The sequence below is a fragment of the Magnolia sinica genome, chromosome 14 (genome assembly GCF_029962835.1).
Source record: "Magnolia sinica isolate HGM2019 chromosome 14, MsV1, whole genome shotgun sequence".
In the NCBI taxonomy this organism is placed as follows: domain Eukaryota; kingdom Viridiplantae; phylum Streptophyta; class Magnoliopsida; order Magnoliales; family Magnoliaceae; genus Magnolia; species Magnolia sinica.
In genome coordinates, this window is record NC_080586.1 from 77,035,064 (window position 1) to 77,107,152 (window position 72,089).

General features: G+C 40.6%; 2 protein-coding genes across 2 annotated transcripts; one reads left to right on the forward strand and one right to left on the reverse strand.

Annotated features, from left to right (window-relative positions):
• The first annotated feature begins 2,746 nt into the window (after positions 1–2,746).
• Positions 2,747–12,741, forward strand: LOC131226281 (tetraspanin-19). Its single transcript, XM_058222087.1, has 6 exons — positions 2,747–3,724; positions 5,498–5,597; positions 9,931–10,011; positions 10,453–10,557; positions 11,415–11,588; positions 12,439–12,741. Exons 1-6 carry the CDS (start codon positions 3,573–3,575, stop codon positions 12,451–12,453), a joined length of 627 nt encoding a protein of 208 aa, XP_058078070.1. The 5' UTR covers positions 2,747–3,572; the 3' UTR covers positions 12,454–12,741.
• Positions 12,742–18,045: 5,304 nt separating this feature from the next.
• On the reverse strand, positions 18,046–30,496 carry LOC131226282 (E3 ubiquitin-protein ligase AIRP2-like). The gene is made up of 5 exons (XM_058222088.1): positions 30,276–30,496; positions 23,872–24,022; positions 23,684–23,750; positions 23,362–23,596; positions 18,046–18,503 (listed from the first exon to the last, which is right to left on the reverse strand). The coding sequence occupies exons 1-5, from the start codon at positions 30,353–30,355 to the stop codon at positions 18,293–18,295; spliced, it is 744 nt and encodes a 247-aa protein (XP_058078071.1). The 5' UTR covers positions 30,356–30,496; the 3' UTR covers positions 18,046–18,292.
• Between the last annotated feature and the right edge of the window lie 41,593 nt (positions 30,497–72,089).

Here is a 72,089-nt window from a genome sequence, read left to right on the forward strand (position 1 = left end):
ATGGACAGCACGGATTAAACGTATCCATCAGAGTGAGCCCCACAGAGGCCCAGAAGGCCGTCCATCCGTAGCTATTTCCGGCGGTGCAGTTTCTAGTCCGCCTCGTTTGTGCCTTTCGCATGAAGTTACTGCACTGGGAACCCACGTGGGGCCACTGTGATGTTTGTGAGAAATCCTCCCTGTCCATCCGTTTTGTGAGTTCATTTTAGGACACGAGGCCAATAATGAACGGTATCCAATGCTCACATAGGCTGAAAACTTGATAATTAAACGTTTGCAATTGAAATATTCATGGGGAATCATCCTAATATTTGTATTTTCAGTTCATCCCAGTAGGAATGACGTTATTAACGGTATGGATGGCATGTAAACATCACTGTCAAACCAGGGAGATTTCAATAGTAGGAATTTTCATAACCACTTTTTCCTTTAGTAAGGCCCACTTGAGTCTACGATCCTGCTCAATTTTGGCCTAATGTCCTAAAATAAGCTTAAAAAACAGATGGACGGGGTGGATTCCTGACAAACATCACGGTGGGGTACATTGAGTCAACTCTGCAGGGCTCACCGTGTGATTTATCAGTCTCATCCAAGCCGTTAATCTGTTTTATAAGCTAATTTATTAAAGCATAAGAAAGCTGAAGTAGACCACACCACAAGAAACAATCAGAATGGAATGTCTGCCGTTGAAACCTTCCTCATGGCCACGGCGATATTTATTTTCCATCTAACCTTCTCGAAAGGTCACACTGACATGGATAATGGGAAACAAAAATGTTAAGTTGATCATGTTTATTATGGTGTGGTCCACTTCAGTTTTTTATATGCTTTAACAGGTTTAATTTTCAAATACTCATTAAGTACTTTGCAAATAAGTAATTATCACTGTATGTTCAAACACATTATTTTTGTGTGTACCCTGATCCATAGCTCAAGTGGTAGACGAGTGAAAGATACCTCGTTTCAACATTTGAGGTCTTGGTATTCCCTAGTTGGGGGTCGCTACACCGGAAAATGTTATATCAACAATGTGCATCCATTTTCCCAAAACATTGCAAGACATGATCTGAAAAATGAAGCAAATCTAACACCCAAGTGGTCCACGCGAAAAGAAACAGTGGCTTTAGGAAGTTTTTAAGGATAAGTGTTTTATTCTTTTCTTCCAATGGTGTGATTCAGTTGAGATTTGGATTGCTTTAATTTTTGGCTCATGCCCTGAATTCAGCAGGCACAGTGGATGGGCAATGTAAATAAGTTACATACATTATAGTGGGCCTGATATATACATACATCAAGTGAACTACACGAGAAAACAATGACAAAATAAATGCCTATTGATGTAATTTTCTTGGTATGCAACTTCATGATTCAGGTCTTTTAACGTCATGATCAATTAGACGAATTAAAAACACAAAAAGCATTACCTAACACAAAACTTGTGACCATGGGAATATTTGATGGTGGACATTTAATACACTGTTTTCTCCCATATGGCTCACTTGAGTTTTGGATCCGCCTACTTTTTTATCGCATGTCCTGGGTGAACTTGAGAAATGGATGTACTGGTAGATTTCTAACAAGCATCATGATGGGACCGTAAAGCTGCACGGCGTAAGAAGCCAATGGCATATTGTATTGGGGAGCATTCCAAATGTACTCCAAGAGCGTGTTTGGCCGGGTGGATTGGAAGGGCTTGAATGGTATTAGGGTGGATGGCATGGATTTGGAGGGAATGATAGCTGCCGCAGTGGATTGGTGCAAGATCCATGAGATTGCTATATCCCGGGATTGCTATAACGAGCCTATTTGGCACGCCTGGCCAATCCCGGGATTAAACCTTCTCATCCCTTCCAATCCTTTGAGCCAAACACATTCCAGGCAAATTTGAACGGATTAGGGTGGATTGGATGAGATTTAAAGGTAACGATGGTGTTGTTAGTGGATTGGTGCAAGATCCATGGGATTGCTATATCCTGGAGTAGATCACTCAGTCTGTTTGGCACGCCCGGCCAATCCCAAGATTCAACTTCCAATCCCTTACAATACCATCCAATCCCTTCCAATCCGCCAGCCAAACAGGCCCCAAAAGATTTCGGCTGATATCTGTGTGGCCTTATCAACAGGCTGCATGGCAAATAAACATTTCGATGGTCCCATGAAGTTTTTAATGGTAGGTCTTCAATCACTAAATGGTTGGACGGTGTATATTTAAGGCACATGCATCATAGTAGGCGGATCTGGAGTCTCACCTAATTCGCTCTGGTTGAATTTCGGACGTGGATTGAGTACTCCCATTGAACATAACCGGTGGTGCATGAGCCAAAAAAAAGAGGCAGATTGAAGGTTTAAGTGGATCACATGAGGAAGCAGTTGGGATTGAACTACTACCGTTGAAAACTTTTTAGGGCCCACCATGATGGTTATTTTCCATCCACCCTGTTAATTACGTGGCATAAACCCAGATGAAGGGAAAATCATAAATATCAGCTTGATTTAAAACTCCTCTGGCCCGGTAGGTTTTCAATTCCCTGTGCTGTGGTCCACCTGAGACTTAGATCTGCCCTTCTATTTTGGGTCATTCCCAGAAATGATCTGCCAAAATGGATGGACGGTTCCCAGAGATCCCCTTGACAAGCACGACAAGACCGTCCTTCTCTAACTCCGTCATTTCTGCCAAAATGGATGGACGGGTCCCAGAGATCTCCTTGACAAGCCCGACAAGACCATCCTTCTCTAATTCCGTCGTGGTTCCTTCGTCAGATTTCAAAAATCCTTACCCTTTTAAAGAAAGGCCCGAGAACTTCCCCCAAACCGCCATTTCTTGAAAAAGAAAAAGATCCCAAATTTAGCGAATCTGCTATCATTTGCTCAATAAAAACCCTATTTGTTGATGAAAAATGTCCCAAAAGCCTCTAATATTCTGACATTTTTCTGTTGAATGTTCCTGAAATTTGAGATTTTCATAATCAGATGTATGTTTTTCTCTAATTGGGTTGGTTTTCAGCTATGATTTTGCTAAAAAAACCCTAATTTTCCAACCCTTCTAATTGCTGGGAAGCTCAAAATTTTATAATCTTTGGACATTTTCTTTGTTGGGTTTTTTTTCCTGAAATTCGATTTTGGTGATCGTATCTTTATTGGGTCGGTTTATCTGTCTTGATTTCTTCGAAAAAATCTTGTTTTTCAATCCATTTGCTGGCCCAAAACCGTAATTTTCGTCTATTTTCAGAGGGGATCAGAGCAAAGATTCATTATTCTCTGGTTTCTTTGTTGGGTATTCGCGAAGTTCCATTATACAATCGAATTTTGTTGGGTCTGTTCACTTTCTCTTGGTTGAATCGAAAACTCTCGGTTCTTGATCAGTTTACAGCTCCAGAACCCTAATTTTCATAGAATCTTGTTAGAGAAATCCCTGATAGTCTGTTCTTGGGACTTGGAGTAGAAAAAGAAACGAGTAAATAGCTTCCTTCTGATATTTCCTCCTTGGCATGATCTGAAATTCGGCCCTTTTCTTTTTCTCTTCTGTTGAAATTGAATTGATTGGGCTGGTCTTTCAAAAGGAAGTGTTGTCGATGGGGAGAATTGTAAGGAGTTGCCTTCAGTCGCTACTGAAACTTGTGAATTCGGCTATTGGGATGGTTGGGATTGCGATGATTTTGTACTCTTTGTGGATGTTTAGGATTTGGTATAAACAAATTGACGGAGACCACTTTCCGATTCCATGGTGAGATTTTCTTTCTGAAATTATATTCTCTTTATTTATTTACTGAGAACTGATTACCTATAGCCGTCTTTCCCGCCAACCTCTGATATGTATAGGGCATCAAACCTTTGCAAAAGGTGGGCGCCATTATGAAGATCTCTTCTCTTAGAGATTGCCCGAATCCACTCATTAGGCGGGCCATCTGCTCTTTAGGTGAGCATACATGGATATTGAATCATAATGTTGGCTTTCCATTGATTTCGATGTTGTGGCCCACCTAGTGAGTGGAACGGCCTGTTTTTGTGCGATCTTTATGGTGGTTTCCACCATTTTCTTTTTGCAATGGATGATGTTCTGCACAAGTGACAAAAGTTTGCATGCTGCTGGTTGTAGGTAATCAGTTCTCCAATTGATGCATTTGCTTCTCTCTCTCTCTTTCTCTAATAATCTTGAACTGTCTTGATTGATATGAAAATGGATTTGTTTGTGAGGAATTGTATGATCCTTGACCAAACAATGTACTTTGTCCTTGAGTTTTCAGTTTTGCAAGTGGGACTTGTGACTCAATTATCCAGATCGTTGAACCGAAGGGCTGCACAACGGATGGGGGATGATGACCCAAAAATCTTCCCGGTTGGATGATTTTAGCCATCCAATATTGGCCTGCTTTTTTCCAGTTGAATGTGGAATGCCCTCTATTTCTTTTTGTAAGTGTCTGTTTGCATGTCACCAAACAATTGTTAGATTTGTCCAGCCAAGGTCCTTGTGGCAAGGTCCATTCAGTGAGGTAACTCATCAGACCAATTGTCCAGATCATCGACCCCATGCTCCACTTGTACAAGTTGACGGCACTAAGATACTGTAGATATCCTCGGGTTGTGGATCACAGAATGCCTTTGTAGATGGAAAATGGGTGTTTGAGTGACTTTTTTTTTTTGGATTTCTGATTATATATGAGGTTCCAGTAATTGTTTTGAGTTGCAGGGAACATGGTATTCTTTTATGGGTTGCCTTTTGTCTCTTCTAATAAAGTTGCTCTTTTGATGGGGAAGAGTGTCTTTTTTCTTTTTTCTTCTTCTTCTTCTTCTTCTTTTTCCTTCTTTCTTTCTTTCTTTCTTTTTATTATTATTATTATTATTATTATTATTTTATTTTTTTAAAAGTTGATGGAAGGGTAAGAGGTGGGCCGGATTTTCAGTTGCTCTTTGGCTGAAATGGGTTTGTGGTTTTAGAGATGGGGAACTGATTATTGCACACTCTACTTTTATCCATATACCCCTCATTCCCTTTTATTAAATTGCATTTAATCATTCCAAATTTACAATATGTCTAAGTGGGGTGTAGGCATAAAAATGTGGGTAGCTAACATATCATTTGGCTCAAGGATATTGCTGTTTGGGACTGGGAAACAGGGTGTTCCTTTTCTTTTCTTTTCTTTTTTTTTTTCTTTTTTATTTTTGTTGGTCTTTTCCCCCTAATTGGGTACTGGGTTACAGTGTGTGTGTGTGTGCGCGCGCGCAGTGGGAAATGCAGCCATGTGAGTTGCTACTGCTCAGACTTTATCATTGTTAAAATTGGTTTCATGGAGATTATTGTTCATTTATATATATATATATATATATATATAAATGAACAATAATCTCCATGAAACCAATTTTAACAACGATAAAGTCTGAGCAGTAGCAATATATAGAAGGTGATGTTTTACTGTTTTGTCATTATTCATGTCACAAGGTTTTATTTCTATAATTTTGAAGCAAAGTAAGCCTTTTTCCCCTCCCTTTAAACATGCAGGTTTATTTATGCTTTTCTAGGATTGGGAATCACCTTGTGTGTGATAACATGCTCTGGCCATATTGCTGCGGAGACTTTGAATGGTCATTGCCTCTCTTGTGTATCCTTTTCTTAAGAATGATCAAAATTCAATTTCTTACTTCTGTTTTATCTTTTCAATAAATGTTCACTCTCTGGATTAGATTATAACATCGACTCATGCTTCTTCTTCTGTGTTGTAAGCTAAGGGGCTATGATCTAAGATAGGCGTCTTTGGTCTTATCCTTATTTATTCTCTCTAATTCTCAGGCTTCATAATTAATCATTACAGGGAGTGAAAAATCAGCTACTTCTAGGCTACCTATTACTCTGAAATGTTACTGAGAGTATGTTTTATGTTGATGAATTTACCATTTTGACTCGATCAAGATCAAATCTTGAAAGCCCAAAACCAAACTTGGATAAATGATGGGCTGAGTTTGAATTCGGTGTTAAATGTCAGCCATTACAGTTTTAGGAAAGATGCATTGCTGTTGAGACACACTAATGGTTTAAATACCATGAAAGGTATAATGATTAACTTACTAAGGCATATCACCTGAAACTTGACTTTGGCTCATGAAGGCCTGTGTCCAAGTTCAGTCGATTGAGTACTTAAAGTTATTTGAGTTCAAAAACCAGGAATGGATTGTGACCGATTTTCAGGTGGTTTTGGTCGAACCGCCAGTCCAATTGGGCTAACTCGTCTGAACCCAGGACATCTATGGAAGTATTTTAATACAATAAAAAACAAACAAAACTCTAGCAGAGTGGAAAGTGGACTTAGATGAGGGAATGAGATTAGGGAAAGCAGACTGAGATGGCTTGGTCATGTTGCAACGGAGGCCGAGAATTATGCTGGTTAGATTTGGTACAAGTTGAAGGCTCTAAAAGGGCATGGGAAGGCCCAAAAGTATGTGGGTGGTGGTATTAAGACAAGACTTGACCAATGGTCTAACTAAATGCATTTCCCCTGATTGAGTGGAATGGTGGAATAGGATTCATGTAGCCCAACCTAATTAATTGGGATAAGGCTTAGACGGTGGTGATGATGATAGGAATTCTGGCAAAGCAGATAGGACCTTCAGAATTTGAGGGTGGTCATGGGTTCGAGCTACACTTGCTTGTCATACATTTTGGAAACTATACCCATCTCGTTTTTCTGCGACATTTCCAGACCAAACCAGTTTGATCATCTGGTCTGATTAGATCCTAGTTTTAACACAAGTTTAAATAGCTAACGTGATTGCCTACTGGTTTATGTTTTTTCAATTCCCTCTTGCATCATGTTTTTTTTTTTGAAAGATGAGAAGCTTCATTATAACTGAAAAAAAAAAAAAAAAAAAAAAAAAAAAAGAGAAGAGGACAAAAGGAAGAAAGAAAAAACAAAACCTAACAGAACCTATACATCAGACTTGAAAAGAAAACAGGAAAAGTCACCTATAAACAGACTCAGAAGATAAATACAGAGGGAGGGAGGGAGAGCAGCCAGACCCAAGTCTTGCGTCCTGGTTTTAACATAGGTTTAAATAGCTAAAGTGGTTGTGCATGCATTCATGTTTTTGAACCCTCTTTCTTTCTCTCACACACGAAAAGAAAAGAAAAGAAAAGAAAACGGAGGAATGTGGATGGTGTCATGTCCTGATGTGCAAGTGCATCCCATGGTTGTTGATTTTAACCCAGGTTCTAGAAACAGTCAAGGAAGAGGCTCTCATCCAATCATTAATCAGTGGCTTCTTCTCCTTCTCCTTCCGCATTGATATTTACTAGTTGAGAGCACGCATTTAAAAGTCGAAGGTAATCATGTCTTTGCTAGCCCCCCTTCCACGCGCCAGTTTCATAGTAAGCAAGGCTGTGATATGTTTGTCATTCTCCTTGAACTTTTGACATTCTGTTGATGAATTTTAGAAGTGCTTTAGTTTTCTAGCTTGCTGCCCATGGATTTATTGGCAGATATATGATATAACCAAATACCAACTACAGATTGATTCAGGACGATGAACTGCAACAAATAAAATGCTATTAAATGTCCTAAACACATATTCATACTTTTGTGGTAGCATCACACCAACCAGATCCAAACCTCAGACATTATATGAGCTAGCATCAGAAGATGCTTATATTACACCAAGTAGGTCTTGAGGATTCTTTTCTCAAAGCAAGAGAATCTGTGTGCGTAAGAACTTCGCTTTTTCATTCAACTATTATTTATAAAAAAGTCTTGTACATACATATATATATATATATATATATATATATATATATATATATATATACACACACACACACACACACACACATATATATATATATATATATATATATATATATATATACACACACACACACACACACACACACACATGAGGATTCTTTTCTCAAAGCAAGGGAATCTGTGTGCGTAAGAACTTCGCTTTTTCATTCAACTATTATTTATAAAAAAGTCTTGTACATATATATATATATATATATATACACATACATACCTTTCCCAAACCAAAAATAGAAAAGAAAAGAAGAGAAAAAAAAAACCTAATCAATCCTAACTATCCATCAATTCTAAATTCAAACCATCTATTTCAATAAAATACTAATAAAATGAAGGCTCTAAAAGGGCAAGGTGAAGGCCCAAAAGGACGTCGGGGGAGGTAGTAAGAAAAGACTTGATGACCTATGGTCTAAAAAGTGGCTTACAAAATCATGATCATCATCATCATCTAAGCCTTATCTCAACTAATTAAGGTCTACTACATGAATCCCGTTCCACCATTCCACTCTATCAAGGGCTGTAGCTTTAGTTAGACCATGGGTCATCAATTCTTTACCCATGTTCCTTTGTGCCTTCCACTTGCCCTTGTAGAGCCTTCAATTACCTATTGGTATTTGTTGCATAAGACTAAACCTTCCAAGTCTACTTTCCCTCATCTTATTACCTATTGGTGCCACTCCTAAATTCTGAATGTGTTCATTTCTAATTCTGCCCTTGTATTGCCACTCAACATCCTCATTTCAGCTACACTCATCCTATGAACATGATGTTCCCTTGCTGCCCAACATTTTGTTCTATGGCTGGGCTTAGAGCTGTCCTATAAAATCTCCCTTTCAGTTTGAGTGGTAAATGCCCAACATTCTCCTTGTATGTATTTAGCTATTCTCATCGACATATTGCAAGCCTTTCACAATGTAGTTCATATTTATCACGATATCAGAGTCATTTTGGCTGGTGTTACTCCTCCTATCTCAATCTCAACCTCTGCCATTCATAGTCATGAGTCCACATCTTTTCATCTTTGCAGTCTGATTGAAGCACCACCCTCACTCTTGAAGCCAAACCGATGCAGACCCTGTTTAATACTGCACCGGATCATCTCCATCACACACAGATCTACTGGATTGGCCGTTTGCTAGATTTTCTGGTATCCAGTTGCCCTTTGCCACCATTCAATCCCTGAACTCCTATTAGTAGAAAATACTCCAAGTCAAATGGACCATGCGGCCCATAGATCAATCAAATCACCCTGTGGTGGCTATAGATCAACTAGTTCACCATCAGGGTCCCACAAAAGTATCTAGATAGATTTGCGGGGTTCAGATCATTGACCCAACTGATCATTGTCCCAATTTGATGATTGGAGAGTGTATGGGTTCAACTTCACCGATTGGATAGATAGAGGGAGCGACTCTTGAGCTTTTGTATGGTCATTCCAAGCTTTCATGGGGCCCACTCCTGCGATGCATTATAGATGGTTCAAGAATGGATCTACATGAATCGGGAGGAAGCAATGCATGGACCCTATGTGCGTGCTGTCCTTTGTCTAATGTAGAGTTGATGTAATGGAATTGCCAAAATGGATATCACTACCAACTTCTTTCCTGCAATTGATTTGAAATCCTCGATATAGTTCTTAGCTGCATAGAAATTCCATCAGTGATAAACAGAGGTTTTTGGCATGGTTAGTCTCTATTTTTTGTTTTGTATTTGTTGCATGTCACAACATATAACACGATTTGATATTCAAAGCATTGGTTATGTTCTTTTGGGTGTCAATGGTTCCAGATTCAACAGAAGCGCTTCTGCCTAATTGTAGTCGATATCAGAAGTTGACTTTCTGGGGACCATTTTATGGGCTTGCTTCCTTTTCACTATTTTTAGGAAATTCAGAAGGTGAGAAACAGTCGTCTTCAACAACATGGTCTACAAATGCTAGTTGACCAAAGAAAAAAGGGTCCTATCTCTATGTGGGCACGATGTATTTGATGAGGGATTGCCATTTGGTCTTTTCCTTCACTGTGCATGGAAGAAGTCCTCCCCCCACCCCCCCCGATTGATTGATTGATTGATTGATTGATTGATGCACTGTTAACAGATGAGCTAATTGTATGGTCAGTCATTGTTGACCTTAAACTAGCTCCAGTACATGGTGTTTGTCTTTCTTCTGTTCCTGCTTGAGGCTGCAGTTACTGCCGACGTGTTGCTGAATAGGCACTGGGAAGATGTATGTTTTCTAACTTATCTTTGAAAATGCAAAGGCTGCTAGCCCTAGTAAGACTAGAATCCTACTCACCAGAGCTTGACAATATGGTTCCAAATGTGCAAGATTCACCAGCACATCAGGCTGGCAACTGTGTATGGGCCCTGATCCAGAAATCAGGCTATTCTCATTAGGTTGCCACTGCTGCTCGTTGGACTGCTGGTCAATTATTTTTAACACCCAGCTTCTTTGCGTACATATAGCCAGTCTGGTGACCAAACCAGTCTGATTTTTGGGCAAGGGCATATATGCATTCTGGGGTCTGCCCAAATCTTGGATGCAGATCAGTGAGTAGGATTCCGATCATACTGGGGGGTGTAGATCCTTGTCAAGGAATAGTAGGTTGTGAATATCTTACACCCTAATGCACTTACTCATCGTTTGGTATCTTTGATTCTGCCTCAGGATTTTCCGGAAGATCCAACTGGGAGATTCGATGAATTTAAGAATTTCGTGAAATTGAACTTTGAAATATGCAAATGGATAGGCTCATTGATCGTCGCTGCTCAGGTGTGTCTGTGAATTTTCACTTGGGCCAGCACTTCATATGGTTGGGACTATTCGATCCATCCTTTTCATCAGGTGGGCGCTAAAGCGCATGTACCCACTACATACAACACCCACATTGGATGATCCTTCCCATCCGATAATTGGTCTTGGAAATTAAAACAGTGGGAAATTGCTGGAATTTTTCAATGAAACTTCAGGGATTTGTGAAAAAGATATCAATGCATACTTAGAAATTAAAACATTACAAAAAAGTGCACATAATAGGGGTTTCCTTTGTATGGAGTCCTAATGGTATGCCTTGTCCAATTGAACTGATGCAAGTATATTCAAAGTTTATTCATATAATTTATAAATGGAAGAAGACATGTATGGAAACACAAGCAATGCATTCAAAAGCAAAAGAAGAATCACTAGATCAAGATACATACATGTTTGATTTTGTGTTTGGATGCAAAGATTGCAACTAATTTGCCAGAAATTGAGAAATTTTGATTTTTCTCAATTTTCTGCAACTTGCCCATCTCCCTAAATCTCGAAATCGAAGCTACAAATTCATTATTTTTCATGGAAAACATAAGCAATCATATATTTGTAACCATTTGACACTGATTTAACGTGATTTTCAACAAAAAACTGGGTTGGAAATCGAAAAACTATCTGTGTTTCGTATCACACAGGTGGGATGCAAGATTTATTGGCCGATACTGTTGATATTTAAAACATTGGCCCCACCTATGCATCTTTCTCTTTACAAATGCTCACAAATGTTTATGGAGTTTTTTTTTTTCCTTCATTCTGGAGATAATCTGGCATTTTGAGGCTCTCTTTATAGCAAGTGCCATGCACACTATTTGCAGGGATTGTCTATTTTCGTAGCCATGATTCTCAGGGCTCTAGGACCAGATCATGGAAGCTACTACGACAGTGACGACGAGTATGCTCCCGCAAGGCTTCCGCTTCTGAAAAACCACGTTCAGCAGATTCCTTATGTTGCGGACCCTCTTTTTCCATTGAAGAATGATTCCTGGAATGTAAGTATTCAATGATGACATGGCACACCATCTCTGAGATCTGGAATGTTCATCAGGTGACAACGCCCCATGTACATGTCCTGACAAGAATTGGGCGGGCCTACTAATCCGGTGGGCCACAATGTTGACTGCGCCGGGCTCTTTTTTTTCCCAAGTGCAGGTTGCCCTTGCCCATCTGATGAGTGGACTGGTCTAATTTGCCAGCCAATGCATGATCAGCTCCTAGCAGGCTGGCCCACCAATCCAGTTGGCTGCTTAAATATGTCGAGTGCCGACTTTTCTGTGCCTTTTCTTTTTTCCCAAGTGCAGGTTGCCCTTGCCCACCTGATGCATGACCAGCTGCAAGAATCAGGCTGGCCTGCTAATCCAGTTGGCTGCATGTGTATGTTAAATGCTGACGGTTCCGTGCTCTTCTTTTTCCCAAGTGCAGGTTCACCACCTGATGATTGGACTGTCTTGATTCTTTGGCCAATGCATGATCAGCTTCTAGAATCAGGCTGGCCCACTAAGCCAGTTGGCCGCATGTGCATGGTATCATGCCCCCTTTTTTCCCACGTGCAGGTTACCCGCGCCTGATGAGTGGACTGCCCTGATTCATTGGCTGATACATGATCAGCTGCTAAAACCAGGATGGCCCACTAATCCAGTTGGCGCATGTGCACATCAAATGTTGAGGTTACTGTGCCCTTCTTTTTTCCAGAGCGCAGGTGGCCCACTGATGAGTGGACTGCCCTAATTCGCCGACTGGTGCATGATCAGCTGCTAACTCTCTGGATCATTTTTTGCATGCAACTGGTTGAGAATTTATCTATCTGCCGTGTAATTCATCATTTCATGTTCTTTTGATCAGAAAAACAGGCAGTGAGAACTACATTGAAGGGACCCACCCATTTTGTGGCGAGAGGGTTGGCTCCAGTGATTTGTGATACTGTCAATGGAAGGCCTCCCCCTATCCTGAGCGAAGCATGTCTAATTGAAAAATTAAAAATGGGCGCTTGCTTGATGGTAAGGGCATCAGGGTTTGATACACAGATGAAAATATGCATTGCTGTACTATTCTTGTAGCACTCTTAAACATTTGATAAAAATTAGATTGTTACTACAACTGCTTTTGTTGCATACACTCTTAGTAAAATGCGCTTTGCGCTTCACTCATCCCCTCTGCACGTGAGATTGAAATTCCCAGAAATCCAAATTAGTGCTGTGGACGGGTCAGGCCCTATAGTACCCTGTACCCAGGCCAACCGGGTTCATCTCTTGGTTGGTACGTGTACTTTCTTGTTCAGGTGCCTGTTGGGTACCCATCGTCTTTTGATCTAGGTTTTGAGTGGGGTTCAGGACAAATAAGAGTGTTTAAATGGTGGAATCCACTTTGACATGTGCATGGTGTGTAAATGGGGTCTCTTACATGTGTATGGCTTAGAAAATTTTATTTCTTTCTAGAATAGTTAATATATCAATATATATAATTTTAATATTAAAACTATCTGGATCCAACAAGAGGTGAGATCCCAACCTGACCCTATTTAGGAGAGTAGGGCCCAGTCATTATGTTTATGTTGGATACAGACAGTAATGCAGAGGCATTTTCACACCGGGCTCGAGTGGGGTCGCTTGTTGGATGTAGGGGCATACTCGAGGTGGGTGTGGCCCACGGAGGAGGTCTCGTGTTCGAAACTCCTCACCGGGGGTGATTAATGCGCATTTCACACTAGGCTTGAGTGGGGTAGCCCATGGGATGCGGGGATACACTCGGGGTGGGCAGCCCATGTGATTTGAGGCCCACGAAGGGGGTTCGGCCGAGGTCCTAACCCATGCGATGTAGAGCCTGGGCTATGAGATAAAGAGATTAATTTGTCATACTCTAATAGTTCGAGCTTTTAGAGCGAGTGGTTAATTGTCCTGCATCAGACAATTAATCTACTGAGCCTTCTCATTGTATCCGTGTGATGTGTATTTTGAGTATCCTGCCTTAGGAAACACAAGTAGGATGCACCACAGGGTCGATGTACAAATCACACTTCAAACAAACACACACCCACACATAGGTCTTTTGGCCCACCTAAATTTGAGATGGCTTCAGTTCCTTTATATGCCTTCATCCTCATTTGTCTCACATGATTAATAGGTTGGATAAAATATACATGATGCAATGGACCCCACAATCCATCTGGAGGTTTTAATTGTGTGCGTTCCTCTCCCCAATGTACATCCCATTGTTCCTTGTGGAGCAACTGAGTTATAAATCAAACCGAATATGGGATCTGGTGGATCATCTGATGGATGGTTTTGATGACACTCAAACATCGTGGTGGGGCACTGTGAAACTTCAATGCATGACAATTATCCTTTGTTCGAGCTCCCTTGTTTTTTTTCTCTTTTAAGATGGAAGCGGCTTGCCCCCATAGTTAACGGTTTCAAAACTCATACACGCCTTTAGTACTACAACAGAGTTCAGATCATTTTGCAATTAAGTGAGATTATTCTAGCGATATTCACTAGTACTTAAAAAAGGGCGTATTAGGGTGATTATATATCTCGTTCATTCATGTAGGGGGTGCCTGGATCATAAGTTGCTTATGCCATAAAGAGCCTATCTTGGTTTCTACTTATTTAGCAGATAAGTATGTTTAGTAAATAACAAAATTTCTCGGTTAAAAGCATTTTTGGCTTCCAACATCGTAAGTATTTATCAATATGTTTTGTCCCTCTCACATCCACCTTCCATAACGTTCACTGTATGGGCCCCACCTTTGATTTGGGCTGTCCGCATGTGGGGCCCACCTTGGATGTGGGCCATTAATCATTAGGATATGACATTTAATGTTGGTTGTTCATTATGCAGGGCCCCATTTTTATATTAGTCATCCATCATGTGAGAGCCACCTTCAATATCCTCTGCCCATCATGTGGAGCCCACCTTAGATGTGGGTAGTCATCATGTAGGTCTCACCTCCAATGTCCATCATTCGGAGCCAACCTTGGATATGGGCCACACATCATTAGGGCCAACCTTTGACGTGGACTGTCCATGTAGGGCCCACCATTATTAATTGCCCATCATGTTGAGACCACCTTAGATGTAGGCCTCAGCTTCAATGCAGGTACCAAGGACAACGAGTATATTTCATTGTCAGGAGGCAGGATTGGAGTAAAGCCGTACTAAGAGCTAGCGTAGCTGCTCATGATGTGGGTCATTCATCAGTAGGGGGATGACCTTTGATGTTGCGTGTCCATCATGTGGGGCCACCTCAATGTGAAGCCCACCTTTAAAGTAGGTGGTTCATCATACCAGCCGGCTTTGGATGGGGCTATTTATCATTATGGGCTGATCTTTGATGTGGACCATACATTATATGGGCCCACATTAATATGGGATCATCCATCATGTGGAGCCCACATTTGATATGGACCATCCATCCTGTAGGCCCCATCTTCAATGTAGACAGTCCATCGTGTGGGGCCTCCTTTGATATTGACCATGAGAGGAGATAAGAGTGGTTTTCTTTTAAAATAACTTATTTTAAGTAGCCTTTAGCATATAAAGTAACTTGTACAAAGTGATGGTGGTAACCAAACTAACAAAAACAAGGTCAAGCGAAGAGAGTAAGATATTTTGACTTTGGAACATAAGAAGTAACTTATTTGGTGGGTAACCAAACATTGCCCTTTTAGTAAGGGAATAGACGAGCGAATAATGGCCTTCCTACTCTTTTATCTACTCCATATAGCTATAGGGGTATGATAGACCAAAAAAAAAGAAAGAAGAGAGAGAGGAGTTTTGACACGTTCGATGAACTTTGGAACACCAACCATCTCAAACCCAACCTAGCTTAGACTTGCAATACTCATACATTTATAAAGGGCCATATCCTTGAGGCCAACCTGCAACGTTGGTATTACAATCTAGGGATTGGATCCACAAAACCTATCAGCCTTTAGTACACACCAGGTAAAAGTCTACCAAGTCCCACACAATCTTGTGCCTTTTTTTCTTTTTTCTTTTTTTAGCCACAGATTGGAAGATTGAGATTGTCCTATTGAGCAGCATTCTGGGACATGGTCCACTTGACAGGGGAATCAAATGGGTAACAGGGTACAATGTATTGGATATATACACACACACACACACACGGAAACGCTCACCTGCGAACTAGTTCGTACCTGTTACATACGAACTTTTTTGAGAACCCATCATACGTGAGGTGGATCCAAAACTTTTTTGAGAACCCATCATACGTGAGGTGGATCCAAAATCTGAACCGTTCATGTGAAGCAGCACTTCGTGAAACCCTCCCAGAACCAAGTTTTACTTTGATCTAGAACTTTGATGGGCCATGAAAATTAAAACAGTTTCCTCCCTTGATTTGCGTTTCTCTTTGCTATGGCCCACCAGAATTTTACATTAGGATGAAAATTTCCCACGTGAGGTTTCATGGGATTCCGCATCACATGGACCGTCCAGATTAGACACCCATAACACGTGTGCAAAGGTGCGCACATGCGTAGGTGCGTAGGGGAGCATGACTCTATTTTCACACCGGGCTCGAGTGGAGTCGCTTGTTTGATGCAGGGGCACACTCGGAGTGGGTGCGGCTCACGGAGGAGGTCTCGTGTTCGAGACTCTTAACCGGGGGTGATTGATGCGCATTTCACACCAGGCTTGAGTAGGGTAGCCTGTGGGATGCGGGGACACTCAGGGTGGGTGGCTCATGTAACTTGGGGCCCATGAAGGGGGTTCGGCCGAGGTCCTAACCCATGCGATGTGAGGCCTGGGCTATGAGATAAAGGAATTAATTCGCCATACTCTAACAATTCGAGCTTTAGAGCAAGTGGCTAATTGTCCTACATCAAATTGGTATTAGAGCAGGAGATCTCGTGTTCGAGACTCCTCACCACCATTTTTTAATTGTAAAAAACTAACATCACAGTGGATATATATATATATATATATATATATATATATATATATATATATATATATATATATATATAAGCGAACCAGTTCGTGAAAACCCGTGGCACCAATTTTTACTTTGAACCAAAACTTCGGTGGGCCATGAAAAATGCAAACAATTTCTTCCCTTGATTTGAATTTCTCTTTGTTATGGCCTACCAGAATCTTAGATCATAGTGAAAATTCACCGCCTGAGGTTTCATGGGATTCCGCATCTTATGGACCGTTCAGATTCAACACCCATGACACGTGTGCAAATGTGCCACACACACACACACACTATATATATATATATATATATATATATATATATATATATATATATATATATATATATATATATATATATACACAGTTCATGGAGGCCTTTGCAGCTCAGCCTAATATTTGATATTTTCCGTTATCCTAAAATGTATACACCTTACAAACAGGTACAACCATCTTATAAACATCACAGTGGGCCCACGTAATATTTCACTGGTGTGCGTCATCCAGTCTCCCATCTTAAATGGGCCATGGTTATACAAAAAATAAAAAAATAAAAAATACAGTACGGCAAAAGTATCTCTATAATTCAGTTTAGACAATGAACTTGTCAAAAAACAAAAGATAAAAACACTTTTCATATTAAAAAAAATAAAAATAGCAGACACATTCTGATATACAAACTGTTCTAATGGGGAAAGTTGGAGATTGCAAAGGGTTTTATATGTAAGTTTGAAATGGTAACCAATAATATTTTATTTAAAAAAAAAACTGCCTATTTAAAATGGAGGATTTAAAAGTTTGGGATGGAAATCCCAAGGAAAAAATGGAAAAACAGGTTACATCATGAATGTGTATATTACAAGCTGCTGCTCAAGTATAAAACATGTATAATACATATTTTATACACAGCATAAAATAATATACTCTAGATGGTGTGTTTAGAAAACAAAAGATGTGCAGCCAAGCAACAAGTGACTTAGTGTGTGTTTGGATGCCACACAAAATGCGTTTTGCCACAAATTTCTCCTGACGGATGATGACAGCAGTCTGCTACCTGTCAGGAGCATACCAACGGCTTGAGTTAGATGTGCAATTGTGGCCCAACCCACTCTCCCCAAAATACCTTGGCCTATGGGCCATGCCCCAAAATATCCCAAAATGGAAGATCTTCAGTTGAATTAACCCGGAATACAACTCACCCTTGCTGTGGAACATATATTGAAAGGTTAGGATTGTCCTATCAAGTAGGTTTTAGGGACACCGTCCAACAGCCGCCGTGTTTGGACAGTGAATAGCCAGATATCAGTTCCCCTTTCAGCTCTTGGCCTACAAAAATAGATGGTTAGGAATAGCAGTTCTGCAGTCACTTGGGTGTTTTTTATTTTTTGGAAGGGGAAGGGGGGGGGAACATGGGCAGTGATCAAGGGTCTGGATAACTGAACCAAAGGGGCCATCTTCATGAATTGAAAACTGCTTATATGGGGTGATGGTGAAAAGAAGGGGAGCCCAAACTTACATAGAGAACCTTTCATTATGTACAACGCATTTACATAATCCTAAATACAAATTTACATACCTAGTCCCATGGATTCTGGCACTCATTAGCCAAAGACGGCTTCAGAACGAGAAATTAGCGCTTCGAAATCTAAATTAATCGAAGAAGCTCAATTTGGCCATCCATCGTTGGCCGAACAGAAAGGAATTATTGGCGGATTGATTGTCCGCTGTCCATGATGGCTGCTATACAAATCGACTGAGCTCATTTAACGTGGGAATCGTAGGAGTCGAAAACAGTATCGGGGATAACATCAGGCAGCTTATCTATGTACATGAAGAGCCGCCTCAGGTTCTCCCTTGTCAGCGTTGCTGTGTCAACTATCTCTCTGCTGTCGGTGAAGATCCAGAGGTCACCTGAGTTCACCCTCTTGAGGCTGTCGCGGCAGAAGGGGCACGACTGCGATCTTGAGTGCCTGCAGACACCAAAACCCATGAGAATATATACAAATGCAATTGGATTTCCAAATTTCAATCCTGGTTGCATAAAAGAGAAGTTATGTGACCCCCAATGATATATGTAGAATCCTTGCATCTTGAATTTGTACAAGTGGGGCCCATCATATGATATGTCCACTGCCGATGGAACATCTCTAAAATGTTTTGGACTTCAGTCTGTCAAGTGCATATCACTGCTGAATCTTTTCTTAACCTTCTATGTTCAGTCTTCGGACCAACAGGTTGGAACTATTCGTCAGGAAGGTCCTTGAGCGCATTGTCAATCCAAAGTGTGGCCCATCAGATTGAGAATCTAGATCATCGAGCCACATACAAACTCAGACCACAAGTTACTCCACGTATATTGGGGGTCAACAATCATACAAGTCATCTGAATAAACAGGGCATCTGTACAAAGCAAAAAACACGAAAAACAGCTTTAGCAGGTTGTAAACACTGTTAAAGTGTTAGCATTGTTTCAAAGTGGGTCACACATAGAAGCCATGTCTAGGCATAGGATATCGACAGTTTGGATCATCCGTTAGAGAGCACTTGGTGGGGCCCACAGGGAGGTGGTAGCATACACAGTTGTGAGGGGCCACAAGTACCTATTGTGAGAGACGTATTACATTTTTCTTTGCATGTGTGGAGACGAGTTGTTTTTTTTTTTCAAATACAGCAATGGGAAGAGTTTAAGAAAAAACCTACAGCTACAATAATACACATACTAGGCCTCAGTTGCCTCTCCTCTTACTGTTCCCCAGCTTGGGTCTGGCATGAGGAGCGGAAGATCCAGGCATCAGTCATCTTCTTCAAGCTCAAAAAGTTCTGTAAACTGACAAACACAAGGTGAACCACCCAACCTCCTGAACACCATATTTGCTGATAATTACCTGCGTCCATAGTCTATCATCCTCAATCCCAAACCACCAAAGCCATTTACCTAGTAATGCACGGTTCATTAAATGCAAATCTTTCAAACCCCATTCCCAATTTGCTGTGAGTGGAAACCTCTTTCCATCTTAGCAGAGATGGAGCTTCCTTTCTTGCTTATCCCATTCCACAAGACCTCTTTGCAGCTTCTCATTGTGCCAAATAACATTCAAGGGCAATTGAAAGAGGACATATATTATACAGGGATGTTAGAAAAGGTGGCTTCAGTGTGAGTAAAGAGGCCCCCCCAATGAAAGATATGCTTCACCAGTTTGCCAAGTGAACGCAGTAGACCAAAATAAGTAAGAGCAAAACCTTCTGAATTTGCATCTGAACACATTGGCCAGAGTTAGAATCCAATCATTCTTCATTCAAACGGGTTCCAGTCATCTCACTCTTCTGTGTTGAATTTAAGTCCTGAAGCGGCTTTGAAACATCTGACGACCCTCTCATCTTTAAAACATCCCAGGAACCTCTCATGTTTGCTATTTGAGATGAGTCAGTAAGCTATGCCATGGCAGTTTACCATGAGAAAGCAGTATAGAAAGACAAGTAAAAGGTAAATTTCTGATTTTGCATCTGAAGACATAGGCTAGAACTTGAATCCCTTCTTCATTCATACGCCAATCATCTCTCCTGTGTGTGTTGATTTTAAGACCCGAAACGGCTTCAAAACATCCGAGGACCCTTCCATTTGCAACTTGGGATGAGTCGGTAACACAACATGGTAATGTGTTGTCCAGTAATGGCAATGCATTTAGAAGGTCATATTGTTCAGATTCATAATGAAAGTTTTGGCATAAGTTTGACACTGGCTGCAAAACAAATGCAACCCTCCTTTATCTGGGTCAGGGACCACCGAGAGTAATAGGCCATTACATATGTTTATTACAATCGAGCAGTATCTAATAGTCTTGCAAGGGGAAATTTCACAACCCTGTCCGCCCACTTTGAAGCCACGGATAAGGTCTGCTTTCCTAGCATGTAGAATCATCTTGCCTAATGCTTAAGCTACAACAAGGAGGAGAAGGGTGCCCTAAAGGTCCCCTTGTTGGATACAAAGCCTTCTTTTGTCCCATTGATCATAATGGAATAGATCTCCAATGATATGCATGACGATATCAATTGCCTCCATTTCAGCCCAACTCTGAAGCATGTATAGTAGAAAATCTCAATTCACATAAGAGGCCTCCTTGGTGGATTCCCATAAAGCCATGAAAAAAAGCCTTTCGGGGTTCATTGATCATAATTGAATAGATCTCCGACGACAACATCCATTACCTCCATTTCATCCCAAACCCCAATCTCCGAAGCATGTATGGTAGAAAATCCCAATCCACAGTCATACGCTTACTCCAAAATCGAGTTTGCATAAGATACCCAGATTGCCTTCTCTATATCTTGAATCAATACATTCATGTGCTATTAGGGTCCATCCAATATTTGTCTTTCAAATAGGAAGGCCCCTTTGTGCATTTGAAATTACATTACCTAAGACTTTCCTCGTTTGGGTAGCAAGTATTTTGGCGAGGATTTTGTGTAGACTTCCCCTTAAGCTTATAGGTCTAAAGTCCCTTACCGTTCCACACCTTCAGAGACTCTAGCATGAAATTCCATGATGAAATCCAAGAGGTCCCTCTTAATTGTCTTCCAAAACACTTGGAAAAATGCGATGGGAAAGCCATCCTTACCAAAAATTGCCCCCCGCTGCGAGATGTTTCAAAATTCTTCAATGATTATCCTATGCAACATCAGTGCTCCATTTTCTAAAAGGAATGCCATGTCAGACACACTGCTATTTCAATAAGAGAAAACCATGTCACAATGGGAAAGCCAAGCTATTCTTCCAGGAATTTAGCAGCCTGTAGCATATAATGTCTGCCTAATTTCAAGGCTCACAAGATGTTTCAAAATTCTTCAGTGATTCTCCAATGCAAAAAGGGTACTCTATTTTCTTTTTAAAAAAAAAACAAATGCAATGTCAGAGAGTGCCATTTCAAAACGAGAGAACCTTGGGGCTTGTTTGGGTGGTAGCCCTTTATCATTCAAGGTGAAATATTGCTATACATATGGCAATCTGAATAGAGAGATGAGCAATTTTCCCTAAATAAGAGTTTCGGAGGTAGGAATGGAGTCATTTAACCTTCAAACCACAGATGTACCAATTCATCAGACATGCAGGATTTAAGCCGTCCATCAGATGCACTGTATTGTAATAACCACCCAGGCCTTAAAATTAGGCGTATCCATTCTTCAAGTAGGCCATAGTGTAAAAATTAGGCACATCCATTCTTCATATAGACCATAGTTGTTGCAGAACTCTAAACAGTGTGTTGAGCTGCGATGACAGCTACAGAAGCCTATCAAGCAAAAAAAAAATAGAAAAAAGAAAAGGTTTTGCAGTGTCAGCCAAACAGGCCCTCAATTTATCTTTTTGTTGAAGTTTAGCAATATTCATATGCTTTTCATAAAGTTCTGAGGGTATTTTTATTTTATTTTATTGATAAGCAGATTTAGATAGTTTGGCCATGTGCGATGGAGACCAAGAACTGAAATGGTTAGGAGTGAGTTGGTTCAAGTTGGAAGGCTTTGAAAGGGCAAGGGGAAGACCCAAAAGGGCATGGGTGGAAGGGAGCTAGTAAGAAAAGACTCAGTAACCTGTGGTTTATCTAAAACATATGGTCCTTGGCAGAGTTGAATGGTGGAATAGAATTCTTGTAGCCAACCCAAATCAATTGGGATAAGGCTTAGATGATGATGATAGGTAAATTGGGTAAAGTTATTTATGTATTAGTCCCATTTTCAATATCTGAAGGGACCGTGGACACATTCACATATTGGGTTTTTTTAGGTCCCATGTTTGACACTAACATGGGTGTCCATGTCCAAGTTATATAGTTATAACCTGTTGGTAAGGCTTCACTTGTTGATTAATGGCATCCTCCACACATAGAGGAAGATGGATCCCCCAGTTTCACATTTATAGACTGTAACCACCATCGATTGAGCGCACACCCAGGAGTTGTACGAAAATACTAAACATTTTGCTATCTATGTAACTTAGACACTGATTTGTCAATGTCAAACACAGAACAAGTGGCAAACAAGATGACCATGGGAAACCCTATACGTTGAGCTGTTCATACAGTTGTATGACAATGTAGAAAAATCCATCTATAACGATATATACATGCAGAGCATTGCATGCAGAAAAATCCATCTATAACGATATATACATGCAGAGCATTGCATGCAGAAAAATCCATCTATCTCTACAAAGTAGGATAGTTGATAAGGCATTGAATGTAGAAAAACATCCATAATGTAGAAAAATCCATCTGCATCCACAAAATAGGATAGTTGCTAAAGCATTGAATGTAGAGAAATCCAACTACAAAGTAGAATACATCCATCTATAAAGTAGGGATACATGCACACACGTTGTTATATAGACAATACCAAGAAATGCAAGAAGAAGAAGAAGAGATGTTTTTCCCCATAGCCATGCCACCTAGTACCCAAACTCCAAAGAATGTCTTTCTAATAGGGATATAATTTGAAAAATACAGTGTCCACCGTAACAAGGATTTCATGTGATAATGTAATTGAATTGATAGAATGCTACAACAACTGCATCAATTTTCCCTCCCACTATGTGAACAACTTGAAATTTAACTATGCCAATTCCACTATTGGTCAAAATACTCAAAACCACACAATACCAATAAAACAGAAGAAAGAACCTAGACTTGGGTAACATGATCTTTATTGGTTTAGGATAATTTGGCAAGCATTGCTAAATCCTAAATCATTTGCTCAAAAAAAATAAAATAATAATAATAAATAAAAAGAAGGCAGCACACATGCTTAATGCTCATAATCAAGAGATCAAAAGGAGAGTACCATTCTCGATAGCACTTCATGCACATTGCATGGCTGCAATTGGGCAACACGATCTTACTGTTCATCTCCATGCAAATCCCACATTCTTCTTCTCTTTCAACATCCACCTCCGAATATTGCCTCCTTTCTTCATCATCTCTTCTACGATACCTTTCCATGCAAACTGCCTTTTGTTTTTTATCTTCCATATCTGTGATCCCGCTTTGAAGTTGCAGCAATGAGGGAAAAATCACAGCTGTCCATACAGAGTAAGGAATGCTGACTGAGAGTTTCATAAGATTGAGATCAGGGTATTGACTTAAGTCCAAGATCGATGACTTACCATAGAATTCTCCAATACTAGCTTTCCTTTCATGGACTGACATGGTTGTTGTGCCATCTACGTGAACCTACAATGCGGAGTTGGCTGAGTTAAGCAAACACTTGACTCGTGAATAAAGAAGCATGCAGGACTGCCTATAACTTGACGACATTAAAAATAAAAAAACAAAAAAAAACATGGATTTCAACCTTATATATCAGAATTCTCAGAAGTCCAAGGAAACCAGCAAGGCGACAATCGGTCCATTGAACAAGAAAAAGGAACAGGTGCGCAGCTGGACTGTATGACATTCTCATCTGAAGGCAGGCACCATCATATTCCCTTGGAAAATCTGATGCCCTACACCTTGCATTACAAGATTAGAACATATACAGTAGAAGCCAATAGCATGTTTTCGTTAAAAATGGCTAGAAGTAACTCACGATTCAGATTTCAGACAGATTTAAAAAGAATTTACAAAGAAAGGCTTGAGAAAAAAAGTATCTTGCAAAAAGGTGAAAAGACAAAAATGCATTTCAAAAGAAACCACAGAACATAACTGAATTCTGCTATCAACTAATGAAAACTCAAGGTAACCCTTGACCTCTTAAACCATGGGTAGCTTACTAGATTTCAAAGTTCTGACCTAGAGAAGTCTTCATAACAGTAGAAACACTAAGCATCTTTGTTTTAAATTTTGCTTTTTATGCTTCATCATCATTAAAAAAAAAAAAAAATGCTTTATGCTTATTTATTCTAATGTTTAGCTCTATATTTTATTGTTAGGAGGGTCCATTCTCACACTTTCTTTGTTTGACCTCAATACTCGTAGTCCAGCAATAGGTTCTAATTCAAGATGTTTACATCCACGCATTAGGAACCTTCGAACACAGGTGTCAATCCTTGGGACTCCTGCTCAAGCTTTGAAATGTCCTCTTGCCCTACCACCAACTGTTTCAATCGTGATCCCAGGAAAGCCAATTTCACTCAATCAATATCTACCAGTTCAATCTTTGTCATTTTTCAATCTAATTACTCTATGTTCCTATAAACAAAATAGTTATTAGCTAAATGTTTATTTTTTTTTTTCAAAAGTAAATGTTTAATATTTATAATTGCAAATGTTTGCTTTGTAATTGCAGATATTTATAATCACTCATGTTTAACATTTATAATCGCATAAATTAACTATATTTTATTTTAGCTTGTAAAATAGCAAGGACATGGCTATGATGATCCTGATGATCATATTATTTTACTTTATACAGGTTCTCCCAGCTGATTGTGCCACTTTTTTCCTCTTAGAACCTGCCAACTTCCATCCTTCCTCTTCATACACTCCATATAGGCAAATCGTTTCCAAAGTAAGCCAGGCACATCCACTGGTTAGCCAATTGGTTGCATGAGCTGCATTGCAGACACTACTAAATACTCCTAGAAGGAAACCTTTGAAAATCAACTTAAATGAACTTCAACACAATTCATAGTAAGTAATGAACCAATTTGCCTTTCAGCCACAATCTGCTAGACATGGTTACATGAATGCAACATGATAAGAAAGACGCCTAGCTTGGAAAAATTAGAAATAAAAATGGGTGTTCCAACAAGAACAGCAAAGTAAGCTCAGGGTGATAAGAAGATGAATATAAGCATGCAAACTCTCAAATACGGACTATGATCATTCTAACCATATGATCTAAAATTGACATGTTAGCACTCTCAATGCTTTATTGAACAAAATTCTGTTACCCATAAAATCATTTTTAGCACGAATTTGACCAAAATGCACAAAATGGTTCACAGCTATTCTTTTTTCGTTGTCAGGTAAAGAGCACGCTGCAATGAATGGTACCAGAAAAGGAAATAATATACTAAGTATATATCAAAGGAATAGCATTACTACATAGATACTCTTCCAAAATAATAATAATAATAATAATTTAACTATGTCAATACTATTTATAAGATTGGATTCATTCCGGAATCCAAAGTTAAAAAGAGAACACGTTTTCTTTGAAATGTACATAATATATATTTTTTAAGTACATGAACCATCATCTCCTCGACATATCAATAAGACCATTTATCAACTTTTACAAACCAATATGTGGGGATTCCATTCTATGTGACATGTATACATGATCTAATTTATCCCTCTAAATGCATATGATAAGCAAGGGGGGGTTATCTGATACTACGGCAACATATGTCGCTTGATAAGCAGGCACACAAATTGTATACACATCAAACATTAAACTCAAACTAAACCGACCAATTTGTGGAACCCAGTGTTTTAAATAGCAGTAGCATGATGCGTAGCGCTCAGCCCTCTATAGCGTGTAGCGTAAATACGTACACGATACTTCTATTTTTTAATTTAAAAGTAGGACAAATATAATAAATAGTGAAAAAAAAGGGAAAAAAAATATAAAAATGCCTAAAAGATGATTCATTTTATCAATTCTAAGCATGTTTAAAAAAGTTATTAGTTATCATTTATCAAAAGCCAATCCACATATATAAGCCTAATCAAATAATTATCACATCAACAACTTTCTAAGCAAACCACTTTAATTAATGTCTAATTGAAACCACAAGTCACAATTATGAAAAGAAATAAAAATCCCATAGGTTAAAAGTATCAAGTATAATATAAGTGTCACATTCCTCAACATTAGAAACAAAGAAAACATGAAAAAATAAAAAATAATAAAAAAAATAGTAAAAAAATACATTGTAGCTTACGCTACAGACGCTACGCGCTACGTAGCTGCAGCGTACGCTACGACCCCTGTAGCATACGCTATAGGGGATTTATGCCATTTGGGACGCTGTGCACTACAGGGGATTTACGCTATTTGGGACGCTACATAGCGCTATGGCCACACTACACTACATAGCGTACACTACCGCTACGCTACGGGCGCTATTTGAAACACCGGTGGAACCCACTATTGATAAGTCAAAGCCCTAAAATCAAAGTTCTTGAACAATCCTAACTTCTGACTCGTAGACATTCTTTGTTGAAATAGAGCCATAGGATGCTCCTCTCAACCGTCCAATCAATGTCCACCAATCCAATAGTCACGTGATCAGGCAATCTTAATTTTTTGCTCATGATACATCTAAACTGGGACCCATGATTTGGACAGTTTAATTTTAATTATTTGTATGCCACACATGCAGTTCAAAATAATTTCTGAGTGCCTGCATGTCATCCATTGCACTCTTACCTTAGCATCAAAGTTTTCCTCTTAAGCAAAGATGCAGAAATAGCCAGCTGTTTAGTAATCTCCATTATTTTAACAATAACAGGTTAAGAGCTGCAACATGCGAGGCTTGCCCATTGCATGCTCTAGAACAGTTTTTGAGCCCTTCTAACAAGGCTGTGCAAGTGCCCTTGCAACCACACATGCCAACATGTGAACTCCAAGCCGCTCATCAAACATTAAACTCAAACTAAACCGACCTATTTGTGGAACCCAGTGTTTTAAATAGCGGTAGCGTGATGCGTAGCGCTCAGCCCTCTATAGCGTGTAGCGTAAATACGTACACGATACTTCTATTTTTTAATTTAAAAGTAGAACAAATATAATAAATAGTGAAAAAAAAGGGAAAAAAATATAAAAATGCCTAAAAGATGATTCATTTTATCAGTTCTAAGCATGTTTAAAAAAGTTATTAGTTATCATTTATCAAAAGCCAATCCACATATATAAGCCTAATCATATAAATATAACATCAACAACTTTCTAAGCAAACCACTTTAATTAATGTCTAATTGAAACCACAAGTCACAATTATGAAAAGAAATAAAAATCCCACAGGTTAAAAGTATCAAGTATAATATAAGTGTCACATTCTTCAACATTAGAAACAAAGAAAACGTGAAAAAATAAAAATAAAAAAATAAAATAGTAAAAAAATACATTGCAGCTTACGCTACGGACGCTATGCGCTATGTAGCTGTAGCATACGCTACGACCCCTGTAGCATACGCTATGGGGGATTTACGCTATTTGGGACACTGTACGCTACATGGGATTCATGCTATTTGGGACGCTACGTAGCGCTATGGCCACGCTACGCTAGGTAGCGTACACTACCACTACGCTATGGGCGCTATTTGAAACACTGGTGGAATCCACTGTTGACAAGTCAAAGCCCCAAAATCAGAGTTCTTGAACAATCCTAACTTCTGACTCGTAGACATTTCTTTGTTGAAATAGAGCCATAGGATGCTTCTCTCAACCGTCCAATCAATGTCCACCAATCCAATAGTCACGTGATCAGGCAATCTTAATTTTTTGCTCATGATAAATCTAAACTGGGACCCATGATTTGGACAGTTTAATTTGAATTATTTGTATGCCACACATGCAGTTCAAAATAATTTCTGAGTGCCTGCATGTCATCCATTGCACTCTTACCTTAGTATCAAAGTTTTCCTCTTAAGCAAAGATGCAGAAATAGCCACCTGATTAGTAATCTCCATTATTTTAACAATAACAGGTGAAGAGCTGCAACATGCGAGGCTTGCCCATTGCATGTTCTAGAACAGTTTTTGAGCCCTTCTAACAAGGCTGTGCAAGTGCCTTTGCAACCACACATGCCAACATGTGAACTCCAAGCCGCTCATCAGACAGGCCCTGCAGTGTGGATGCCCTGGTCCAAAATGAGGATGATGTTCTCACCAAGTGGTGGACAGGCATACAGAAAATGGACAGTAAAAAGTATTGAGCACATGGTTCACCATTTGAAAATACCAACCTAATTTTAGTCCCCAGTCATCCACACAGTGGGGCATCTGATGAGCGACTTGAATCCAGCACATCATGCTACAATGCTACATTAGCAACTGTGGCTTCAAATGCCTTGCGAGTGCACTCACACAAGTCCCATTCACATTCTTTTTTTCTGGTGATCTGGGCACTCAAATGATACATCTACCAAACAAGACTCCACAGATTGATGTAACAGCGTTAAATCTTACACATTTCCCTTTTTTTTCAGTACTAGGCAAGTGTGCAAGGATTTGCAAAATATTATGCTGAACAAGAAAATTTTTAATACTCTAGCAGAGTGTGATGGATGATGGGCACACACTTAGACATCGCATGCACAGCATACAAGCAATCAAATTAATTATAAAACCATCCAAATGGTACCCAGTGTAGATGTAAGCTTATTTGATGATCTTACTATCAGATTGGTGGACATTTATTGGACAGTTAAAAATGAAAAATACCCAACGGTCCTATAACGAAAAACAAGTTTCCATGAATCAGACATTGGGATTGTTCAATCCATCTGACCTTGGGATTGTGGCTTGGGGACAGTGGGCGGCACAACCTAGTCAGTTCATCTAAATTAATATATGCCTCATGTACAATTTCTTAGTGCCTCCGTATCATCAAGCATTCATCAGCAGCCTGGATAACATAAAGCCTCATGCTGAATTCAGTGCTTATGAGATGCCACACTTGAAATAGGAATCCACTGAAGATGTATTTTGCAGCTACACTTTTAGAGTTTCTGGCAACATTATTATTATTACTATTATTTTTGAAAGGTAACGATACTAGGGATTTTACCCTGGATCGCTAACACACTACACTCTCTACCAGGATAAGGAAGCTTCCACTGCATTTCTCTCACAAATCTACAAATACAAAACTAATCCTGCCAGGATCAAAATACCCAAAAGAAAAAACACATGAAATGGCCATAGAACGAACTAAACCAGAAATATCTTTTTCTTATCTTTTTCTTTTGGCTAAAAAAGAGGGGAAAAAAAAATCAAAGAGAAATCCGGAAGATACAAAGAGATATACTAATAAACAGTATAAAAGAACACGATCTTTCGCCCATGAACGTTAGGGGGAAAAAGAAAAGAAATAAAATCAGGAAATGAAATTCACAAGCACAGAGGACATGAAGAAAATGCGAAATTTCAACATACGCAAAACACACAACCAGAAACACCGGAAAAATTGCAACCTTCAAACCATCAGGAACGATTCTCAACCAGAAATTGCAAGAAAAAAATGTATAGAATCTCTTCAAGAAATATGAAACTCAAAACAAAAACGCCTTTCCCAAGGAGGGGCCAAAAAGTAGAAACTCACGAAATACCAAAAACTTTAATTTTGACGGGGCGTTTGGTTACACCAAATATCATGATAGTTTATGATTAATCAGTCCATTTTGATGCAAAATCTCATGAAATTTGGTGCAACCAAACACACCCTAAAAAAACATAAATTCGGACAAAATTTTCCAAAATGATAAGGAAATTTATTCCAAAACAAAGGAGAAAAAAGAAAAAGAAAATTCCACGAAAAAAAAATTTCCAAAAATAAGAATAAAAATATCATACCAAAAAGAAATTTCAATCAAAAACCACAAAAATACAAAAATCCAGACAAAAGCACCATTTCCGAGGAGAATCGACCCCAAAAAACATGATTTTTGAGCTGCAAGCATCAAATTCAACCAAAAACTCCCAAATCTTCATAAAATCCAAACCAAAAAGGCTATTTCCGAGCAGAGATCGAACTCAAACAGGAGAGGAAAAAAAAAACAGAAATTTCATCGATCGAACTTCACTTACAGTGTATTCGCATGCTGTATATCGGCTTCCAGAACTTTCAGCGAATCCTTGAAAGATCTTCTCATCGGATTCAAATACATCTCTCCCTCTCTCTCTCTCTCTCTCTCTCTCTCCCTCCAATCTCTATCTACAAAATCATCCAGAGATATTTCAAAACCCTAATCCTCCAAAACCCTCTCTCTCTCTCTCTCTCTCCCTCCTTCTTCTTCCACTACTGATTTTTTCTGTTTGAGAAAGAGAGAGAAAGCGAGTGTTTATCTAGATCCGACACGTGGAATTAAAGGTGTCAGACAGGCGTCAAAAGAAAGCGTCGAAATCCATTTCGACGCCGGCTTGAGAAGGAGCAATTTCTGACATCCTTATCCACGATCGGAGGTTTTTCTACGTATAGTCGACGTATTGTTGTACGGTAAACGCGTACTACGAGCATCCAATCGATAGCGATTTTCAGTCATCCAAACCGTTTATCTGATGGGCCCTACTCATAGATGATGTTTTACTGGAAAATTATTTCATCTTTGGAAGAATATAATTCTTATGAATGGCCAAAAAACCAACGGTTAAGATAATTCTCTCACTAAATATAAAATAATTTAATGATCAAAGGTTAATATGCGAGCTTCAGGTTTTGGATACAAAATATCCACTGAATTTCATTCTACAAACGGTTTGGATCAATTAAAAAGGATAGCACACCAGATCGAACGGCTAAGATCTCCTGTGACCGTATCTCGGGACGCATCGCAGCAAACGTCTGGGCGGGGGCTTTGGTTCTTCGGGAAATGAGATGGCTACTCGCGAGTGTAACTATCCGAACTGTACTTACGCCGCTCGTGCCCCGTGTAAACGTGTGGGATTCCAGCTGTTCGTCTGGTGTGCCTCCGTGGAAGTGGTTGGTCCGTTCATCAGATGGGCTAAACGTGTGTAGAAATGGACCGTACTCGGATTCTGACCGTCGGTAGTCTTAAGATACACACGCACCTACCTGATGATCGGAAGTGGATGGATTTTTTCCATTAAACGGCAAAGATTGAAATTCACCGGATGAACGGCTTGGATTCTGACACGCAAGACACATTAGCACGTGCATGCGAGTAAGACAGATATCCGGAGCGGTAAGCTCTGCTTCCTTTCGGTAGCTTTGGCGTGCCGCAGGGTGTGTGGAATATTCTGTTGAAGAATATTCAGCCCTGATTTTCAGGAAAATAACAGAAATGCCATCCCATTTTCTAAAAATGGGATTTTGCATGGATTAGTTTCATGATCGGCTGATTAACGAGATTAAGATGGATGGATCCTCCGCTCGCCCTCCACCGTCGATTTGCCCGCATTTCCCGATCTCATCATCTCAACCGTCCATCGAATGTCCAGTGGGTCGGTGGTCTATCTGCGCTCTAGTTCTTCTGGTCCATTACACATTTCACGTACTATATGCAAGAATCACGCCGATCAGATGATCTAATCCATCCATAAGCTGGCCTTCCAGCTTATAGCCGTTCTTTTTTTTCTGTGCCATGAATCAATGGTCCGATTCCTGATAGAAGTGACATTTTAAAATCATAAGCCATCCGTGATAGACAACGGTAAACTCATGGATTAAATCGTTGATGTGACCTATTTTATACAGACGATCTTGACCGTATAATTTTATAAGCTTTGATCAAATGGTTGGAATGAAAGAAGGTAAGACAGGCCCTTCATGCACGACATCAGGAAAAAGGTAGGTCCCACAACGAAGATCAACGTTCCATACGGACATGATTTTTGTGTGGGGCCCACGGTTTTCGTGGTACAGATATCCTGTACAAACGGCATGTTTGCGGATCAGGGCACCACGGGCTCTGGTACTTTTGGAAGCGGATTTGCTGGTGTACCTCACACCAGCTGTATAGCTGCTGTATTGATGTCAATAAATTCTGTGGGTATGATCATGAAGTATGTGTTATATCAAAACCGTTCATCCATTTGGAGAGCTTGTCTTAAGGCCTCAGATTAAAAATAAGACATATCTAACTATCAAGTGGACCACACTGTAAAAAGTAGCGGGGGATTAAACGTCTAACATTGAAACCCTTTTTGGGGTCACAGAAGTTTTGGATCAATATGAAATTTGTTTTTCTCTTCATCCAGGGCTTTGTGACCTTATGAACAGATTGGATGGAAAATAAACGTTATGGTGGGCCCTATAAATGTTTTAATGGTGAAAATCATTACCTCCACTGCCATTTGTGGTGTGGTCTATTTTATCGTTGGATATGATTCATTTTTTGGATAATTATCTAAAATGATCTCTACAAATAGATGAACGGTGTAGATATAATAAATACATCACTGTGGGGCCATGTAACTTTGATCTCCTTTGAACCGTTCGTACAAGTCGGAGCTCGAGGAGCGTCAGCGCTCGTCTTCGAACGACACGTACCTACAGTAGCTATATAGCTGGTGTGTGGTACACCAGCCAACCCGCTTCCGGTACTTTTGCCTGTAGGTGAACAGTCAGATGTCCCCCAATCTAAACCATACACGTGGCTCAGGTGTATCCCATCGTGGGTGAACTAATCAGATCAGTTTGAAGTCCTGTGGCCCACAAATCAACGGTTGGGACAAGAAAATCAACACGTGTCCCACAATCAACGGGCAAAAGTTCTCCATTCTACGGTTAAGGTTGTGATTCTGCCACAAGAATGTGATGAAGGGACCGTTAAAATATTTGGGACTGAGATCTGGGCCGTTCATCAGGCAACGTGCATGTTAACACACCGTGATCCAAATATCAGACTGGTCTACTTATCGGATAGGATATACTTGTGTGAGAAAATGGACGGTTGCAAGAAAATGACTGACGGTTCATATTCAACTTACGTGTATGGCACGCATTGAGCTCTTCCTGATGAATGGTCCAGATCTTTCACACGGTGCACGTGGAGCCCTCCCCTCATCACACACAAGGGATCATGCTTACCACCCCTGCAACTCCGGTGGGTCCCACTGATCCTGTTGGCCAAAAAACATCTCAGCCATGGATTTGCCAATCTGGACCGTCCAATTGAGGAGTATGCACTTGAACGTCTCTTATTGTCTGATCAATATGCATCAGAGGACCGTTGGCCAGTCAAGTTGGATGAATAGACGTACTTTGATTGGACGATAGAGATGTGTACCATAAAGCGGCCTATCTAAAATGATAGGTGAAGTACTTGGGTAGGGTTGTCAACGGGCCGGGCCTGGGGTACGTCTTGACCCGATATTTGAACCGTTTCAGGCCGTGCCGTCCGGCGGTCTCAATTCAAAATTCTGATTTTCGGCCTGAGCCCGGCCCATTGACACCCAAGAGGCGGACTCGGATTCGGCGATCCGCAGTCAGCCGCTGGAACCGACTTCGGTGATGTAAAGCTACGTGGGCCCACCATGATGTATGTGTTTTATCCGCACCGTCCATCATTTTTTAAGATCATTTTAAGGCATGAACCAGAAAATGAGGAGGTAAAAATATCATGTGGCCATATCACAGGAAACAGTAGTAATTGAACGGCCACCATTAAAAACTTCCTAAGCCCACTAATGTTTATTTTCCATCAAACCTACTGATTAGGTCACGCATATACGTATGAAGGAAAAATACAAATATCAGCTTCATCCAAAACATTTCAGGCCCCAAGAATTTTTTAATGGTAGGCATTCAATCACCGCTATTTCATATAGTGTGGTCGACCTGAGATTTGGATCTAGCTAATTTTTTGTCTTTCCTAATAAAATGAACTGAAAAAATGGATGAACGGCGTGGATAAAATACATAGATCATGGCAGGGCCCACAAAGCTTTTCAGCACCAACGTCGGTACAGGAGGGGCACTACCGAAGCCGATTCGAGAGGAGGCGATCATCTCTGCCGAGACACGAACATTGGCAGGTGTGGACGAAGCGGATTGGGTCCAACCCTGCCGGACGGACTCGGTCCAGGGAGGGGTCAGTGGGCCCAACCGTGATGCATGGGTTTTATCCACGCCGTCCATCCATTTGTCCACATCAGTTTAAGATATGAGGCAGATCCAATGGGCCACACAGCAGGGATTGCACGCCCAAATTTTAAACTTCTTGGGACCCGTAGAATTTTTGATTAAGCTGATGTTTGTAGTTTCCATTCATGACCGTTCGCCCACCATTAAAAACTTCTTGGGAGCTATAAAAATTTTGATTAAAAGCTTACGATTTTTTTTTACATTCATCTAAATATCTCGGTGGGCCTTAGGTAGTTTTCGATGGTGGACATCATTATCACTGCTGATTACTATAGTGTGGTCCACTTGAACTTTGGATCTAACTCATTATTTTAGCTTGTACCTAAAATGGTCCGAACAAATGGATGAATGGTCTGGATAAAACCCATATGTTAGGGTGGACCCCACAGAGCCCTTGCTGGACAACTCAATCTCAATCCACGCTCGGTGGTTAACACCTGCCTAACTCATCAGGTGGCCCTTGCGCATTCGTCCGGCGCGCTCGCACCAGACAAAAGAAATCTGTCGCCTACAGGACCAGAGCGTTTTAAGAAGGGCGTAACACACCCAAGCTCTGTGGGGCCCACCATGTTGTATGTTTTAATCTGTTCCGTCCATCAGGTGAGAACTCCTATTTGAACCGTACATATAATATATCAACCAGATAAAAGATTGTGATAAGTAACACCAATGGGAATAATGTAAACTTGCTCATGGAACTTATAAATAAGTAGTGTGGATTGACTGAGTCTTTGATCATGTTGAATTTTTTATATCTTAATTTCCTCTTAATGAGTTAGCTGGGTAAGGGATTGGATGAAAGATACGCACCAGGTGGCCCCACACGCAAAATTAACTTATGGCTGGCATCCAAACCACATTGCTCTCTTATGATGTGGCCCACCTGATATGTGGATCTGGATGAGGTTTTTCCTAGAGACATGGAAACAAGGAAACAACCTAATGGACAGAATGGACATTTTACATTTAGGGAATGTTTGGATAAGAAACAAAGAAACAAAGACAGAATCGGATGGACTGAATTTTTTATAATCGGGAGACGTTTGGATGTAGGTTACTTTTGATAAGTTACTTATGTTATAAATAACTGACCGTAGTTCTTACATATTTAGTCCATACACTTATGGACTAAAAAACATGAAAGTATATTTAGTTTCCAATATTATAAGTAATTAATCCCTAACCCTTATATCCATCATCCATTATGTAGAGCCAACCTTTGATGTTGACCATTTATTATGTAGGCCCCATCTTTGATATTGGCCATCAATCACATGGGGCTCACCTTGGATGTGCATCATTTATCATTATGGCCCAACCATTAATGTGCACCATTCATTACGTAGGGCCTACCTTTGATGTGGACCGGCCATCTATGGGCCCCGCCTCTAATGTGGATCATCTATCATGCATGGCCCGCCTTGGATACAAGCTACTCATCATTAGGACTAACCTTTGATGTGAGTTCTCCATCATGTGGGGCCACTTCAATATGGGTCATCCATCATGCGGGGCTAGCTTCAATGCCCATTGCTCATCATGTAGAGCCTAACTTTGACGTGAAACGTCTATCATGTAAGCCCTACCTTTGAAGTGGGTCATCCATTATGCTAACTCACTTTGGACGTAGGCATTTTTATTATTATGAGTTGACCTTTGATATGGACCATTCATATGTAGGCCCACATTAATATGGGGTCATCCATAACGTGGGGGCCACTTTTACATGGACCATCTATCATGTGAGCTCCACCTTCAGTGTGTACAGCCCATCACGTGGAGCCTCCTTTGACTCGGTCCATGTGAGAGAACCACCTTTGACATGAACACTGAGAGAGAAGTAGAAAAGCTATGAGCTAAAAAACAAAAAGTAATTGTTTATTATGATAAGTAGATTTTGGTGTATAAAATATTTTTTTTATCACAATACATGTTAACTTAAGTGAAAAATAATAATAATAACTTCATTATTTAACATAAGTTAAAAGTAACTTATTTGGTGGTACCCAAATCGGGCCTTGCCTAGACAAGGTGTATGCATTATATATCCACAATGTCTATTTGCTTTGCCACTTATTTTAAGGCATGTTCACAAAAATGAAGTAGATTGAAATTCCAAGTAGACCACACCACAGGAAATAATGATTATTAACCATTTAAAACTTTTTGTAAGCCATAAAAGTTATAAATCCAGTTGATATTTGTTTTTTAACATATCAACATGTTGGATGGTCGATAAACATTATAGAGGACACTAAGAAGTTTTTTATGATGTGTGTTCAATGACCCTTGTTTGTTTTTTATTGTGTGGTCCACACTTGAATTTTGTATGTGATTCATTTTTTTGGGACCATCCCTAAAATAACTTTGGAAAATAGATGGACAATGTGAATATACTATACATTGAGGGCCCTATGGTCAGGGTCTCTCCCACATTACTGTTCCAATGTTGCGGTCAAGTCACGCTCATTTAACTGGGAGGTGGGCTGCAGTTACAAATTGACTTGTGCCAAGAATGTTTGAAAGTTGTTTGATCATGTAGCTATCATTGATAGTCAGAAGTCTCGTTATTAAAATACCGAGAATTTTGAAAATCTATTAGTTGAAAATAATGGGCCCACCACGAGTAACACTTTCTCCAAAATTAGTCTGTTCTGCAAGCTAGGTGGGCCAAACATGTAGATCAGACCGTTGGTTGTGCATTGATGATGATGTTGTGGCCCACCTAATCAGTGGACCAGTCCGATTTTTGTGTGGGGTGAGCTTCATGTTGGCCTTACAATTTTCATGGTAATGATTCATACACTTGTGGCATTTGGCTGAGAAGATGGTGTAGTGCTTCTCATCACCAATTACACATTCACTTGCTTCAACAAACGGCTGAAATAAAAGTAGCCAAGGGTTCACATTAAAAAAGCAAATTTGAGTTAATCGGATGGATAACATCATCCGAATGTCACAATCTTTAGCCAGTGGCCCATCCACGGACTGGCCCCCCTCTTGAACGGTTGTAATCACCTATACAGGTGCCAGTACCCGGTGGAGTCCCATGCACAACATACGCTTAAAATACCCTAGCTCTTCGGCCCACCATGATGTATGTGTGAAATCTACGCCATCCATCGGATAATCCTCACATACAAGTCTGTACGGATAAAAACTCAGGTGGGCCAAAACGTGAACGATATAAGATCATACTTAAAATCTTTATGTTCATGTGTTGTGGTCTACCTGAGTTTCCTATGAGGCTGATTTTTGTATCTTACCTTTAAGCATGTGATATGAATTGGTCCGGTGAAAGATCGCCATATCGGCCCTCACACAAACCCTATGGTTAGGGTCTCATACCCATTGTTCCCTAATATGGCGGCCTACATAAGTCATGGTCAGGATGATTTAATGTCTCTCAGCATATTTTTGAATAGTACACTTGATGAATGGAGTGAATTTCACATTTACAACAGGGTAACTCAAAAGTTAGGCCATGACCTGAATGGAAGAAATTTCGATAATCTATATGTATCACCCAACCCATCTAAATGTGGAAACACCTACCGGTTAGTGCGTGTGTGACTAAACGCCGTAGAGCGTGCTCCTATTAGGGTTCCACTTTTATGATAGTCACAAACAAGGTGTGGTATTGACTCAAATGTGATAATTTATTTATTTGGATTTACCACTAGCAAATAAGGGCTTAAAATCAACAACCAGCTAAATTTTGTAAAATTACGTAGGAGTCGAGGAATAAAAAGACCTCTCAACTCAAGTGACTATTGTGATTGGTTTACCTTTATAGATCCTAAAGCGGGACTTCGTTGATGAAAAAGGAAATGGTCGAATACTCTTTTTTCCGCCCCACAATATAAGGTATTTACTTTATAGGATTTTATATTTTTTTTGGAGGATATGAGTGAGCTCTAGAGTAAATTGCATCCGGATTCAAAGTAATAAACACAAAAATAAAAATAAGAAAAGGATTAAGAGAAAAGTGTGTGCGTTATATGCATGCAGTGTTGATGTGAACCTGGAGGAGATGTGAGAAAGAATGAGGGAAGCCAAACAATCTTATGTAAAAAAGAGATGGTTGGGCGTCCTTGATTCTAACTCTACTGCAAACGCCGACAAACTTCTTTTGAAATTGACAACCTACCAACATAGAAGATTTTCACCGAAATGTTTACGAGGCAAGTAACTTTCGCACCATTAAATTTTTTTTAATTTTTTTTTTTAAAAAAGTACATCTTGAGCTCACCTGTTCATTCCTTAAGCCCTCACAGCTCTCCCAAGCCCTAATGGACATATACTAAGTACCGTTGAGTATGAAAAATGAGAGAAATGAGCTACACTTTTCCACACTAGATCAATAGGAATAAAATTTCCGCATTAGCCAATGCCATGCCGCGAATATTTGCGCTTTTCGAGGTCCATTTGAAGATAAGAATTGTCCTGTCTAATAAGTGCATTTTTTAAGACCATATAAAAATTTTATTCCGGTCGGCACCTTTTCATGTGTTTCAAAGCATTTTTGTCATTTTTAGCATTCCTAGGGTCCTTATGGTAGATTTATTAGTGGGCCCAGATGACCTGCCAGAATTTATTCCTGTTGGTACCCTTAGCTCGTTTTGAACCACCAGATGTCTTTGTGAAGATGCATGAATCTTCTCCATTTGATTCATTTAGTGTTGTGGTGCTTTTCAGGTTAGTCATAAGCTAATCTTTTAAAGTTACAACAAAATCCTATAGTTTTCTTACGTAGGCCATTTATTTTGACCCTCACCCAAATCATGGGTGGGACCCAAAATCAGGCTGCATCGGCCTTTTATATTTTTAGCCCTAGGCATGTAGTGCTCCTACCTTATGCTGGTTCAGGTCCTGGGAAATGGCCAGTGGTTGGTGCTTAGTGGGCCCCACCATGGTGTTTTTTTTTTCATTCATGCCATCCACCCATTCTTTCAAAACATTTTACAGTATGAGACCAAAATGAGGTTGATCCAAATCTCAAGTGGACCGCATAGTGCTGATTGAACGCCCACCATTAAAACCTTGAAGCCAAGTGATATATATTTTTTCCCTTCACCCAAGTCTGTATGACCTAATGAACAGGTTAGATGTCAAATAACCATTACAGTGGGCCCTAGGAGGTTTTTAATGGTGGACATTCAATCACTATTGCTTTCCCATGGTGTAGTCCACCTGAGATTTAGATTTACCTTATTTTTGGGATTAAGACCTAAAATTAACCTTCAAAATAGATTGACGGCATGGATAAAACATATTTTTCCCTTCACCCAAGTGATCACTATTGTTTTCCCATGGTGTAGTCCACCTGAGATTTAGATCTACCTTATTTTTGGGATCAAGACCTGAAATTAACTTTCAAAATAGATGAACGGCATGGATAAAACACATACATCATGATGGGTCCACATAGCACCGACCACTAGCCACCGGGTCTGGAGGACCAGATTAGGTGTGCACCCGGCCTCACCCTACACGGTGTGACCCTGACCATGGGCCCACCTTGGTATGTTTATAGTATATCTATACGGTCCATCTAGTTTTCCAGCTTATTTTAGGGCATAAGCATAAAAATGAAGTATATCCAAATCTCAAGTGGGCCATGACACAATAAACATGCATGATTGGTCATTAAAAAGTTAATGTGGATCACAAAAGTTTTGGATTAAGCTGATATTTGTTTTCTCCCTTCACTCAAGTCTGTGTAACTTTATCTACGGGTTGGATGGAAAATAAATGCAATGGACCTTAGGAAGTTTTTACCAGTAGGCTTTCAATCACAGCTCTTTCTTATAGTACGGTGCACTAAAGATTTGGATTTACTTGTTTTTTAGCCCATGCCCTAAAATGAGCCGACGAAACTGATGAATGACATGGATATACAGTACATACATCAAGGTGGGCCACGGTCACGCTCCTCTCGTCGGCTCTTTCACACACGTGTCAGTTTGCACGTGTCCAATACAAGAGCACGAGTTTAGCAATATATAATAATATATGTTTTATGATCATGAATCATTGGTTTCTGTCGTTAATTCGCCCTCTCAGCGAGGGCAATATAGTCATCCTACAAAAAGCGGACGCTTATTGAAAATTAGAAAAAGGTTTTGGACCTCGTTCTTTTCTCCATCAAGGAAAGCAGCGACTCTTCGTCGTCATCAAGGCTTTTGACTTATAAGTCCCTCCCGTGTTAAAATTATACACAAATACCCCCCTGATTTAAAAAAATTTAAAATACTCGATGCCTTTTCAAACGAGGTGTATACGAACCGAGCTAGCTCAGTTAACTCGCTTGACTTGACTCGGTTCGAAGCTGAGTTCAAGCTGAGTTGAGCTGATTTTTTGAGCTCAAAAATGAGTTCAAGCTAACTCCAGCTCAACTCGACTCGGATCGAATTCAACTCAAATCGAACTCGGATCGAACCAGCTCAATGACCCAGTTACTTTGCTATTGATGTTGCTCACCAAGTGTTTGATAAAATAACTCAATAAAGTGTGGCCAGTGGCAAGGAAGTCATGTACATGAAACAAATATTTATTTTTAATTCTTGGTTTTTATGTTGCTTAGAAGGTGTTTGATAAAATACCCAGAAAACCATTGCTTCTATTTTACAAATAGTAAGATTTTGAAGGTATAGCCTGGGTGTTTGTGGAAATATTGCAACGATGAACTCGGCTTAATCTTAGCTTGAACTAGTTGAGCTGTTGACCGAACTGAGCTGAGTTGGCCAGTCAAGCCCGAGGACCGACCCGAGTCGAGTTCGAGCTGAGGTCAGCTAGTAGCCGAGCTCGGCAAGCTTGACTTAGTTCAACTCAATGTGCACCCCTGCAGTAAATACTCCCCCAGTTGACATCCCATGCAAATATCATTTAGAAGTAAAATGGCCGTATTGCCCATCCTCTCTACCAGCGGAACGAAAAGTCTGTTTTACCCATCCCCTCCATCAAGATCAAGACAAATCATGACCTTGCGCAAGTTCAATGATCCAAACCGTCCAAACTCGATTATATCACTATACGAATGACCCAAACCGCTAATTGCACCAGATAGTGCTATAGGCACTAATCCAAACCGTGGAAAGTTTGACTTTGCATAAGCTAAGTGATCCAGACCATTGATTACATCAAATAGGCCATGTGCAGCAATCTAAACCATCCAAATGTTTCCATATTTCAAGATCAGTGATCTGAACCACTGATAATGCCAGATAGGACGATATGCAGTGATATAAAATGTCTAAATCGTCCAGAATATGACTTAGCCCAAGCTCAGTCATGGTAACCGTGAATCATGTCTAATAGGGTGATGCGGACTGATCCAAACCGTTCAGATTTTGATTAGACCTAAGGGAAATCATTTAAACCGTCGAATATGTTTCATATTTGTACGTGTGCTGGATTGTGGCTGTGTATGACTCAACGTGCGTGTGGAATATCTAAGGGGGGTGGGTAGAATTTCGTGAGCTTAGAGAGCGGTTAGGTTAGCTACTCCAAGAGACAATTGGGAATTTTGAAAACACATTGACAATAGCATCTGAGAAGGCAACGGTAAGGTTTGAAAATGGGGAGCGGATTAGATACTGCATCAAAGATTTTTTTGTATATCCACGCCGTCAATCTGTTTTCTCACATCATTTTTGGTCTTGATCCGAAAAATTAAGCAGATCCAATTCTCAGGTGGACCACACAACTGGAAAAAGTGGTAAGTTACCATTAAAAGATTTTTGTGGACCATAAAAGTTTTTGATCATGTTGATATTTATAATATTAATTTATCCAGGTATGTTTTACATTATCAACGGGTTGGATGGAAGTGAAACATTACGTTGGAATTAATGTGGGACTTATGATGTTTTTAATGGTGGATATTCAATCACTACCGTTTCCTGTGGTGTGGTGTACCTGAGATTTGGATATGTTTAATTTTTAGGGATACTTTTTAAACTGGGCTGTAGAAAAGGATGGACGGCATAGATATACAGAACGCTATGAAGGTGGGCCCCACGGTAAGGCATTAAGGGGGTAACACCTAATCCGCTCCCTTGAAAAGGTTAGGTATATTTGGAATAGTTTAATACTCCATAAGGCTGTGTGAATGTTAACTAATTACTTTCAATATTATTAATTTATTATTATGAGAAGGGATTTTAATAAGTAAGGACTTTCCTAAATATGACTCTACAAACCAAGATGGCATGAAAGTGATTTGCTAATTATGAAATTACCATAAGAACCTTTGTATACTTTTTTCACCATAGAATTATGGGTGCATGTAATATTTTTATGACATCCAACCTATCTACTAGCTGTAATCCGCTGTGTTGTTCAAACAAATAAAAAAATATGGTCGGTCTAAATATAAGATGGACCATGCCATAGATAATAATAAATACCACACCAACTGAAAACATCAACATGTTGGTGCAAGTGCGTGTGAAAAAAAAAATAAAAAACAAAATACAGGTGCGATTCATTTGGTGATTTGATTAGAAAGATTTTTAGCCAATGTAATTATTGTGATTGAATCCATATATTTGATAGGTTAGTTGTCATACACGTACTATATGGGCTAATTTTACGGCTTTATTGTATTTTAAAGAAAAATAATATGATGCACTTTGGCATGGGTGTACAAGGACCGAGTTAGCTCGGTTAGCTTGGTTGACCTGACTTGAAAAAGTTCGATTCGACTTGGTTCGAAATTGAGTTGAGTACAGCTTATTTTTTGAGCTCCAAAAAATTTTGAACTGAGTTTTAGCTTGTCTGAGCTCAACTCGACTCAAATTGAACATTGACTCAAATTAAACTCAGATCGAATTAATTCAATGACTCGGTTACTTTGATATTGATGTTACTCACCAAGTGTTCGATGAAATAACTCAACGAAGTGTTAGCTTGTGGTATGGAGGGTATGTATATGAAACAAATAGAATTTTTCCTTGATTTTGATGTTACTTATAAGGTATTTGATTAAATACTTATAAATAGCTAATGTTGTTTTAAATACAATAAGAAATTGAAAGTGCATTGCATGTGTTTGTGAAAATACTGCAAAGGCTCGATTTTGGCTCAAATGAGCCCGAGCTAAGCTGAGCTGGCTAGTCAAGCTCGAGGACCGAGCCAAGCTAAGTTTGGGCTGAGTTGAGCTGAGGCCAGCCCAACTCGGTTCAACTCGGTGTACACCCCTACACTTAGGGAACTTCTCTTGTGAAAAATCTTTCATTTGGTGGATTTTTTTATAAATTTAAATTTTATGAGGATTATTTATGCTAAAATTTCCTTTACACTAGTGCCCTTAATCACATCTATTCATTTGAACTGTCCAATCAGTTGATCTAATCTATCTATGATTTGGCCTTATTTCCTGTAGCCATCGAGATAGGGATGGAAAGGCTATGATTGCCTAACAAAAGCAATTATTTAAATCACAGGCAATGCATGGTGGGCCCAATAAATAGATGAATAATGTTGTTGATTTGACCTGTCTTTTTTGTATGCAATCTTGGCCATCGATATTAATGTCAATTGATCGAACAGATGATATTTCTTCAAATTGGTGTGAGATTTTCATGATAGCCCACAAATTTTGGTTGGACCTAATGTACGGTCAAGATCAATGTATTAAATTGTCTAAGCAACACAACTAGGAGTGCTGTAACTTAGTTCCAAGAGCCCAGAGCATTTCTCTATTATAAAAAATAATAATAAAACAAAGATTAAAAAATGCCATAAAGTATTTTAAAATAATTATAGTACCAGTAAAAAAGTAAAATCAAAGTGCTGTTGTGGATGATGGAGAAAGTCAATTTCATGAGATCCACCCTCTCCATCTGGTACGTTGCCTTGTGTTGACCTCGAACCGAAAAATCAAAGCCACACAGAACTCAAGTAGGCCACACAACAGGAAAAAAGTTGGGATGGGATATGGACCGTTAATTTGTGTTGGGTTCACCATGCAATCAAGTCCATTCATCTGATTTGTCGTATGAAGTAAGATTTGTCCAAAAATCAAAGTATCCCAAAATTCATGAGGTCATGTAAGCTTTCAACGGTAAGATTTCAATTCCCGATCCAAAACATAAATATCAGCTTGATCCAAAACATCCGTGGCCCTAAAAGTTTTCAACGGTAGCCTTTCAATCCCCACTGCTTCCTGTGGTGTGGTCCATTGGGCATTTAATCTACCTCATTTTTAGGCTCATGCCATATAATAATCTTTTTAAATGGATGGATGGCGTGGATAAAACATATACATCACCGCAGGCCCCACAGAGCGCCTGCCAGGACCGTCCATCCCCAGGAAGTCTTGGCAAGGGTTGTACCCAATCCCCAACCGTATGCTGAGGTACGCAAGCATTTTATGTTGGTAATATACTCGCTTTTTCAACTTTGATGATCAGTCTGGATTTCACCATTTGATATTTCTAGATCAGTGGCCTTGATTTTCACTCTAGATCCATGCCTTAGAATCTCGCCGGTGGTTCTTGGCCAACAATCTTAAGGCATGGTAGACACCTCACCCAAAATAAGGACACATTACTTTTTAAAACTTCAACTTGACTTTAATGAATTGTTTTTTACTGACTTTGAAATCATTAAAAATCCAAATGGATCGAACTGGGAGCATCCTTATCACGTACCGGAGATAACCAACGGACCAGATTGGCTAACACCAAATCTAGTAACGATTCGGTCACGGCCATACATTCGAACTTCAAAACCCCTGAAACTCTATGAATGTCGCAACCGGTATGCAAAAATAGATAAAACAAATACTCTCTACCTATGAATCACTCTCTGTATCATTTAGTCATTATGAATGGTGTTATATTGAGGTGTGAGGTGTCATATGTTCAAAATTGAGAAAAGTACAGTCGTGTTGATATATAAAATGATTATGGTATTATTAGAGGCAAATTATGTCTGATTACGATGATTTATAATTTATTGAAAATATGGTTAAACGATCTTCCTAACAAACTTAAGTTTCCTCTAGTCCGAGTCATGATGAGAAAGATCCGGCCCGTTTATTAAAATCATGCATTGTTGATTGACTAAAATCGAAAAACTTTAGTCGCGCTTTAAACTATTCAAGCAAGATCTGATTGAGATAATTTCAGTTGCAATGAAAAGCTTATTAGGTAACATTTCCAATGATCTTAATATCATTAAAAGCAAACCATTGGTCAAATTGCAAACAATTGATTTTATATATTGGACAGACATTTTTAGCACGTCAAACGAGGTCCAATTGAAATAATTCCAGTCTTGTTAGAAAGCTTATTTGATTATCTTTCCAACAAGATAAAGATTACCAAAAATGGATCAATAACGAAGAAGATATAAGCGTTTGAACATTTGGTAAAAAAAAAAAAAAAAAAGTAATAATTATCTTTTATATATATATATAGAAAATCATGAGCGCCCACAATTCAATGTGGGCGCCCACAACACTACTACCCAAGGTATAGGGAGTGTCTACAACACAGGCAAATGCTTATATAAGGCACCTGGGTCACACAGACACAGGGAGGGTAGAGAAGCAAAAACAGAGAACTTAAGTAGAAATAGGGACGAAGAGACAGAGAGAAGAAATAGAGAGTGAGAGAGAAAAAATAGAGGGTAGAAAGATAGAGGGGAAAATACAGAGAGGGTCTGAGAGTTAGAGTTTGTCTGGAAGTGCTACTCAAAATGTCTTAAAGATTTCTAACGTGCCGACATGCTGCCCAACAAAGGAGACAAAAATGACCCTCAAATGAGTCAAAAAATTTAAGAATTCATCCATCTTTATTTAATTTTCATTCCACTACACACATTCCAATTGAATTAACTACATCCATATTTATTATGCATTATTCTCCTTCTTCCATTTTTTACTTTATTTGCTTGCCCAGGATCTTAAATCCTATGAAGTAAGGTTAGTTAACATTTTATCTTATTCACTGCATTTTACTTTATTTACCTACTCAGGGCTACTTGGCTCTGTGATGTAAGGCTAGATAACTTTTTTTTTATCTCTGCCTACCCGGCCCACATGGGTTATGCAAAACACGACCAAATATAAAATGTTGAAATTCCATTAAATCCCCCAAAATTGAAAATCTTGTAAAGTAAAGACCACACATTGTGCGGGGCAGAAAAGGGTGCTTAAACCCTTCCTATTCCGTCACCGAGGCCCTTACTCGGAATCTAAGGCCACAAACCAACCACATGAGTCACTTGAGTTAGGAAATCATGAGATTCCCCGACTTCTAAGCAATTCTATGGTTCCTAGCCAGCCGTAGATTTTTACTTCAATTGGCCAGTGGCGATTACAAAGCAAATACATTTTTACACCTGAGTTAATAGCACACATCGCCCATAGTAACAAAATTGATACGAAAGCCAACAAAGTGAGGGCATCGCCACGCTCGTGCGCGCATGTGAGAGGAGGCGTTCACGGGCATCTACCGAAATTGCTTATAGGCTTTGGCAATCCAGGCCATCTTAAGTTTGGGGCCCACGACTTGAAAATCATACTAATCAGATGATCCTGACCATCCAATTAATGGTTATCAATGGACAGTAGGGGTGTACACGAACCGAGCTAGCTCGGTTAGCTCGCTCGACTCGACTCGAAAAAGCTCAATTCGACTTGGTTCCAAGCTGAGTTCGAGTCGAGTCGAGTTGATTTTTTGTAAAGCCCTGGAATTCGGGGGTCGCGCATGCGCTCAACTCCCGAATTCCCGAGGGTCACTTATAACCGTCTTTCATTAATGAGCATTTAATCCGGTTTACCTGCGTAGCCTAGAATTTCCTGGAACATGAACATAACCACACAAATCTACTGAGATGAAAGAGATCTATCATATATACAGGTCCAAAATGTAGATGGGTCGCATCAAGCGTTGTCCAACCAAAACAACAAAAGAATAATATGTCCAAAGATAATACGGCTGAGCCCACAGCCCAGCAATCCTGATCCTGCCCATCAAGTCGATGGAGAGCCGTCCATCAACTGGAAATAAGATAGCTCGTCCTCCTCGTCGACGCTCGCCTCACCAGGCTCCTCCAGTCCTGAGTCACCTGCATCTATGAATGGGTCTGGTTGGTGTTTTAAAACACCGTCCCAGAGTGGGAGTGAGTGATCAACTCAGTGGGTGCTATTAATCTTAAGTTATCACAGGCATCAATTATAATATGATCTTAATGAAAGGCAGTCAATCATGAACATCTAACTAGTCTTATTAATGTGCATGTATGCAGGATGATATGATGTATGCCCTCACCACAACGCTCCCTTGAGCGACTCTATCTAACGATCACGTATAACAACACTCCCTCAGTGCGACCTCGACTGCCGAGTCGCCACCCTAGCTAATGCGATGCAATGCGATCGTGTTAACCAAGTTGTTAGTTAGGTCCTTTCATCCAGCAGGTTGGGGATTCTGGTATACCCCAAGTATCAACGCCCTAAACTGAGTGCGAGGCCAAGACCCCCCAATGCGTGAGGCCAAGGCCCCGCGGTCCGTGATCTCGTCGGGTTCCTCGTCCCCGACTTCAAGCACATGAGGAGTGTCGAGAGAAAAGGGATAGTTCGTGGTCACAACGAGGAGGCGCGGTACCCCAGCGTAGGCCGACAGCTCGGACACAGTGTCCCATTCCACCATGCCCGACTCATGAGGCTATGGACCAATTTCAGGTGGGTTACTAATGAGCTACAACGGTTGTGGGGTGTTTTAGGTTCCATACACGTGTGAGAAAATAGGGTTAACAAACAATGTTGGTCAGACAGTATGCTAGACCGCACGAGTCGGGTGAGCATGTGGCGAGTGACTTCGGGCACAAGAGACCCATGTAGTCGAACTACAGCCACCCGAACACACCCGCCCAAACTCACGGGTAGCATAGTCCAACCGATGGGACTGCCGTCTCTTCTCAAATTCCTGACCAATCCAAGGAGGGCGAGGGGATCCATGGCATGACAACTATCCAAGTATCATCAAGCATAATAATATCATAGTCTCATGCGTTTCAACCATACAAAATGGATATTCTTACAAGCAAATAAACAATTGTCAATAACCAGGTGCGTGTGAATGTGTGGATTTGTGAGGAAGTTAAACACTTCCTCCATCTCAAGAAATCATGTGCACAAGGGTAATAAATCATACACAAAATGAAACATCACATGTGAGGAAAAGAATCAAGCAAACATGGGCATACTATCATCCATACATCAAATCATGTGAGAGACAAGATCAACACCAATTTGAGAGCTAATATGCACATCCATACAATTCCAACAAACATATAACTCCTAGGGTTTTCTCTAGAGTTTTAAATACAATATCCAAGCGACCAAAATCATTAAGCTCGTACTAAAATTGGTGCTAGGCCACCTAAGAGTAATAGTCCACACCTTCAGATTCGTTGGAGGCTTATGAACGACTTAGGAGCGGGGATTTTGGGATTGAATTGCCGGAATCCCTAAAGTATACATTTGTATGTTAGAATCTCATGTAAGCCTCTTCTCTACACAAGGGTTTCAAGTAAAAAGGGATGAAGGATCTTACCTAGACGATCAACGGACGATTCTTGGGGTTGTAATGTTGGGTTTTCCTTTTGGAAAAAGGATAAGGAGATATAAGATCGGCTTCCTTAGTCCCCACCTCGATCTAGGGTCCACCTTGAATCTCCCTCCCCCTCTCTTTCTTCCCTTCACTCTCTTTCTCTCTTGGTGGTTGTAGCAATTGAGAGAGAGTTATGGGAGTTAGGGTTTATTCCCTAGACTTGGATCTTTTGGCCTTAAGTTTCCTCAAATTTCCAAAATAGCCTATTAAGACTCACTTTTGATGTTGGTGTGGCCCTAATACTCCTTTGGCCACCAAATTTGGTGGGTAGGTGCCCTATGGCCCGATTAGGGCCTGTGTAAAATTTGGGAACAAACGGATGGATGGTTGTGGGGTTTGAGTCAACGGTTCTGATCTTTAAATGGCCCTTAGGGGTCCATTCTGGTGGCCCTCTGGTTATAAAATTTCTAGGATAGATGCTTCATGGCCCGATGAAGGGCCATACAAAATTTGGAGACGATCGGGTCTGGGCTTTGGTCGTACGGGTCCGATTTGTGATTGACGGTCATCATTCCACGATCGAGTCCCAGAGTTGGTGAACGGGTGTAGGAAAATTCATTAGACCTCCACCGTAAATGTGGAAGAGATCCGACGGTTGGATAGCCTGGTATCTCGGTTTCATTTGCAAGCACCAGATTTCGGTCCTGGCATTGGTGGGGTGCATTTAGTCAGTGCCAGATCCCACTTTTGGGTGTCCGCTGGGTCCGTGGTCCGCGATGGTCCACAAGCCCAGTGAGATTTATGGTTCCCTTTATTTTTAGAATTTTCTGACTTTCCTGTGTCACGGTGTAGCCCATACGGGCTGTCGCTAAGGGCAAATGAGTCATTTAGCTCGACAGCCCGCACCGGGTCCTGTTATAACCTGACTGGTTTATTCTAATGGGCTAATCCTAGGTTGATTTGCTTGTGGTACTTCACCGCGCATGGTTTAAATGATCGGTCCTGCGGAAAATCCTACGTGGATGCCCGAGGACACTGTACTGGTTGGATGGGTTGTTACATTTTTTGAGCTCGAAAATGAGTTCGAGTTGGCCCCAGCTTGACTCGACTCGGATCGAATCCAACTCGAATCGAACTTGGATCGAACTAGTTCGGTGACTCGGTTACTTTGCTATTGATGTTGCTGTAACATCCCGTCCAATCGGTACGTTGTCCTGAGGCGTCCACGTAGGATTTTTCCCCAGGACCGAACATTTGGAACATTCGTGGCAGAGATACCATGAGCTAATTAATTTAGGATTAGCCCATTTGCCTATACCGGGCAGGCCATGACAAGACCAAGTGCGGGCCGCCAAGCCGGATGACCATTTACACTGAACTACAGTCCGTCCGGGCTTTACCGCGATGCCGGAAGGTCAGAAAGGTCTAGAAATTTAGGGGATCATAGGTCTCACTGGGCTTGTAAACCATTGCGGACCGCGGGCCCAGCAGACACTCGGAAGTGGGATCTGGCACTGACTTAATGCACCCCACCTATGCCAGGACCAAATCTGGTGCTTACAAATGGAACCGAGATTCCTAGTTATCCAACCATCGGATTACTTCCATATTTATGGGGAGGTCAAATGGAATTTTCTACACCCATCCACCAACTCTGGGACCCGATCGTGGGTCGATGACCGTCGATCATAAATCGGACCCATACGATCAAACTACTGGTCCGATCGTTCCCAAATTTTGTGTGGCCCTTCATCGGGCCATGAAGCACCCATCCTAAAAATTTCATAGCCTAAGGACCACCAGATTTACTCAAATCACTAAAATGGACCCCACAGGGCCGCTTAAAGATCAAAGCCTTTGACTCAAACCCCACTTTCGTCTATCCGTTTATTCCCAAAGTCTACGCGGGCCCTAGAGGGGCCATAAGGCACCCACCCACCGAATTTGGTGGCCAAAGGAGCATTAGGGCCACGCCAACCCCGAAAATGTCCCTTGTAGGCTATTTTGGGAATATGAGGGAACTTAAGGCCAAAGGGGCCAAGTCTAGGGAATAAACCCCATCCCTCATAACTCCCTCTCCCATTTGCTACAACTACCAAGAGAGAAAAGAGAGTAAAGTGGAGTAAAGAGGAAGAGAGAGAGAGAGGGAGGAGATCCAAGGTGGACCCTAGATCAAGGTGGGCCTCAAGAAAGCCAACCCTTTCATCTCTTTGCCACTCTTGCAAGGAGAACACTCCTTTCCTTAGCCTCAACAACCATCCGTGGGTTGCCTAGGTGAGTTTTTCACCATCCTTCTTGAAATTCTAGTAGTATTGTGGATTTAGGTTGGAAACCTAACATGCAATAGCTTGATTTAGGGTTTCCGGCCGTTCCACCCGAAAGCCCTCTTTCCTAGGGCGTTTTCCGAGTCTTCAACGAGCCATAGGTGCGGTCTATTACTCCTAGGTGGCCTAACACCAATTACAATATGAGTTTAATGATTTTGATTGTTGGGATGTGCATTTAGAGAGTGTAGAGAAAACCTAGGGATGTATGCCTATTTTAATGGTATGAAATTGTGTGTTTTGTTCGATTTCCTCACATGATGCTATTCGTGTTTCTCACATGACTTGTTGAAATTTAATGACTGCTTGTTGATGACTTCTTGGATTGCTCATAAGATTGATGCCCTATAGTACGCATGCCCTATTCACTACATGTGTAATTTGTTTCCATGAGTTATAGGAAGTGAGCAACTTCCCCACCAACACACCCAACACACATGCACCATTGCTCATAAATTGTTAACTTGCTTATTTGGTGAATCTGGACCATATGATTAAGGTATGAGAACATGACGATCTTGCCTGTTGATACTCTTGTCCGTTGACATGTTGTGGACCACCATTCAAACCTTACGGTCGGCCAAGGAAACAAGGAAAGATAAGGTGGTCTCGTTGGTAGGACCGCCTTGGGGCTAAACCCTCGGATTTAGGCGAGCGTGTGTGGGCGGCTGTAGTTAGACTACGTGGGTTGCTTGCACCCGATGTCGTTCCGCCACGCACTTGCCTGGACTCGTGCGGTCTAGTCCACTGTCTGGCCAACCCCGATTGTTAACCCTGTTTGCTCACATTTGTATGTAACCTGGGACTCCCCACAACCATTGTAGCCCAACGACAACCTACTTGAAATCGGCCCACAGCCTCGTGAGCCGGGCATGGTGGAATGGGACACTGTGTCCGAGCTGTCGGCCTACGCTGGGGTACCGCGCCTCCCCGTAGTGACCCCGAGCGATCCTTTCCTCTTGGCACTCCTCATGTGCTTGAAGTCGGGGATGAGGAACCCGACAGGATCATGGACCGCGGGGCCTTGGCCTCACCCATTGGGGGGTCTTGGCCTCGCAACCAGTTTAGGGCATTAATTAGATGGGGGTGTTTCAGATTTTCAAATCTGCTGGATGAATGAACCTAACTAATAACTCAGCTAACACGATCGCATCGCATCGCATTAGTTAGGTTGGTGACTCGGCAGTCGAGGTCGCACTGAGGGAGTGTTGGCATTGGCGATCGTTAGATGGTGTCGCACGAGGGAGTGTTGGGCAAGGGCATACATCATATCATCCTGCATGTATGCGCATTAACAAGACTAGACAGATGCTGATGATTGATCGCTTTTCATTAAATTCTTATTACAATTGATGCTTATTATAACTTATGGCTAATAGCACCCACTGAGTTGATCACTCACTCCCACTCTGGGACGGTGTTTTAAAACACCAACCAGACCCTTTCATAGATGTAGGTGACTCAGGACTGGAGGAGCCTAATGAGGTGAGCCTGGACGAGGAGTTGGAGCTATCATACTTCCAGCTGATGGACGGTTCGCCGCCAGCATGAGAGGCGGGATAGGATGGTTGGGCGCTGGGCTCAATCTCATTCTTTTGGGATGTTATATTCTTTTGCTATTTTGTTTGGGCAACGCCATGCGTGACCCATCTATATTTTTGACTTGTATTTGTATACGTCAGACCTCTTCATTTCAGCAGACATGTGTGTTCATGTTTCATGTACAGGGGACTCCAAACTACGCAACTCGAACAGATTAAATGCACACTAATGAATATCTGTTAATAGGACTCTCGGGAACTCGGGAGTCGAGCGGATGCGCGACCCCCGATTTCCAGTGTGTTACAGTTGCTCACTAAGTGTTTTTGATGAAATGACTCAACGAAGTGTCATGACTGTCAGGCTGATGGAATTTTTGAGTTGTTAAGGTTGAATTGCATGTTCTACTTTGGCAAGTTTCTATTCCAGTCCAGTAGCTAGTGTAACACCCTGAAAATCGGGGGTCGTGTATACGCTCGACTCCCGAGTTCCCGGGGTCACTTATAATCGGTTTTCATTAATATACGATTAATCCAGGTTAAAAGGCGCAGCATGGAATTACTTGAAACATGAAGTACGATCACAACTAGTCTGCTGAAATGAAAATAGATCATTTATACTTATATATACATGCCAAAAAGAATACAAACGGGCGCACAAGGTGACGCCCAACAAATTCATAAAAGAATGATATGTCAAAAAAGAATAAAGCTGAGCCCTCTGCGCGGCGATCCAACGACCCATCTACTGATCCGACGGGGTCCCGTTCATCAACTGAAAGTAAGGGAACTCGTCCTCCTCCTCGAGGCTCGCATCGCCAGGTTCCACGAAATCTGTATCACCTGCATCTATGAACGAGTCTGGTTGGTGTTTTAAAATACCGTCCCAGAGTGGGAGTGAGTGATCAACTCAGTGGGTACTATTAACCTTAAGTTGCAACAAGCATCAATTACAATAAGAATTCAATGAAAAGCAATCAATCATAAACATCTATCTAGTCTTGTTAACCTAGCTAATGCCATGCAATGATGATGTTAACTGTGTTCTTAGTTAAGTCCATTCATCCAGCAGATTTGAAAATCTGATACACCCCATGTATCAAATGCCCTGAACTAGTTGCGAGGCCAAGACCCCCCAATGTGTGAGGCCGAGACCCCGCGATCCTTGACCCCGTCGGGTTTCCCCCATCCCCGACTTCAAGCACATGGGGGTGCTGAATGTGGGGTCGCTCGCGGTCACTACGGGGAGGCGCGTCACCCCAGCGTAGGCCGACAGCTCGGACATAGTGTCTCATTCCACCATGCCCGGCTCACGAGACTGGATCAATATTCCATCCGGTATAGATGGGTTACAACGGTGGTGGGGTGTTCCAGTTTCCATACATATGTGAGCAAACAAGGTTAACAAACTAGGTGGGTCAGCCAGTGGACTAAACCGCACGAGCTCGGGCAAGTATGTGGCGGAACGACATCGGGTACAAGCGACCCATGTAGCCTGACTACTGCCGTCCACACATACTCGTCCAAACCCATGGGTTTAGCTTGAAGGTGGTCCTAACAACGGAACCACCTTCGCTCTCCTCATGTTCCTGACCAACCCAAGGGTAGGAATAGTGACTTATAGCATGCCAACTACCAGTGCCGCATCAAGCATATTCAACACCGTGATCTCATGTTACTCAACATACAATTCAAATTTTCCTATAAGTAAATCATTAATATTATAAATAAAGTGTATGTGTGTGGTGTGGGTTATTGAGGAAGTTAACACTTCCTCCATGTTGAGAAATCATATACACAAGAGTAATGAAATCATACGAAATATGAAGCAACAACGTATAAAAATCAACACGGCATGAGCATATGATCATCTATACATCAAATCATGTGAGAAACATAAACGACATCATGAGAGAGAGAGTCAAACATATAAATCCATACCATTTCAACCAACATACAATTCCTGGGATTTCCTAGGCTTTCAAAAATAACATCCAAGCAATCAAAATCATTAATCTCGTATTAAAATTGGTGCTAGGTCACCTAAGAGTAATAGTCCGCACCTTAAGAGGAGATTTCCATTCTTTGAGATCTTAGGGTTTGGGGATTTGGGTAAAACCACCATTTCCTAAATCAAAATCAAGAAGTCAACATTAAATCTACACTAAGTTGCTCTATTGAAGGGAAATATACCATTATTACCTCCGCTTCTTGGCATGGGTGGGTTTGGTGGAGGTTTCCTTAGAGAATGGGTAGAGAGTTTGCAAGGTTGAGCTTCCTTGGGCCCCACCTCCTACCACATACTCTTTTCCTTTCTTCTTCCTCTCTCTTTCTCCTCCTTTCTCCTCTTTCTCTTCTCCCTTTTCTCTCTTCTCTCCTTCCTTCTCTAGGGCAAATTCGTATGGGGAGAGGGGTGCCCCAAATGAGGCCCTTTTATAATGCAAGATTTGGTGCAAATTGCCCCAAGTGCTAGGTTTTTACTATATTAGACCTATGAGAGGGTCTTTCTAAGCTCTAGGGCCCACTATGGGGTGTACAAGTCAATATACACCGTAGGATAGCTAGCCCTAATGATGATCTACGTATGGATATGATCGGCCCGCCATTTGGATGCGCTGATCGACAGATATGATAAGAAGTCTGTTCAACGGTCACCAATAGTCGATCAGGGTCGCGGCTAAACGGATATGAGCAGGGAAATATCCTTACTTCATGGGTAAAGTTTGGTCGCAAACCGACGGTCCGAAATCCTCAACTTTGCATAAGAGTGGACGACTCAATTCACTTAAGTTCCAACTCCTTCCTTTAGGGTATTTGCACTTCTCATGCACTCGTCCTTCAGCTCAAGTTGACCGGTTCTGGACCGTACCCAAGTTCGATTCCCGCGATGGACGTCAAGCCCAATGAGACGGACATTATTCTATAATTTTGGAACTAGTGGTCCACTAACGAGCGGTCTAGAGCTTGTTTAGATAACCGGGGCAGTTCTGGTGGCCCTCTGACCATGAAACTTATAGGATAGGTGCTTCATGGCCCGATGAAGGGCCATGCAAAATTTGAGAATGATCAGATATGGGGTTTGGTCGCACGGGTCTGATTCGCGATCAACGGACACCGTGCTACGATCGGGACCCAGATTTTTGTGGGCGGGTGTAGAAAAATACATTAGACCCTCGTTATAAATTATGAAGAAATCTGACGGCTGAAATGTCTTACATTTCAGTTTTTATTTACACGTGCCAGATTCCAATTTTGGCATTGGTGGGGCGCATCTGGCAAGTGTCAGATTCCACTTCTGGGTGTCCATGCTGGGTCCGTGGTTCGCGATGGTCCCCAAGCCCAGTGAGATCTATGCTCCCTTGAATTTTTATAATTTTCTGACCTTCCCAGGTCGCGGTATAGCCCGCACGGGCTGTCGCTAAGTGTAAACGACCATCTGGCTTTGAGGCCCGCACCAGGTTCTATCAAGGCTCGTCTGGTCTATTCAATTGAGTTAATCTTGGTCTAATTTATTTGTGATACCTCACTATGAGTGTCTTAAATGAATGGTCCTGTGACAAATCCTACGTGGACACCCAGGACACTGTTCTGGTTGGGCGGGACGTTATACCACACCTGATGTTCAAGTAATCGGGAAAATTCATTGGCTTCCTACAGCTGATTAATCGGACTGGTGCGACTCTTTACTGGTACCACCCCTGTATACACTGACATTGAGCGCTAATGGTTATTAAGTAATATTTAGGTTAATTAAATAAAAAAATTTTAAAAAAAATGAAAATAAAAATTGATGGATTTTTGAAAATCCAAAATAGTGAAAATCGAGGATGTTACAATCTACCCCCCTTAAAAACAATTTCGTCCTCGAAATTGCCTAAGGGTAATAAGTAAAGATATTATCATTTCATTTGCCCAGGTTTGTTGATTTCAAGTTTATATGCATGGTAGGGTTTATACTATCTATGCTAGGCTGGCTCATTTTAGTCTATCCCCCTTAAAACTTTTTCACCCTGATGGTTTACTAAAATTTATTTATAAAGATTTAGGTTCATGGCGACGGTTTTCCTCTATCTAAAGTAAAAATATTTATTTTCAAGGGTAGACCAATACGGAGAGACGGTTGTAGTGGGCTTGAACCCGATACATCGATCATCTACCTGATCTGGGTAGAAGTCTTATCGTATCCCTTCTTCGTCCTGGTGGATCCTGGTCTTCTGCTCGGCCAAAGCAGTGAGTCCATTGGTAGTCGCCCAGGATTGAGAATTGAGTCAAGCCGTGAATGTTTCGCAGGTGTATACTCCGTAGTCCGATCAATCTAAATATTTAGGAAACGGCCATTATTAGAATGTTTAAATCTCCTATTTATAAGGTTGTCCTTTGGGTCTCGGTCCGAGAGAGTTCTCATTTTAATTCTTGTCTAACTTAGTGATTTAAATCTCCCACGGTGCTTATGGTCAAATGATTATTCTAAAAATGTTTCTAGTAGTATAAAATCTTAGATGTATATCACCAATTCGATCTCATGTCTAGTGGGTTAGGAGTAGACTGCAATGTAGTTTCATAAATTTCAAGAATGAATGAATAGTTGAAAGTTTTAAAGTATTCTGGTGATTTGAAGTGCTAATAACGTTAACAAGGACGCAGTAAGGCAATCATACCTACAAGCATTCACAAGGCAACAAGAAAATTTCAAAGCAATCCATACATACATATTGGATTTATAATGCCATTAGTATGGCCAGTTACATCCTACAGTATGGATTTCAGCATAGATATTTCAAACATAAGGGAAATACAATGTAGTCAAGCAAAAGTTCTAATTATCTTTCAATACATGGAAATAGTCTTAACTGACTCAAAACAACTACTAAATTTTCATAAAGTTAAGCTATTATTCTTTTGGGTCGGACGAGGACGGGGGTACCTCGTTCCCTATGCTGCGGCAAATCACGTTTGGAAAGTGATGAGGGTGATTTGGAGAGAGCTAAAGGAGTCAATTAAGACTCAACTTCTGCTACAGCTCCAACAGGACAACAAAGGCAACTTATCGGTTGGAACACCTAGCGCAAGCTATTGAAGGGTCAGATCGCACCATCCAGGTCGATGTTTTGGATCCTCATTGGTTATATGGACTACATAACATCCTTAACAACTTTCTTTATCTGGAAAGCTTTGGAGAATGGAAAGAAATTAAGGTTTGTGGCCACAAAACTCAAAGGGTATGGTCGTTTGGTGGCAACGACACCAATTGGCCTATGAAAGGAAGGGAATGGAAAAGATTATCATTTGGGCTAAAATAAAGTTGAAAATGGACAGTAAAATATTGTCTCTTGATTATTAGCAAACCTCATATAAAAATTTCAATTGCAATGATCTAATGATCAATCTGGGCCCAAGTATATAAGATCAAATTTACAAATTGTTAACCCGTATTGATTTGCATGGGGATGAAGATGAATTGGTGGCTCATGTTGCTACTGATGAAATATGTTAAACATGAGTTGTTGAGGTCACACTCACTCCCTTCACTTGAGTAAACCAATACCTAGAACCAGATCCACTAGACGTTAGTAGGTATTAGTTTCTTGCAATCACTCTTATTGAATCTTCTTCAATATATATCTGGAAGAAGTACATGACACCCTGGTGCACTTATTCTGTTTGTAATCTTTAGGTGGATAAATCTCTAAGCATTGACATACTCTTATACTCAGTTAGCTTTACTCCTTAGACCGTGTGCTTTTGGTATGTAATCACAATCACATTCTCTATTTAAGAGATATATGTAGTCACTTGCAACACCTTTCCACCAATCCAAACAGCCCCTCTAGTGTTTTAGAAATAATCATTTCTCATTTCATAGCCAGTTTTGGTCGTGCTCACATTTCTCCAATAATTAATTTACGTGAGCTCACTGTTGTCATGTGTATTTTTAGAACTCATACAAAGGGAAAGACTAATGCCTCCCTTTTTACTTATCCTCTCCCAGGATTCTTCAACAGCACTGGGCTGGTAGTCTTTTCTAAGCTGCCAAGGTTCTCTGACATGTATACACCCTCAGTTGCCGGTGCTAATCCGAAACCAATTTATGCTAGAAGGCTAGTCCAGTTCACAAGAGTGTCACCAAGTGGTTTATTCGTGATGGAGTTATTATGAAAGATCTATTCTGAAAAGATGTTATAAACTGATTGATGATATTCCTGAAGATTCTCGAAAAATCAAATGAATCCAAACAGACTATAGGTACTACTATACAAGGCATGATTGGCCGATCAGGTGAAGTGAGGTAGTGGCACCATTGCCTTGAAATTTTTGACAGTTTGAATCTTACCTATTTTACCGGAGCTCTTTGGAGGTTACGTGATTTACAGTAAGCTATTCTCCAAACATGATTGAAAAGAAAATTGAATCCATAATACATTTCTTCCCAAAAAAAATATATATATACTAATATTAATAAACAAATAGTTCGACACATAAGCAAACAGGGCATTATGATTCTCATCTAGTAAAAGAATATTGACAAAATAGTTGGTACACAAATAGTATCAAGTACAATGCACATCTTCAGTTAAAATTGTATGACAAGATTCATTGAAGATCATATTAAATAGAGGTACCATAGTTGGAGATGGGTTTTGGAAAATGAAATTTGGAAATGGGTTGGAGGTGATGTTGAGTAAGATGAATTTGGGTTGGATGTGAGAAAGAAGAGATGGGTGTTTGTTGGAGGAAAGGGATTCGAGAGTGGGTTTGAAGAAAGGGAATTTATAGATGGAGTTTGGAGTGATTGAGTGAATGAGTTTTGAATGGGTTTGAGAGTAAATGAATGAATGAAGTGAGATTTTTAGTGAGTGGGTTTTGAGATGGGTATTTTGTGGGTTTTGAGAGTGAAAGAGAGTGTGAGTGAATGGTGTTGGATTTTGTGAATGAGATTTTGTGGATGGACTTGAGAACGGGATTGAGAAAAAAAAGAAAATGGTTAAGAAACGGTTTAGGAAGGTGGTTTGGAGGTGAGGAAGAGGAGATGAGGAGTTTGTAGGAGGAGGAGATGGATTTTTTTTTTTTTGAAGAAATGGGTTTGAGGATGGGAGAGTGAGGATGACGGAGTGGGAGAAAAGGGAAATGGGCTCTACACATCCCTAATTTTTGAAACGTTTCTCATACTTTTAGTAACTAAATTATTTTTAAAATTTTTATGATGATTTATCATTAAGTTTAAAGCTATCCTATAAAATTTTACCTCATTTGGAGTTGTAAATAAATTATTAAAATTCCAGGAGCAATAGCTGTCTGAAATTAATAATTTTTAAATAGTTGATAAAACATCTTAATTTTAACTATATTTTAATTTTAATTTTATTTTTTTTCTTATTTTTATATAAAACTAGACTCATCAAGCTTCAATATAGCTTTTGAATCACCTAAATCGGAGTTGTAACAAAGGAGATATGAATTTTTAAAAATCAGGCTAAAATCTAAAGAAAACGGGCCGCCCGGCCCGCTGGACGTTCGGCGTGGGCAACGCCCGCTGGGCGTTGCAACGCCCGGGAGTTGGATGGTCGCGCCTTGCGATGACCATATCTCGCAAACCGGGATGAGTTACGTGACATGCCATATATGAATTTGGGGTAGGAGAATTTGATCTACACAATGAGCCTATCTATTTCATGAAATTCCTCCTGGTTAGGGGCTAAAATCCTATTTTTTCTTCAGTTTCACTATTTTCAGTGAATTTTCGTTTACCCCTAACTCTTTACCCGCAAATGGGTCAAAACTATCAAATTTGACCCGATATTCGCTCATTTGGTGTAGGATGATGGCTTTGACTGTCAAATCGTTAAGTCTCCGGCTCGTTTCTATCAATGTCCCAGAAAAACTAAAGGACAGAGTGATGGTAGGTGAAGATTTTAAGGGGATAGGTTGGGGAGAGGGATTTTGATTTAGGCCTGTTCGCCTAGTGGCATTAAGCTGTACGAAACGAGATTACAATGCTAATCCCAACTCACGATTGGGAAAGGCATGTCTGAAATGAGTGTGGGATGGGATTCCAGATTAACTTCTTAGGCTTGCTAGATGAGCCTGGTGTTGAGAGGCGTGATGTGGGTTTTCCAAATCTCATGATGATGGACTTTTCAAGTAAATTTTAGAAGGAAAATCTGAAATTTACCTCTAGTTGGATACATTCCATCAGGTCATCATGGAACATGGGATGCGCTCATCCCATGGACAATACCTTACACCTACATTAATCGTTACTCTAACATTCATTTCACCCTAATCCCACCTACTTCAGTTGGCCCCATAGGCCCTAGGAATTTGATGGATGAAACTAACTAAATCTCCTACTCAATCATATCGAGTCTTACCATCAAGTTTCCAATTTCTTACCCGGGAATGGGCCGTGGCATTGTAAGACTCTCGGATCCCCCTCTCTAGCATTACTATTCCCTTTCTCGCTATCCATTCCTAACTCCTTAGAAGTCCTACCCTCCATCTATAATTGTCGGTTCAGGATCTGGGATGGTTCCTAGCGTTCTAAGTTCCTTTTGCGTTTTTTTTTAATACGTATCCTCTCAAGTCAGCGGAGGCGTTAGTGAGTTCATGACCCATGGCCCAAGGGATTCGTTCTAAGACTTAACTGTAACACCCTGAAAATCGGAGGGTCGTGCATACGCTCTACTCCCAAGTTCCCGGGGTCACTTATAATCGGTTTTCATTAATATGCGATTAATCCAGGTTAAAAGGCGTAGCATGGAATTACTTGAAACATGAAGCACGATCACAACTAGTCTGCTGAAATGAAAATAGATCATTTATACTTATATATACATGCCTAAAAGAATACAAATGGGCGCACAAGGTGACGCCCAACAAATTCATAAAAGAATAATATGTCATAAAAGAATAAAGCTGAGCCCTCTGCACGGCGATCCAACGACCCATCTACTGATCCGACGGGGTCCCGTTCATCAACTGGAAGTAAGGGAACTCGTCCTCCTCCTCGAGGCTCGCATCGCCAGGCTCCACGAAATCTGTATCACCTGCATCTATGAACGGGTCTGGTTGGTGTTTTAAAATACCGTCCCAGAGTAGGAGTGAGTGATCAACTCAGTGGGTGCTATTAGCCTTAAGTTGCAACAAGCATCAATTATAATAAGAATTCAATGAAAAGCAATCAATCATAAATATCTATCTAGTCTTGTTAATGTGCATGCATGTAGGATGATATGATGTATGCCCTCACCACAACGCTCCCTCGTGCGACAACATCTAACGATCGCCAATGCCAACACTCCCTCAGTGCGACCTCGACTGCCGAGTCACCAATCTAGCTAATGCCATGCAATGATAATGTTAACCGGGTTCTTAGTTAAGTCCATTCATCTAGCAGATTTGAAAATCTGATACACCCCACGTATCAAATGCCCTGAACTAGTTGCGAGGCAAAGACCCCCCAATGTGTGAGGCCGAGACCCCGCGATCCTTGACCTCGTCGGGTTTCCCCCATCCCCGACTTCAAGCACATGGGTGTGCTGAATGTGGGGTCGCTCGCGGTCACTACGGGGAGGTGCGTCACCCCAGCGTAGGCCGACAACTCGGACATAGTGTCCCATTCCACCATGCTCGGCTCACGACACTGTGGATCAATATTCCATCCGGTATCGATGGGCTACAACGGTGGTGGGGTATTTCAGTTTCCATACATATGTGAGCAAACAAGGTTAACAAATTAGGTGGGTCAGCCAGTGGATTAAACCGCACGAGCTCGGGCAAGTATGTGGCGGAACGACATCGGGTACAAGCGACCCATGTAGCCTGACTACTGCCACCCACACATACTCGTCCAAACCCATGGGTTTAGCCTGAAGGTGGTCCTAACAACGGAACCACCTTCGCTCTCCTCATGTTCCTAACCAACCCAAGGGTAGGAATAGTGACTTATAGCATGCCAACTACCAGTGCCGCATCAAGCATATTCAACACCGTGATCTCATGTTACTCAACATACAATTCAAATTTTCCTACAAGCAAATCATTAATATTATAAATAAAGTGTATGTGTGTGGTATGGGTTATTGAGGAAGTTAACACTTCCTCCATGTTGAGAAATCATATACACAAGAGTAATGAAATCATACGAAATATGAAGCAACAACGTATAAAAATCAACACGGCATGAGCATATGATTATCTATACATCGAATCATGTGAGAAACATAAACGACATCATGAGAGAGAGTCAAACATATAAATCCATACCATTTCAACCAACATACAATTTCTAGGATTTCCTAGGCTTTCAAAAATAACATCCAAGCAATCAAAATCATTAATCTCGTATTAAAATTGGTGCTAGGTCACTAAGAGTAATAGTCCGCACCTTAAGAGAAGATTTCCATTCTTTGAGATCTTAGGGTTTGGAGATTTGGGTAAAACCACCATTTCCTAAATCAAAATCAAGAAGACAACATTAATGCCTATAAATCTACACTAAGTTACTCTATTGAAGGGAAATATACCATTCTTACCTCCGCTTCTTGGTATGGGTGGATTTGGTGGAGGTTTCCTTGGAGAATGGGTAGAGAGTTTGTAAGGTTGAGCTTCCTTGGGCCCCACCTCTTACCACATACTCTTTTCCTTTCTTCTTCCTCTCTCTTTCTCCTCCTTTCTCCTCTTTCTCTTCTCCCTTTTCTCTCTTCTCTCCTTCCTTCTCTAGGGCAAATTCGTATGGGGAGAGGGGTGCCCCAAATGAGGCCCTTTTATAATGCCAGATTTGGTGCAAATGGCCCCAAGTGCTAGGTTTTTACTATACTAGACCTATGAGAGGGTCTTTCTAAGCTCTAGGGCCCACTATGGGGTGTACAAGTCAATATACACCGTAGGATAGCTAGCCCTAATGATGATCTACGTATGGATATGATCGGCCCGCCATTTGGATGCGTTGATCGACAGATATGATAAGAAGTCTGTTCAACGGTCACCGATAGTCGATCAGGGCCGCGGCTATACAGATATGAGAAAGGAAATATCCTTACTTCATAGGTAAAGTTTGGTCGCAAACCGACTGTCCGAAATCCTCAACTTTGCATAAGAGTGGACGACTCAATTCACTTAAGTTTCAACTCCTTCCTTTAGGGTATTTGCACTTCTCAAACACTCGTCCTTCAGCTCAAGTTGACCGGTTCTGGACCGTACCCAGGTCCGATTCCCGCGATGGACGTCAAGCCCAATGAGACGGACATTATTCTATAATTTTGGAACTAGTGGTCCACCAACGAGCGGTCTAGAGCTTGTTTGGATAACCGGGGCAGTTCTGGTGGCCCTCTGATCATGAAACTTATAGGATAGGTGCTTCATGGCCCAATGAAGGGCCATGCAAAATTTGAGAATGATCAGATATGAGTTTTGGTCGCACGGGTCTGATTCGCGATCAACGGACACCGTGCCACAATCGGGACCCAGATTTTTGTGGGCGGGTGTAGAAAAATATATTAGACCCTCGTCATAAATTATAAAGAAATTCGACGGCTGAAATGTCTTACATTTCAGTTTTTATTTACACGTGCCAGATTCCAATTTTGGCATTGATGGGGCGCATCTGGCAAGTGTCAGATTCCACTTCTGGGTGTCCACTGGGTCCGTGGTTCGCGATGGTCCCCAAGCCCAGTGAGATCTATGCTCCCTTGAATTTTTATAATTTTCTGACCTTCCCATGTCGCGGTATAGCCCGCACGGACTGTCGTTAAGTGTAAACGACCATCTGGCTTTGAGGCCCGCACCAAGTTCTATCAAGGCTCGTCTGGTCTATTCAATTGAGTTAATCTTGGTTTAATTTATTTGTGATACCTCATTATGAGTGTCTTAAATGAATGGTCCTGTGACAAATGCTACGTGGACACCTAGGACACTGTTCTGGTTGGGCGGGACGTTATACTACACCTGATGTTCAAGTGATCGGGCAAATTCATTGGCTTCCTACAGCTGATTAATCGGACTGGTGCGATTCTTTACTGGTACCACCCCTGTATACATTGACATTGAGCGCTAATGGTTATTAAGTAATATTTAGGTTAATTAAATAAAAATTTTTAAAAAATGAAAATAAAAATTAATGGATTTTTGAAAATCCAAAACAGTGAAAATCGAGAATGTTACAGCTAGATATGTATTTTCAGGTAAGCTGGGCTTGGACCCAAGACCTCAATGTTGACATGCATCCTACAACTACTGGGCTAAGGGCATGAATAGTTAAACCCATTGGTAGATTGTTTCTGTACTGTTAATTTTGAGAGATTTACTGCCTTTGGACAACTCTAATCGTTGAATTGCTGAATAGAGCCTTTTGTGATCCATTACAACCAACGGCTCAAGTGCTACGTGGTGGTCTGGACGTGTGCTAGCATTCATGATGAGCTTATTATGGTCATATAGTCGTGGGCCTCATTTACCTTACTAGATGGAACTAGCTAAGCGTTTTTCTTGATTTTTATGTTACTTAGAAGGTATTTAATAAAATACCCGTAAAACCATTGCTTCTGTTTTACAATAGTGGGATTTTGAAGGTGTAGTCTAGGTGTTCATAAAAATGTTGCATTGGCGAACTCGGATCTATATTGACTGTAACTGGCCGAGGTGCTGACCAAACCAAGCGGAGCTGGCCAGCTAGGTTGAGGATTGAGCCAAGCCGAGATCGAGCTGAGGTCAGCTGGTGGCCGAGCCGAGCCGAGCTGGACTCAGTTCGACGCCAGGTACACCCGTAAATTTGACAGTTTGAAATACAAAGTTCAGTGGTCCAAAATCATCGGGCATGATCAGCGGTTAAAATACGATGGCTTCTGTTATACGCACTGTGGGGCCCACCTAATCGGCTCTGTCCAGTTTCCCATCAATGCATGCCATGTGAATCACCGCTGTTCCAAAATGATGGGGAATCATCACGGTACGCTATCCTTGCTCCCCACTTAATGAATGGAGAATTATATGATACTCAGTCAGACTGGGACACTTCATACACACGCACTAATAAATTATACACGTGGCATACACTAACTAAGTCAAACCGTCTAAACCGTGGCAGCCACTGTCTTTAAGTTACAGGACCAAAATCAGACTGGATGAAGAATGCTAACTCCCGATTCGAGACACTTGCTGGATTAAATAGGACCCTTGGATCATTTTCAATCTGAACCGTCTAATAAATGTGATCAATCCGATTTTGCTAGACCCTCAATTTAACTATTTTTTTCGGCGGTCATGATGCATCTAAACTGGAGATCAGTTTGGATATTTTAATTTGATTTGGTTATATGATGCGTGCGCAATTTCCAAGTGCCTGTGTATCATCCATCACACTTTTTCAGAGTATCAAAGTTTTTGTCCCTTCAGATTGGCATTTCCACTTTGTCAATCTTGTCTTCTGGTGGGCCCCACTTGGATGGTCCCCCCGTACCGAAAGTTTCACTAATCCTGAGATTTTTGAGGAAGGAATGATCAAAATATCTAACCGTCCAATCAGTGGACTTTGATTCATTCGAGAACACTTTTTCTTAACCGTTCTTTTTGTGATCTACGGATTGGATGGTACGATCAACATGATTTTTGGAGGAAGATCATCAACGGTGGGGCCTTCACCCACGAGTCGTGGGAGAGGCTCATCATTTCCGAAGGTATTATACAATGGGACGTGGATTGCCTACTGACGCTGTCAGTAGCCAATAGGTACTGGACGTTGCTCTGTGGGGCCCACCATGATGTATGTGTCTTATCAGCGCCGTCCATCCATTTTTACGGATAATATTAGGGCATGATACCAAAAAAGAAGTAGATTCAGATCTCAAGTGGGCCACACCAAAGGAAAATGTGGTAATTGAACGCCCACCATTAAAAATTTCTTGGGGGCCACAAAAGTTTTGGATGAAGATAATATTAGTGTTTTCCTTTCATCCAGGCCTTTGTGACCTAATCAACTGGTTGGATGGAAAATAAATATTACTATGGGCCCTACAAAGTTTTTAATGGTGGCGGTTCAATTATCACAGTTTTCTCCTGGTGTGGTCCACCTGAGATTTGGATTTGTTTCATTTTTTAGATGATGGCTTAAATGAACTGGAAAATAGATGGATGGCATTGATAAAACACATACATCATGGTGGGGCCCACAGAGCACTATCTGTTAAAACTCCTATCTTTACATCCATTCGTTTTATATGCTGGGGCCCACCAAGGTTGACATTCATTGTACCCAGCGCGTACGACAGCAAAACGTTGTGGGCTCACTGCAATGTATGTGTAAAATCCACTCCGTCCAATAGGTGTTCCCCTCAATTTTAGGTCATTGGACCAAAATTCAACCTGAACCACAAATCATGTGGGCCACACCGCATGAAATCGATGTTTTAGATGTGATTTATACTGCTCTCAGTGTATCGAGTTAATATTTTGGTTGTACGGTTGTTATAAAACATATAGGCTCATTTACGGTCTGGATTTCATAATATAACATTGTGGCCCCACAAACCTTAGGTGTTGTACGCGCTGCATAGACGTGCTGTAGACGATTATGGTCCGAAATAGCGAAACTCCCGTGAGTTGCTGCCTTGTTGGCCTATTTTCGATGATATCCCACAACTTCAGTGGCAATTTGGACATTCTGTTGCTAGATTTATTAACCATGGTTAGCTTCTCATGGAAATTTTATGATCCTCGACCGAGGATCAACATACTATGCTACGATTTTCAATTTGGACAGCTGGGCCCATGGTTTGCAAATCTGGACCGTTGGTCCATTCGAATCCATCATGGACTATCACTTAAATGGACGCGGATTGGGTACTACCCCCGTCCCTAGCTAGGAATGAGGGGCCACTGTGATGTATGGATTTTATCCACACCGTCCATTCATTTTGTCACGTCATTTTAGGGCGCAAGCCCAGAAATGATGCAAATCCAAAGGCTTAAGTGGACCACACAACATGAAGAAACATTAATAACAACATCCACCGTTGAAATCTTCCTAGGGCCCACCGTGATGTTTAATTTCCAACCAATCTGTTCACAAGGTTACATAGACCTGGATGAAGGAAAAACACAAATATCAGATTCATCCAAACTTCGGTGGCCTCCAAAAAGTTTTCCACGGTAGATTTTAATCCCCACTGTGTAGTCAACGTGAGCCTTCTAACTGCCTCATTTTTGGGCTTATACCCTAAAATGATATGGAAAAGTGGATGGACGGTGTGGATAAAACCATACGTCACAGTGGTCCGACAGACTCCCTGTCAGTTCCAAGCTCAGGACCAGCTGGATAGAACCCAATCTCTCGGTCCTGGGGCCTACTGTGATGGATGATTGAAAGATCCTGGCATGTATTGGAACCTTTTTTTAATTGGAGACCATGCATGGCCCACTTGTTATCGGTTCCCCTAACAGTTATACTGATCATCAAACGGTGGGTCCCACTTGAAAACCTGAAACCAGACTATAGTTTGCGGTCGTGGATTAGGTGTGGCCGGAGTATTAGTTTAGTGGGTGAGGCCCTGACCATGGGGCCCACGTTGATGTATCTGTTGTATATCCACGCCGTCCATCCGTTTTTTGAGATCATTTTATAGCATGATGCGAAAAATGATGTAGATCTAAATATCAAGTGGGCCACACCACAGGAAAATAGTGGTGATTGGAAGCTCACCATTAAAAGATTTCTAGGGTCAGCCTGTAATGTTTATTTGCAATTCAACCTGTTGAGAAGGTCACACAGAACTGGATGAAGGGAAAATACAAATAGCGGCTTGATTCAAATCTTTTGTGCCTGCATGAAGTTTTTAATGGTAGGAATTCAATTCATACTGTGTGTGGTCCACCTGAAACTTAGATCTACCTCATTTTTGAGATTAGTTACTAAAATGAACTGAAAAAAAGGATGGACGGCCTGGATATACAACACATACATCAAGGTGAGCTGGACGCCAGTGCCTCACCCACTAAGCAGTTACCGCTGCTTCACCCAATCCGCGCCCATAGTTCCATGGGGTTGGTTCGAGAAAGGATGCTGTCCTGATCAGGAGACAACGTTTTAAGAAAGAGGAAAGAAAAAATTAGCACCGTGGACTCTTCACTACATTGCCTTTTTCTTTCCGACTTTAGTAAGTTTGTGTTATTAAAGTAGATTTTTAAAGTATGGAAAAAAAAATTTTAAACAAAAATACTCATGATTTTTAAGGATAAAGCAGCTTTAAAAGTATGAGTTTTTTCATTTTTATTGGATTATACTGATTGATAGAGGTCTAGTTTAATAAAATAAATTTTATTGGAATCAATTAAAATAAGATGAGTAATAGGCCGAGTTTATAGTAAAAAATTACCCTACCAAAATAGTGGGCCAACGTTAGATAGAAGGTAAACAAAGAATTACACCTATTTATTTTCGTAGTTGGTAGATTACCAAAGTTGTAACGGACGGTCGAAATGAAAAGCAGTCAGCAGTTGGAATTCAATAAAGGACAGCTCCTTAGGCAGGGTAGGAGACGTCTACTGTCTACAATTTGTGGTCCACCATGTTGTATATGTTAGTCCACTCCGTACATCAGGTGGGAGACTTTATTTGAACCGTACATACAAAATATCTGCTTGATATAAGACTACGATGGGCCACACAACTTGGAACAATGTAGTTTTGGATATGGCTGATTTTTGAATCTTCACTTCATCCTAGTTCGTTACACCTAATTAATGATTTTAATTAAAGTCAAACATCATGGTTGTTCCTTGTGGTGTGGCCCACCTGAGTTGTTGATTTGGATGGCTTGTTTTCCAAGGGCCTATGATGAATGAATGGACGACGGAGTAGATTTTAAATATAAAACATTTTGGGTTCCACAGAGCTTGTGTTTTAACAGTCCCAACCAATCAATCTGATTGTAGTGTGATGAACCGCATAAGGTGGGCCCTGCAATTTATGTTTTTTGAGCTTTTATGAGTGGGGAGCGGATTAGGTGAGACCCGGATGCACCCAGGTGCGTGGGACTCCTGACTGTGGGGCTCACAGTGATGTATGTACCTTAAATCCACACCATCCAACCATTTTGAAAGCTAATTTTAGGGCACGATCCCAAAAATGAAGCTGACTCAAATTTTATATGGACTACACCATAGGAAACAATCATGATTGAATCCCCACCATTAAAAACTTCATGGTACTAATAGAATTATTAGCCATCCAACCTGTTGATAAGGTCACAAACATCTAGATATAGAGACCCCAAAGATTTTGTGACCCACAAGAAGTTTTTAATAGTCAATCACCATTGTTTCATGTTCTATGGTCCATTTGGGATTTGAAACTGCTTCATTTTTTGGATCTTGCCCTAATATGAGCTTTTGATAAGGATTGACGGTGTAGATGTAGTTACATACATCACAGTGGGCCTCACATTTAGGTGCCAGATCCACCTCGGTGGATCCGGGGTCTCACCGAATCCGCTCCCTTTTGAGTGCACGTGTTTGAACCATCATACCCTGCCGGAGTATAAAATAAAGCTGAGTGTTTGTGTCTTCTCCTTTGTCCACTAAATAATATCATCTCATCATTCAGTGAATGTAGTCACGGGAAATTTTAATTTAATTATTGAATAACAGATATTATCATTTATAAGAGATTATTATTTAAATCAGTTGGCATTTAAAGATTAGAAGTGAGAGCACTGTAAGTTATAGTGCTCCTAGTTGCACAGGTTCACTTGGACAATTAATCAATCAATCTGAACTCTCCATTGAATCCAGTACTACTTCTTTCATGGGCCATCGTGCAAAATTCGCATTGATCGGATGATCCTATCCATCCTTGATTTGACCTTATTTTCTATAGCCATCCATTCTCCAAGTCATGGGCCGGATGGTTAGAAATGAATAACAAAAGTGATTATTTAGAATCATAAGCAATCTATGATGGTTGTTAATGAATAGATGGATTGAATTTTTTGTTGGACCTGTGTTTTTGTGTAAATGATTTTGTTCCTCTATGTCTAAATGCCATTGATCAAATGGTTAAATATTTGTAAGATTGGTGTGAGTTTTGCATGGTGGCCCATGAAATGTTTGTTAGACCTAATGAATGGTGTAGATCGGTGGATTAGATGGTATGAATGTCTGAGATGCAATTAGGAGCACTATAATTTATAGGGCTCTAAGAACAGGGAAGCAAGAAGTGATCACCTCCCTCCTTATTAGGTGAGCACCAGTGTATACCTTTGCACATGTATCATGGGCATAAAATCTGAACGGTCCATATGATGCGGTACCCCATGAAACCTATGGGACCTAACTTTTAGCCTGATCCAAAGCTCTAGTGGGCCATAACAAAGAGAGGCAAAACAAGGGAGGAAACTGTTTCATTTTTTGATGCTGAGAGTTTTATGGGGTGCCGCATCACATAGACCGTTTGGATTTTGTGCCCACAGCACGTGCATTGGGACCTATGCATTAGGTTTAGCACACATTTAATAGGTGAATGTACAACTATCTAACAAATATGAACGATTTAATTAAAGATTTTTGATATAGACAACAAAAATAATTTATACAAAACTAGGTCAAATGCACAATTCAATCCATCGTTTTTTTTTTTTCCGTCTGCAAAGTAAAGTAGGTTTGGCGCACATTTCATAAAGTGAATAAACACACATCTTACAAATATGAATCATTTAATTAATGAGCTTTGATGTGGACGTTGAAAATAATTTACACAAGAGAAGCTTAAATAGTCAATTAGATTCATCTTATTTATTTTATGTTTCGTGCACGTTTTGTAGGTGAATATATACTCTCCTCCTTTTTCTTTTTTTTTTACACACACTACATAAGCACTCAATCCCATAATCTTAGCATTGAAATAAAATTTGTCTAACTATGGAGCTTGACCCAGGTGAATATACACCAATCATACAAATATGAATAATTTAATCAATGATCTTTGATATGAATGATAAAAATAATTTACACAAAAGTAGGTTTAACCAACAATTTAATCCATTTTTTATCTAACATGCAGGAAAGTAAACTAGTTTGAGCTCACATTTTATAGGCAAATATACGCCTATCTTACACGTATGAATCATTTAATCATATGAATCATTTAATCGGTGATATTTGACATAGATGTTGAATTTTTTATATAGAAAATGGGTTTAATTGACAATTTGATTTGATTTTTTTTTTTTTTTTTAAGTAAGAAAAGTATAAAAAACGCTATAAAGAAATAATGCCTCGTTGCAAGATAGGAAAAAAACAGAAAGAAAAAAAGAAAAGAAAAAGAAAGATAGAAAAACAATACCCCCTCATTTGAATTCATCTATTGTGATTCTAAA

Coding starts and splice junctions, on each gene's coding strand:
- LOC131226281 (XM_058222087.1), top strand. CDS start 3,573: ATGGGGAGAATTGTAAGGAGTTGCCTTCAGTCGCTACTGAAACTTGTG. Junction 3,725..5,497: donor GACCACTTTCCGATTCCATG/GTGAGATTTTCT, acceptor TTAAACATGCAG/GTTTATTTATGCTTTTCTAG. Junction 10,558..11,414: donor CATTGATCGTCGCTGCTCAG/GTGTGTCTGTGA, acceptor CACTATTTGCAG/GGATTGTCTATTTTCGTAGC.
- LOC131226282 (XM_058222088.1), bottom strand. CDS start 30,355: ATGTATTTGAATCCGATGAGAAGATCTTTCAAGGATTCGCTGAAAGTT. Junction 24,023..30,275: donor ATACAGCATGCGAATACACT/GTAAGTGAAGTT, acceptor TGCAAGGTGTAG/GGCATCAGATTTTCCAAGGG. Junction 23,597..23,683: donor TAGTATTGGAGAATTCTATG/GTAAGTCATCGA, acceptor CTGTATGGACAG/CTGTGATTTTTCCCTCATTG.